Here is a 72,089-nt window from a genome sequence, read left to right as displayed (position 1 = left end):
AGAGGCAGAAGGGAGAGTAATGACTATCTGGTTCAACTCCCTCATTTTATATAGTTGGGGAAACTGAAGCCCACATCGGTGAAATGACTTGCCCAAAGTCATACAAGTAGCCCGTGGATTTGAACCTAGAATCTTTGATTCCAAATCTAGCTCTCTTTGCTCCATGCTACACTTTCTTTCATTTTTGTTTTCCTGCTTGTAGGCTTTTGCTATTGTCCATTAGCAGCAGTGGTAATAACAAGGATGAGAATTTTCTAAGCCACACCACCCAGGGTAGGCTGGGAAGTTGAAGGCTCTCCTATGCCCATTTGAAACTGCAGGAAAAATTTAAGAAGGCCTCCTTGCAATCACTCTAAGTGGAATTTGATTTCTATCTTAGGATAAATGTTTCAACTGGAAGGTAAGTGCTAGGAGATAAGAAAGATAAGGAAGCCATATGGCTGAGTTCACTTTTTTTTTTTAAATGAAGGATTAATTAATATGAAAGGGGAGGCTCACTATCTTGTTTATTTAGGAGACAGAAACATGAGAGGGTGAATGAAGTAAACTTCCCTAAAGCAGAGTAGGACTAGAAGGCTGAGTTCCTTGTTTCCCACTCAACATCTAAACTACAGTCAGCAGGCTCCCCTCCCCTCCCCCATCCTGTAAGTCTCCCCACACACAAGACTTTCCCTTTACATTAAAAGCCTTTAAGTTGGTTTAAACGTGCTCCTAATCTTTAAGAGATGATCAACTATTCACAACCTGGGAGTTAGTTTAATGAAGTCTTGACTACTCCCTCCCCCCCAAACACCCTCCCCCACTGATTTAATTTTTATTTCCAAAGACAAACATACTTATTTCTCCTTAATATGGCTAGTTGCTTCTCACTGTCACTTCTTAGCCTGGATACAACAGGGTGAGAACACAGAGAGAAAAACTGGGGAAGGGTCTTTTAAATGTCCCTATTTATCAGGGTCACCCCGTCAGAGATTGTGGCTTTTCTTCCTTCTCTTGAGTGCAAAATGAGGATATGGCTCAGCACTACCTGGGACACACAGCATATGTCGACACCAGAACTTATCGTCCTGTCCCGAGGACTTGAAAGAGGAGGGGGGAGGGGACGTGAAACTTGAGCACTAGGGAAAATGAATGATGAGGTCTGAGCAGGAGGTAGAGATGGAGGAAGAGGCAGAAGTATTTCTGAGCATGCTTTCCCTCCTCCCTTGGTATCAGCTGATCAGTGAACGAGCATTTATTAAGTATTGTGCTAGGCACTGGAGATACAGAGGCAAAGATGAAACAGCTCCTGGTATGTTACAAGGTACCTCATTCTTCATTCCTCTGGCACAAAGCTACGCCTATGCCCAGTGACTGGGACACCGTAGGATATATTCCATCCAGATGTCAAGCTGGACACTTTGCCCCATGGAATATTCTGGCACGGACAAACCCTTTAAAGAATGGTATATTTAGAACCACAAAGATCTGAGAGATCACTTAACCTAATGCTCCCATTTTATACATCAGGAAACTGAGGCCCCCAAAGGTTAAATCCAAGGGCGCATAGCTAGCAAGTAGCAGAGCTTGGATTTAAACCTAGGCCCTCTGACTTCGAATCCAGTGGTCTTTCCACTCCTTAGTGGTTATCTCATTGTAGGACATCACTGGTCCAAAAGAGTACAATCAACTTTCATTTGATATTTCATTCACTGAGCATCTGCTGTGTGCAAAGCATAGGTAGAATTCATGCCTTCTAGGAGTTTGATCTAATGGTTCAAGAGGGAGAACACCAATTTAGTCAAGCATATGCTTGGGCTCCAGGCATACGGCAGAATGGGATGTGACAGAAAGGTCTGGCTAGTCAGAATGGTTGCGGTCATTCGGCACAACTCTTTGAATGGCATAAACCCAAAAATAACAGTCCTTGGGCAAGGTTGTCCACATGGGTTATGGTGAATTCTTTAAACCCTAGTCAATTCTGCTGGACAGACCAGCATTTCTGCTTTTTAAATGCAGAGACAATAAATGGTTTTTTTTTTAAACTGCCAATAGAGTTTTATTTTTGTCTTTGAATCCCCAGCAGATCTAGCACAACACCTGACACAAAATGGGAGCTTAATGAATGAATGAATAACAGATTAAAATGCTATTTTAATGATATTCAGGCTTCAGGCAGGAGTTGGAGTAGATGATTTCTAAAGTTGAAATCATCTAAAGGCGATTTCTGCTAACTCCGAGGTTTTATGATTAGGGATTAGAATAGCTAAGTGATTTAATGTAAAATCAAGTAAGATGGTCACATTTCAAATATGGAACAGCTCCAAGGAGGCACAGGCCATCACCATGGACTGCCAGGTCAAGTAAACTGAGATTGGTAGTGTCTTACTTATCCCTGGTGAGTGAGTGAGTACATGTTAGCAGTCCCATGGGCTGCCTAGAAAGACATAGGGAAAAGATCAGTGTTAGCAGATTAGATGGTAGCGGGAACCGGAGGCCATGCTGGGACTGGCAGGGGTAGGGTGGAGGTCAGGACCGAGTCACAGTACCACGTCCGGGTGGAGGAAGCTTGCTTGCCTAATGCCTGGCCCTGGCTGATACTCCCAGCCCTTCACTTTCCTGCACTCTAAACACATCTAAACATTTGGAGAAAAACAAGAAACCAAACAATAGATGATTGTAGACTGAAGAACAGGGCCAACTTCCCTCTTGGGACTCAGAGAACTGTTCATAAACTGCTCCAGCTGTGGTCTCACGGTTCAGGATATCATTGGAGCCCTTTGAGTGAATTACAGCCTTGTCCTCACTTGGGGGCCATCTACTATATCCTTTTATATATCATCTCTGTAATGCAAATGCAAGTGGGGAGGGAGCTGTGCTGTTGTTCAATGGGAGAGTCTGTCATTAGGCAATTCACACAAAAAAGGATGTGCTCGAGCCTTAATACTTGGCTCTGTCAACATGCCAACTGGTGGGGACATCCTGATCAAGACTGTTTGCCCTACAGCAAACCATAGGGAGGGCTCTGGGCATTGCCCCCCTCAGCCTCTGTTTGGTTCAAAGTATTTTGTGGTCAGTAAATTATACTGAGAGCAATTCAGCCTGGAGGTGATGTGTATTGGTAACTGGAGAAAGAAACATCTTTTGTTCTTTGGGGTGGGGCGAGAGGTAGGTCAATATGGCTCCAAGAAGACATAACAGTGTCCATAAGGGCTTTCCAGACATTTGCTTACAACCCTCACAATAGCTGAGGGGTAGAGAAGGGAAGCAATTGACCTCAGGTCACAGAAACATCAGTGGCAAGGACTGGAAAGATGAACCAAAGACCTTTCTTGACTGGTTCCCTAGTCAGGAGACCAGGTCTGTTATCTGACTTGGTGAGACGGATTCAAAGGAAGCCCACTAGGTGGGTTGTCCGGAATGTCTCTCTGGGTTTTAACTCCAGGGCTATTGTACAGAGAAGAGGTGGGAAGTGGGGGCACCTGGCTACAATTGCTGAAAAAGACAGGAGTGCTCCTAAAGAGACTGGCTTCAGACCCCACATCACAGCTTCAGACAGTTAAGCCATTCTTGCATTTACTTGGCTGTGAAATGTATCAGACAGTATTTCTGGGGTTGCTCTTGCCTGAGGAAAAGTGGTAAGAATTCATCTAGAGTCCCTCACTTGGGGGAAAAGTCGACTGACCTATTTACTAACGGCTGGGTGAGAAGCATCCTCATTCACAAAAGACAATCCTCTTGTACTGGGGTTCCTGGTGTCAGAAAAATGCTTAGACAGACACAGGTCTGGCACCTGCAGGAGGAAAGCAGGCATTTATATTCTGGGTAGAAATCAATGGTAATTCAAAAATTGTTTTTGTCAAGGAGTGGGCCTTACTTTCAAATCATTTTAAATTATAGCAGTGACTGGAAGCCCATAAGGCCTGTAAAGTTCAAAATGGGTTTCCCTAAACCATGCCATGACCTATGTCCCAATATAGTGCCAGGGGCAAAGTGGGCATCCATTCTACCCATCTAACATTAATGGCTGACATCAAATAGGTCCCACTAGGCACATAATCCAATACAATCAGCATATATTAAGTACTTACTATGTGGAAGGCATTAAGCCACAAAAACAAAATGAAAAATGGTTCCTGCCTTGAAGAAACTTACATTTTTCTGAAGAGATTTTTAAGATGTACACATGATCATTTGAGAAGGCAGGAAAGAACACCAGCCACCAGAAGGATCAGCTAGGGCTTCCCTTAAGAAACAGCACATGATGGGGCAGCTAGGTGGCGCAGTGGATAGAGCACCAGCGCTGAAGTCAGGAGAACCTGAGTTCAAATCTGGCCTCAGACCAAACACTTGACACTTACTAGCTGTGTGATCCTGGGCAAGTCACTTAACTCTGCCTAAAAACAAAAATTAAAGAAGTAGTGCATGAGCTGAATCTTAAGGAAAGTGAGGGATTCTAAGGGGCTCCATGGCTCCTGAGGCAGTGTCATTTACTGTCTAGAGACCTGGACTTGAAGTCTGGAAGACCTGGGTTGTCTTGCCTCTGAGGCTTACTACTTGGGAGATCTTGTATGAGTCACTTAACTTCCCTGGGCCTCAATTTCCTCATCTGTAAAAAAACAAAAATAAAAACGAAGGAGGTTAGACTAGATGGCTTCTGGGGTCCATTCCAGCTCATGGTGCTAAGATTTAGCTTTCGATACTTTGTAGCTATATAATTCTGACCAAATTACCTAAGCTGTCTATGCCTCATCTGTATAATGGTGCCATCATGTTAGTTGACTCCTCTAGAAGTAAAACCTCTGGGTTTGGGTCTGAAAGACTGTGGGATGTTTAGCCCAGAGAAGAGAAGACTTGGGAGAGACATGATAGCTATCTCCTCAAATGTTTGAAGGATTGTCACGTGGAAGTGAGGTTAGGCTTATTCCATTTGGGCCCAGAAGACAGACAGTCTAAACGTCAGAAGACATTTCCCAACAGTGAGTGTTACTTAATGTAGAATACACTGCCTCGGCTGGCCGACAGGCTCTGTTTCAATAGGAGTGTTCAGGAGAAGAAAAATGGGATGACCTATTGTAATGTATGTTACAGAGAGGATTCTTGCTCAAGTGTGGGTTAAACCGGATGGCTTCTGACATCCCTTCCAACTCCCAGGCTCTGGGATTCTGGGGTATTCTCCTGGAGACCAGGAGGTTCTCAGGAACTATTTTCTTTGTCAAGTTTCTGTCCAGGGAACAAGGTCAGGAGGGTCTGGCTCTGGATTTCAGTGCCCTGCAGGGACTCCTTAAAGAGAAGCATTAATAAATCATCCCTGGATTCTGAAACACTATGAAGTGGGTGCTATTGCTTGAGCAGCCAGACAAGGTGCTCACTCATTTCAAGTACGATGGAAGTATGTCTAACACCTTGCAGAAAGTGAAGATCTTTGCCCAAGAAGTTTGAAGTGCCACAGAGATGTGTCCCAGTGAACCTCCTTATATCTCCTTAATGTTGGAAACAGGCCACCAGGGGAAGAAAATAAGCATTATTAAGGACATACTATGTGCCAGGCACTATGTTAAATGCTTTGCAAATATTATCTGATTTGATCCTCAAAAACACCCTGTTAGGTAGGTACTATTATTATTCTTCCCATTTTACAGTTGCTGAAACTGTGGCAGACAGAGTGACTTGCCCAGAATCACACAGTGAGTGTTTGAGGCCAATTTTGAACTCAGAGCAAGGCCCAGTACTCTATTCATTACACCACCTAGCTGCCTTTGTATCCGTCCGGATTATTATTCTCTTTTTGCCGTTGGAACTTTCAGGCAACCCTTTTAGATATCTAAGAAAATGGAGATGAATTTGTAGAAAGACTTTTTTTTTAAAGAGAGATATCATAGGGATCTACTTAGAATTTCTAGTGCGACAGGCACCTCTGCTAAGCCCTAGAAATACAAAGAAAAGCAAAAACAGTCCCTCCCCTCAAGGAGCTCATAATCTAACGAGGGAAACAACATGAGAACAACTGTGTACATACAAGATATATAGAGGGTATTAGGAAGGTAATCTCAGAGGGAAGGCACTGGCCTTAAGGCAGATGGGGAAAGGAAATTCTTTTAGCAGAAGGTAGAATTGGAGGAAACCAAGGGAGCCAGGAGGCAAAGACAAAGAGGGAGAGCATTCCAGGATGGAGGCAGTCAGAGAAAAGGCATGGAATCAGGAGAGGGTGTGTCTCATTCAAGGAATAGAAAAGAGGTCACTGCATCATGGAGAACACACCAAAATGGGAACGAAGGGACGCAATGATGTTCCTGGAAAATCTGCAGAAGGCTTACACGTATCTAGAAACATCTTAGGTTTGTTGCCTACTTGGTGCCTGATGGAAAACGATATATTTCCCCAACCCAGTGGGGAATAAATGGAGCTTGGTCATGGCAAACTTGAGTCATCCTAGGGAATGAGTGAGAGAGAGAGAGAGAGAGAGTAACACAGAGAGAGAGACAGGGACACACAGGGACACAGAGACACACACACAGAAAGAGACAGAGAGAGAGAGAGAGAGAGAGAGAGAGAGAGAGAGAGAGCACTTTCATCATCACAATTACTGAATTCTAGCAATCCCTTCTCAAAGACTCTTACATTGGAGATTGAATATCTCATTTGAAAAAAATGATTTTGGGGAGGAGCTGGCAAAACACCAACAACTATTGGACATTTAACCTATGACCCAACAAAATGCCAGTAGTAGAAGTCTAATACTGGCTCTACTCCTAGCTAGCTATATGACCTTGGACAAGTTATTTTACTTTTGTGAATCTTGATTTCTTTATCTGTAAAATGTGGATAATACTACCTACCTTACCTTTCCCAGTGAAGATTAAGTGAGATAAGGTACACAAAAGTGAGTTGAAGCAAATAATGTATGATAGAAATAAAAAGGATAATTGTTTTGTCTTATGGTCTAGATCAAAGAGCTAGAACAGAAGTGCCCTTAGAGGTTACTGAGCCCAATGACCTGACTTCGTACCTGAAGAAAAATAATGGTCAGACATGAGGTGATTTGTCCAAGGTCATATGGCAGCAGACCCTCACCCAGACTTGATCTCATGTACTGTAACTCCCAGTTTAATATTCTAAGTTCAGGCCTGTGCCACTATGCCAGGCTACCTCCCAATCATAGGAGTCAGAGCTAGAAGGGACAGTAAAGATAATCTAGTTCAATCTCTTCACTTTAGAGATGAGTAAACTGAGGAACATAGAAGTTAAATGACTTACTTAAAATCACACAGGATAGTAAGTAAGAGAACTGATTCAAACCCAGAGGACTTGAGTGATTTGCCCAAGACCACTTAACTAGGAATCCAACCTAGGTCCTCTGACTCCAAATCCATTGCCTTTTCTACCATACCACAACTACCTTACTGAGAAATAATGAATGGAGTCACAGAAATGAGACGTTAGGGAAAAGCAGAGATAGGCCCAAGTGGAAGCAGGCGTTGATGACAAGTCAGAGGCAAAGGCCAAAGGAGGCACTGTTTTATAACCTGGAATATGGGGGCTGGGCATCTAGGTTTTTAGGATAGGACCCAGAACAAAACATATAAATCAATATGCTTTTAAAGGAAAATAGTTACAAATCACTTCTTCCTTTATTCACCTGCTCAGGGCCTGAGCACAGGGCTTTCTGTTTCCCCTCCACTTTTGAAGTGTACACAGGGTGGCTGCTCTTCACAGGCTGGAATTTGAAGACTTCCTACTGATTTAGTTAGCTAAAGGCCACCCAAGTGCTCTCCAAAAGTATTGCTAAGACCTGAAATGTATTTCAGGTTTTGTTTAAAGGAGACTTTTCATTACCGAGCCCGAATGGAAGACTGTTTCTCCAACTTAAAAAAAAATCAAAATAAAAAAGGAAAGGACAGTGTTTTCTAGGGCTGTTGCTTTGCTTGGTTCCATAGCTTCAGGTAAACTCCTAAACTAGGGGAAAGGGTGAGGGTGGGGTGGGGATTGAAAGTGAAAAATTGTATGTGTGTGTGTGTGGGGAGGGGCAGCAGAGTAGGTAGGGGTAGGACTGGAAACCTCCAAAAGTAAGAAACAGGGTGGAATGGCGAACAAAGAACTGGCTTTCAAGCCAGGAAGACTTGGTTCAAATTCTCCCTCTGATACATACTGGTGCCATCCTGGACAAGTTCCTTAAGTTCTCAGTGATCGAACAGTGACCTTCTGTATTGGAAGAAGGATTTTCCTTCCTGGGAGTTCTTTATGATAATGAAATCACAGGACTAGTCCAAAAAACTGAGCAAAAAATTTTTTTAAACCACAAACAAAAAACAACCGACTAAATCTCCAAATAGAGGTGGTTTCTAGAAAAAAAGAGTGATGAGACTGATCCCAGTCCTTGTATAAATCATACCATTTTCTTTTCAACAGTTGGATTTCAGGGAATAGCAAAGATTTTTTTCCTCCCTCCCCTATAGGTTTGTGCTGGAATGCTACCTTTTCAAAGTGCCTACATGTCAGACATTTTCTAAATGTGGAATAAATAGAGAGATCGATAAAAATTAAGTAGTTTCCCAGGCTGTGTCCCTTTCAGTGGGATCCATAGGAGAAATCCTATGACTTTAGAATCAAAAGGGTCTCCAGAGGACACGGAGGCCAATTCCCCCAATTTTTTTTTTTTAAAAACAGATAGGGTAACTGAGGCCTAAAGAATTTAATTCCTGATTCAGTTTTTTTTCTCTTCTAATCTTGGCACCCCACTCGACAGCCATGTTTGAAATTCAATTCTCTGTTTAAATCCAGTTTTTCCTGGGTCCCTATTTTCTTTTTTGGACTTGATAAAGAGCCAGAACTGGGCACACACAAGGGGTGACCCCAAAATGGCTGAGTCAACTAAGTGATCTGCTTTAGAGCAAAAGAGTGAGACTTTCCCAAACCTGCTGGTTTCCTTGAACACTGCCTATCCCCTCCCCAACCCCCAGTCCCTTTTCCCCATCACCCCGGTCCCCACAATGTGCTGTTGTGCAGAGGCTGTAGCCAGGCTAGGAGATTTGGCACTGAGACGGTGGGGAATATTCATCAGATATTTAAAACAGAGCTGAGAGAACAAAGCAGTTCTTTGTGGTGAAAAGTGGCCCTGAAAGCCTGGAGCCCCAGCCAGCCAGCTTGCAAGGAGTGTTTGCTAATGTACACAGCAGAGTGCATTCCTCACATCTGATTACATGACAGTTTTATATACCAGGTACACGGGGGAGTTTTTCTTAACCCTTCCTTTGGTTGTGCTCTTTGGTAAGCTAAAAGAGATGCTGGTTAACGCTCTGCCAGCAACCACACATTTCTATAGGAAACTCATGTTTTCCATGTTTCTATATGGCAGATCATTAAGATAAAATGACAGACCCAAGGAGAGTTCAATCAATAAATGGCTAGGGTAAATTGGACGCTCGGGCAATATAAAAATCAAAGTTTTGCAAAAAGAATCTTTGAGTTGACTTCTTCCTCCTAATCTCCAGAAGTGAAAGTCTCTTTTGAAAAGCCTATCCCCTTTGCATTTTTCCCGTATGATTTGCTTCTTTAGTTTGCCCTGGTGGGAGTGTAAGCAACACAGTCCATTTCATTTTCCTGTTTACTGGGAGTTTTATGGTGGGGATTTCCCACACACTGGCCCTGTTCTGGATCTGATTTCTCAGTAGTGTAGGAGGTGGGTGGTGTATTTGACAAACCCGTTTTCACTGGGGCAGAAAGGTACTGAAAGGTAATTAGCTTGGCCTGGGGTGGAGGGTGGGAGAGGAAGGTGTATGGATACATGGGTGAGAGATGGAGAGTCTGAGGTTTCCATTCCAACTCTGCAGATGATATGCTTTAAGGCTGCCGATGAATCATTCTGACTTGTATATTCCTTTGGAATGTAGCAAGGATGAAGGACAGGCAGCTGTATGGGTAAGGGACCATCCATTTGGCCTATCTGGACGATTGAGGGGAAAATGAATTATGCAATAGAAAGAGAACTGGGTCTGAAGTCAGAGGAGCTGTGTTCAAATACTGGCTCTGCCACTTATCACCTGCAATACCGGGGACATGTCACTGAACCTCAAGGTCCTCATCTGTCCTGCAAAATGAAGGGGTTGGATTATATGACCCCGAAAGTGCTTTTCAGATCTAAATTTATGAATTATTCAGACTGGCTGCCTGGATGGTCCCTAATTCACCAGTATGAGCTTCTGAAATTGTTATGGAGACACAGTTATGGAAAGGTTGAAGGATTTTTGCCTATGGTTCCCCCAAATCGGGGTATAAAGGAAGGAATTAAAAAGACATCTCTGGATCTGAGTACCACGATTTTCTTCTCATTAGACCACACTCCTCCTTGGTAATAATGACTTCCACTGACAGCTAAGCTTATATACATATATATCCTAGGAATTTATGACTCTTGTTTTTTCCTTCCTCCTAAGAAAGCAGAATAACTTTTATTGGAAGCCTCATCTTTGCTAGTGGTTCATTAGCCATCTCATGTTAGAAGCCCTTTTTGTCATATCCTGGTTATCTTCAGGACAACTAGCTGCCTCTGACGTCACCAACACCAGATTATAGCCCTTAATGGCCACGCAGCAGCCAGGGTAGATCAACAATCTTGAAGCACCAGTCACGTAGTTCTCAAACATGGCCTGGTTGGCTAGAATGATGTAAAGGGGATTTTCTGCCCCCCTCAAAGACTACGGATGGCATGATTTCGTGCCTGGGCCAGGTTCCAAGAACTCTGTTCCTAGATGGAGGTAGTTGGAAGGGGGAATGGAATCCCAATCTCCCCTGGCACAGGGAGTGGGGGACTGTTTCTATACTCAGGAAGTAAAATGCTGCACCCTCCCACCCTCAAGGCTGGTTGGTGTACGTGTGTGTTTGGGGGCAGGAAAGTTGGGGGAGGGACAGTTCTGTTGTCTTAGTAGGCCAGGGGTTTTTAACCTTTTTTGTGTGCCATGGACCTAAGAGTGTGCTGGTAAATGCTTACCAACAAGTCCATGTATATTCACACAGGTGTGCACATGCACACATGTGTAGGCCAGGACACACATGTGTATGTATGTGTATGTGCATGTAGGACCGACTTTTCTTCATTACTTTAACCCTAGATAATCAGCAAAACAATAGATTAAACTCTGATTTGTAACATTTATCAATTTCCAAGATGTAAATGCTTATACTGAAAATTTAATTGGCTAGAGAACACACTCCTGCATGGACTTCTTTGGCATCTGGAGTCTCTATGTTTGACAGTTTGGACGTCTATGAAGCCCTTCTCAGAATAATATTTTAAAATAAAATAAAATAAAATGCTTGGGAAATTACAATGAAATATAACATATTATAATGAACTACATCATATTGAAATATAGCGTATTTTTTTTTTAAACCACCAGGTTCACAGAATCCTTATTAAGTAGAAGGTATATTTCCAGGTGCTACCCTGTTCCTTACCCCAGACCAACTTTTCAAACTTGGTTCATACCATACATGTGATGTCAATTTTTTTTATGATGTGTAATATCTTCTTGCATCATTTGCTAATTGTTTTATTTGAATTATGTGGGTTATCTCCCTAATTAGATGGTGTCTTCCACATCTTAACATTTCTTCTATCTCTCCCACAGCAACTAGCATAATGTTGGGTGCCATAAATGCTTAGTGGTTAACCATGATGAGGAAAGATCAACCTTGGCACATTTAGCATGGCGCTTGAATGGCTCCTGATTGAAGTGAAAGTTATAGAGAGAGCGGGGAAGAGTGAAGTTCCATGCATTTGATTGGCCAGGACACAATTAGGCCCCAGGCAAACCATGGCTGCAACAGTCTTGGAACACATCCGTATTGGGTAAATGAGATAATTTTGTAGTCTTTCAGGCAATAAATATTTATTAAGTGCCTACTATGTGACATGTGGTGGAGTAGATAGAGAATGCTGGACCTGAAGTCAGGAAGACTCCTCTTCACGAGTTTAAATCTGGCACTTCCCAGCTGTGTGACCGTGAGCAAATCACTTACCCCCGTTTGCCTCAGTTTGCTCATCTGTAAAACGAGCTGGAGAAGGAAGGAGCAAACTACTCTTGTATCTTTGCCAAGAAAACCCCAAATGGGGTCACAAAGAGTCAGATACAACTGAAATGACAGAAAAACAACAGCTATGTGTTAACGCTACGTTAAGTTATAGGGATACAAAGAAAGGCAAATGAGCTCAAAAAGCTCGCAGTCTATTGGGTGAGACAACATACAAACAGCCATGTACAAACAAGATAGACAGAGAGAATAAAATGGAAATGATCAACTGAGGAAAAGCATGAAGGGGCATGAAGAGAGGTTTCTTGTAGGAAGTGGGATTTTAGCTGAAACTGGAAGGAAACCAAGAAAGCCAAGGAGGAAGAATTGAGGAGGGAAAGTTCCCCAGGTGTGGGGACCATCCAATGAAAACACAGTGCCAGGAGAGTGTCTTGTTCAAGAAACAGCAAGGAGGGCAGTGCCACTACACTACAGAATATGGGAGGTGGGGGAGGTATAAAGTACAAAAGAGCTAGAAAGGTAGGAGGGGATTCGGTTATAAAGGGCTTTGAATCCCGAAAAAGAGGATTTTTATATTTAAGTCTGAAGGTGACAGGGAGCCATGATAGTTTACTGAATTAGGGGAGGGGAAGGTTTGACATGGTCAAACCTGCACTTGACACAAATCAGTTTGACAGTGGGGAGAGACTTGAGGAGAAGAGATTTCATGTGAGACAAAGGGGAGAAATGGAAGCTCTCAGGGAATGGACTCAAATTTTTCCATCAAATATGAGGCAGCATTCTCAGCCGATAGGGTGAGGGCAGAGGGAGCTGTGGGATGTTTGAAAAGGGATGAAAAGGTTGGAAAAGTCACTGTGGGTAGGGAGATGTAAAAAGATTGCCTAGCCACAGTGAGGATCTAGTTGAGATTATGTAACATAAAGTTGTAATGGATCTAGTCAAAACAATTTCATGATTTTCTCCAGCTCTGTTCAGTGGCTTGGGAGTAAGTGGGGAAGGCAACTGATGGTGGGAGTGATCAAAGGTTGAAGTTTAGCAGGAAAAGATCAGGGATAGAGAGAAAAGGACAATATTAAATTCTACTGTTTCATCAAAGGGTGAAGATGGGAAAGGAGGAGACAATATAGTAGGGATGATGGCCTAGGAAAACATTGAGAGGTGGAGGGACTGGAGGTCACAGTGAGAATAAAGAACAGAGTTAGAGATTGCAAGGTAGAGAGGGAGAGGTGGAATGTAGGAGGATGTCTGCCCAAGCATGTAAAGACTTCCCCAGGCAGAATGGGCAAATGAGAGCAATCTGTTCTACCAGCCATGAAGGTGGCTGAAGTAGGTGCTGTGGAGCACTTAGAGCTTGGTCAGGCATCAAAGAGGCCAAGTTCATCTGACGCATCCTGGGCCATCGCCAGTCATCTTGACTCTTATCTTGCCATTGGACTTCAACGACCCTGGAAGAGAAAGAGAGGCTGGTGACTTTGTGCAACTCCACCTCACTTAAATCCAATTCACTCAAGTCAAGACATCTCCCCATGACGACATTGGTCCTCTCCAAAACTGAGGACGAACAACAGCAAGGACCAGATAAGAGCGTTTCAAAGTTGGGCATGGAAATGGTGGATCTGTAGATGGCAGGACCAAGGGTATGACTGTTTTTGTGTATAGCTGAGGTGGAATGGAGGAATAGGTCGTGCAAAATGAAGAAGCTGAGGAACTGTGAGGTTAGGGTGTTTAAGGACATATCAAGATGAATACTGAATTCCTCAAGTATGAGGGCAGGAGTGGGGAGAGACGTAAGACTGTAATCCAAGCACTCATTGAGGAAAGAAGAATGTCCTGGAGCTTGGTAAAAAAAACATTAGTTACCAGAATTTTGATTAGTTGGTAGAAATGGATTGAATGGGGACAGCTAGGTGGTGCGGTGGATAGAGCACTGGCCCTGAAGTCAGGAGGACCTGAGTTCAAATCCGACCTCAGACCAAACATTTGACACTTACTAGCTGTGTGACCCTGGGCAAGTCACTTAACCCCAATTGCCTAAAAGCAAAAAAAAAAAAAAAAGAAATGGATTGAGTGGTCATCAGAAGAAAAGTTCCTCAGCGATGGTGGTGGAGGGTGGAAGTAATGATGAAGAACAAATATTCCAACTGAGTGAAAGTGTAAGCATTGTTGGGTAAGGCGACTAAGCAGTCTGTCTTATTACAAGAAAAGTGATAGAACCAAAAATGAATGTCTTTTAACTTCTCCCATTAGATTTCTTCTACTTGGGTCCTTAAAGAAATACTTTAGACCATGTGAAACAGTACAAAGAACATTTTTCTCTGAAACTGTATTCCAGGACAGAAATTGTTTAGGGGCCAAGATGAAAAAATCACAAGTTTCCAGAAAGGTATTAGATGTTACCAAAATTACCTGTCTTTGATTTTCTTGGCTAAGAATAAGACTTTTGTCCCACCATTAGGAACTGCATTAATATGAGCTGAATTTATACAGTAGGAATAGAATGTGGCAGCGCACAGGAACACTCTGGAAGCTATGGGCTTGGGAGCTCTCAGTCTTCTCCCATGCTCTCTCTTCCTTCTCACACAGTCATAGAGAGTGGGGAATTTCTCTGAAAGATCAAATTTCAGTAAACCTTGCAAGAAGTCTCTTCCTTGCAAAAGTAGTCCGGGAGGAGGGAATTCTGGTTTTGTTGGGGATTTTAATTCTATTCCACCACTTCTAAGCAGATAAAACTGCCCATGAGAAGCCTGTCCTTTCTTTTCCTTTTCTTCTCCAAACCTGGAAAATATAGGAAAGTATTTGGATTCCTTTTCTTTTCTACTCTTTAAAACCCTGGGTTTTGTTGTTGTGGGGTTTTTTGTTTGTTTTTTTTGTTAAAGGAGTAGAGGGTGGTGAAAGCTGTTAAACAAGAAGAACCAGGTTCTATTCCCATCCCTCACTCACTGTATGTTGTTCATGTCCAACAGCAAGTAAATTAACTATGCAATCTCAGTTTCCCCATCTTTAAAATGAGCACAGTATTATTTTCCTCTCTTCATCATTGAAGCCAAGGGTAGATAAAACATACCATGCTGGTGAAGCATTCTTGAAAGAAGGGGGAGTTGTAGCTAGCTCATGATTGGAATGAATTGGTTTGGCCAAAATTTATCCACAGTTTAAAGTTAAAGTTAAAATTTATCCACAGTTTAGAGATTAGTGTCTGAGAATGCAGCCCAGTTTCCAGCATCTATCAAACACAGGCTTAAACCTCAGCTTATTTCTCAACCAGTACATACTAGGCTACGTCAGTATTCAAACTACATTTAAAGCCCTGTCACACTCTAAGTATAGAATGTATTCTCTGGTTAACATCTCACTTCCAAGCAGGGAGGATAGTTTTTCAGAGATGCTTACCCACCCCTCAGCTATGTGGGGTCATCATCCGGTGACAGAGGCCTATTTCATACCAAATGGGGCTCACCCGGGAGGCCAAAGGTAAAGTCATTTAGAGCCTGGCATCTGGGAGAGAGACCAAATCTTAGTATTCCCAGAATAAAGTGGATTATACTTGTTTGTAAGTCCCTGGAATTCTTTCCTTAAAGAAGTCTAACGAGTTGATTATATTTGACTTTACTTAAATCTATTTCACTAACATCATTCTCACTTTCATTTCTCTAAATTTCTCTAAATATTTATTTATTCAGGCCACAACAGAAATAAAACTATTGAGACATTCCCAATTCTAACACTTTCCCACATAGATTGTATTTCAGATTTCCAGGTTCTCTTGGAATGTCCATCATTTTCCATCTCTCTCCTAAGAACTCTGTCCTCTTAAGAATTTGTTAATATCTAGTCCAAGGGTGCAATATTGGATCTGGTAGAGCTGTAAACTTCTTGAGGACAGAACTATTTCTTTTTTCCTTTGTTCCTTTGGCAATTAATATAGTGTTTTGCCAAAGTGAGATGTTTAATACGTGTTTGTTGATTTGAATAGGTGACAAGAGGATTTTATTCTCAAGAGATTCAAGAAAGCAAGATTGCCTCACCTTCTGCTCTAGAATTCGGTGTGTCCTCTACCATAATGTCATCTCAGTTTCCACCTCTTGAAAGGAGGCTTTCTGGGGAGATAAAAATTGAAGGAGGAGTATTACCATTTATATAATGACAACAAGTTTTGAGATTCTTCAGGCCTACAATGGGATATAGGCATATGCTGAGGGCTGGAAGTATTCATAGAACATTTGAGAATTAAATAAAATTAAATTATTAATTTATATAATAATAATAAAATTAAATTAAAAACCCTGAGAATTAAAAGTCCTTAAAACCAGGATATAGCTGGTCAACCTACTTAGGGTCTAGTCCTGGTAAGATGATGGCAAATTTTTTTTTGTCATTGTTTTACTTTTCTTCTTTTTTATTCTGAATTTGACAAATGCCAGCAAACGCAAACATTTCAATATACAAAGAAGAACAGAAAAAGAGTACCGTTTATGAATCTGTAGGGAACGTTAGGTGGCCCAGTGGATAGAGCTCTGAGCCTTGAGTCAGGAAGACCTGAGTTCAAATCTGTCCTCAGACACTTATTAGGTTTGTGAGCCTGGGAAAGTCACTTCACCCTGTTTGCCTCAGAACGCCTTATCTATAAAATGAACCGGGGAAGGAAATGGCAAACCATTTCAGCATCTTTGCCCGAGAAAACCTCAAATGGGGTTATACAAAGTCGGATATGGCTGAAATGACTAAACTATGTAAATCTCTATTAACTTGTTTTTTTAACGTATATAATCGATTCAACATGTTTGTTCCAAGGCTGTCCTGCATGCCTATATCCTCCTCTGAACTTAATAGCTAGCGTTTACATAGCTGTTGAAGGTTTGCAAAGCATTCTACCTATTTCAGTCAATCGACAAGCATTTATTAAGTGCTTCCTATATAACAAGCATTGTACTAAGTTCTAAGTTTACAAGAAAAGTCAAAAGTTTGCTCTCTGACTTCAGAGCTCATGTTCTATTGGGAGAGACACCTATCTAGATTTTAAACCCCACAGACATCCTTTCCAAAAGCCTGTTATGATAATGCTTTTTATTTTCTCCCAAAATCACTGAGTTCTGTTTGTTCCATTCTAATTTTCATAGAGTCCATGACTTGGGCAAGATTTTCTACCTTCTATTCTAAGCTATTTATTTCTCTTTCCACTTTTTTCCCCCTTCAGAGATCATTTCATATGTTTTCTCTTGCTTTTTTTTCCCCTTCAATTCAATTCAATAAATATTTATTAATCACCTACTATGTGCCAGGCATGGCTCTTCTAGGTACTTTTGTAGAACTTCTAAACTTAATTTATTTTTCTTCTTGAGGCTCTGCTCATATTTGTTATAGAGTCATCCTTTTCTTCAGATTTTATTTCTTGACCCATATAGTATTTCTCCAAGGTGTTCTTCTATACTCTCAGTTCTAGATGTGGGACTTCGCATCCAGGGCAGATTCTACACTCCTCCCACCCCTCCCTTCTATATTGGATGTAGCATTCAGTCCCTGTTTGGCCCTAAATTCAATTGACTGGACTCCTGCCACTGGCTTCTAACTCCCTTCCTGTGAATGTGCTTAGGTCACTATTGGTTTTCAGGCCTCCCTGGATCATCTTGATACAGAGCACTGAGGTTTCCAAGCTCTCCTAGAGCTTGTAGGCCAGGAATGCTGCAGTATTCAGAGTGTTGAGAACTTCTGGTACCCCGAGGGTCCAATTACATTCTTGTCAGAGCTTTCTTAGTCACTTTGTAGACAGAGAGGTTTCCAACTTTCTGGGAGTATTGCTGTTCTATCATCATAGCACTCTAGCCCCTAGGAATGGAGCCCTACAGACTTCCTATGCCCCTGGAGTATCTCTCCTTAACGTGCTGGCAGACTTCTGGCCTGTGTTCCTGGGCTTCCTGGTAGGAGCTTGGAGATGTCTGTCTATATGTCTTCTCTTTCAGTCCTGGTCTGGATGAAGAAGCTTACTATCTTTGGATTTCTTGATCACTATTCAATCTGGTAACTTTTTTTTTTTATCTTTGTGGAAAGCCTGTGTGAAACAGCTGGGCTCCTCATGACCTTTCATGTCACTATCTTAACTGAAAGTCTATCATAAAAAACTTTTTACTTAATCACTTTTGAAGGGGTTATTTCCAGGAATCCTAAGGTTCTTCTGAAAAAGAAGGCCTTCTGGCTGGTTTCATGGAATCACAAAATCTGAGAGTTGGAAGAGATCTCAGCAAACATTTATTCTAATACATACACATAAAGAACCCCTTCTAAAACATACCTTGAAGATCTTTAAGGAAGGAGAACCCACCACCTCATGGGGCAGTGCATTCCACTTTCAGACACCTTTAATTGTTAGAAAGAGCTCCTTACAAAGAGTGTCCTCCTTTTGGGAAAATGGCTAAACGAACTGTGCTACGTGAATATAATGGAATGCTATTGTGCCACAAATGATGTAATGGACAATTCCAGAGGAAACTGAGAAGACCTTTATGAACTGAGGCAGAGCAAATTGAGCAGAACTAGAAGAACAATTTATACAATGATAGTAACATTACAGAGAACAAATAAGCTAGGGAGCCTTTAGAACTCTGATCAATGTGATGATAAACCACAAACCCAAAAGGATATAGATGAAACATGCCACTCACCTTCTGCCAGAGATGTGATGACTTAAAATTCAGAAACAGACACATTTTGGGGCATGGCCAACATGGTATTTTTTCCTAACTAGGTAGATATATATTGAGGGATTTGTTTTTTGTTAAAAAACAAATTTTGCCCAATTTGGGGGGGTAGTGGAAAAGACATTAAATTTTTAAAAAGTTTTTTCCTTGAAAAATAAAAAAGTCAAAAAAAGAGAAAGGAAGGAAGGAAAGAAGGGAGGAAGGAAGGAAGAAAAGAAGAAAGAAAGGAAGAAAAAGGTTTTCTTACAAAAAGAAAATTTTTCTCTCTTGATCTTTAATCTGTGGTAAAAACATCTGAGCAGGCTTAGGAAGTGTTAACTGAGCTCTGCTTTCGCATTTAGATCCAATCACTTAACAAGTGCTTTTCCTTCCTTTCCTTGCTAAGTTAAATTCTATTAAGAGTGATCATAGTAGGAAAAATGCCAAAGACTTACTATACAACCAAAGGTGATTTATCATTCTCCTTGCTGACTCAGTTTCCTCATCTATAAAAAACAATGAGCAACACTTAACACCTTCCTGCCCTTACAGAGACTTAATGACGATTAATAAAATAAAATGCATAAAGGTCTTTTGTAAAAAGGTTACATGATCTTGTCATAATTAACTGAAGGAAATTAAGAAATAATGTAGGTGTGATGACTTATAATGGTTCTCTCCCTAGAGAGACTACTGTAGCATTATTAGGGGTCTTATGGGAACAGATACAAAGAATTTGCTCTCTGGTCTCAAGGAACCTTTGCTTCAAAAGTACACATTTCTTTTTCACATGCAACTGGGAAATAAGAAATTCAGGAAATGGGGTACAGAAGTCTATCCTGCTCTACAGGAAAATAGAAGGGGAAGGGGATAAGAGAAGGGAGGGGGGAGAGATAGAAGAGAAGGCAGACCAGGGGAAGGGGTATTCAGAATGCATGCCATCTTGGGGTGGGGGGAGGGGTGAGAAATTTGGAACTCAAAAACTTGTGGAAGTGAATATTGAAAACTAAAAATAAATAAATTTATATTTAAAAAAAAAAGCTAAAAAAATAAAAAATAAATAAAAAATCCCAAAAGTACACATTTCTCATAGGGCCATAGGAGCGACATTAGAAGTTATCAAATCTGACCTCATTTTCCAAAGGAAAGAAACTAAGTCCTAGTGATGGTAAGTGACTTTCCCAAGGTTATATAGGCAATAAATGGCATCAGAGATAGGATTTGAATTCAGGTTCTCTAATTCCAAATCCAGCATTTTAAAATTTTTATTTTTTATTATACCATGTTTCCTTCTAGTTTCTTATCTAGGAAACTTTGGTTGAGGCAAGGAGAAGGTGATACTTAGCTTAGTGAATAGGGGTGTGTTGGTAAATGTTTAACACTCAGCTCTCAAAAAATATGCAGGAGACACTTTCAAAGTTTATTTGTATTATTAGCATTTTCTCCATCACTTTCTTAAGTCTAGACAGTCAATGAAACAATAGCTCAAGCTTTAATGCAGAGTGTTTGTTGATTTCTGAGGTGTGAATGATCGCACTAGAAATTAAATAATCAGTTCTAAGATCCTGTTGGGGCAGCTCTAGCACATCCCTGCAAAGCTCTTTATAACTTGACCACTTTCGACATTACAAGTCTTCTTAGCCACCGAGAAGCTGTAGGACATGCAGTAGCCACGCTCAGGTAAGCCATCTCAGGAGACTGACTAAACCAGACAGAGGGTAACCAACAGGCCGCAAACCCATTGGAGGGTTAGGGGTGTGTGTACCCCAAGCGTGTAAAGACTTTCTCTGGCAAGATGGGCAGATGAGAACAATTTATTCCAATGGCCATTAAGACTCCGGGAACAGGCACCATGGAGATCTTAGAGCTCAGTCAGACACTGAAGATACCAAGGTCATTCATTGGAATGTGGGCCTGACACTAGGCTTTGATGACTCTGGAAGAGAAAGTGAAGCTGACAACTTCATGCAACTCTGCCTTAGTTAAATCCAATTCACACACAAGTCAAGACATCGCTTATCACGTCATGATTCTGCTGGTCCTCTTTGAAAACGAAGGACAAACAGCAACCTTACCCTACTCCCTCCACCCCATAACGTTTTCTGCCATCTGGTGTCACCGGCCTCCTTGCTGTTCCATACACATGACAGTCCATCTCTTGACTCTGACTATTGTCCCTCAGGCCTAGAGTGATCTCTCTTTTCACATCTACCTCTTGGAATACCATATTGAATAATACGTGGCTTCCTTCAAGTGTCAGTGAAAGTCAAGAACTCTTTCTCAAGCCTCCTTAACCTACCTGCAATTTATCCTGAACACAGTTAGCTTGTACATGGGCGTTGGTGTACTGTAGGCTATGAGTTTAGACAGTTTTTGGCCCTTCTTTGTATCCCAGAGCTTAGCAGTTCCTGGCACATAATAGGTGCTTAAAAAATGCTTGTCGACTGACTGATTGACTATAGGAAATGGATTCAGGCTATCTGGATTTGAATCCCACATCTGCCTCTTGCTGTGTTTTACTTTGGGCAAGTCATAGCCTCTCTAGGTCTCAGTTCCTCATCTGGGAAGAGAAGCAAGGGGTGAGGCTGGATAACCTGTACGGTGCCTTCCAGCTCCCAATCCATGATCCTACAACCCACTGACCAATGAGGGCTCATTCCTCGGAGCTCTCTTGGCTGCCAATCCAACAAAGAAGCTTGAGGAGCTCGCTGGACAAAACTGGTAATGGAGGGGCCCTTTTTCTCCCTGTTTCAAAGAAGATGAAAGGATTCTCTATTTCTAGTCACCTTATTTGGTGGTGATGAAAAACCTTTTTAATTAGCTGCTGAACCAGAAATAAGTGTGCATTAAAGGACTGGAGTAGATAAACTCTCTTTCCCATTGCTTTTTTTTTTTTAATTTAAATTTTCAGCTTTTAGTGTACTTACCACGTGAAGCTATAGGAAGAACAGAAGTAACATTTCCCCCAACACCTGGGGGCACACTCTCCCCTGTGCTATCTTGGTCCTGGGGAGAGCAGAATCAGACTTCACATAGTTTCTACATAGCAAGTTCATTTCTAAAATGTAGCATGGCTGATGGATGGAGGAGATGTGGTTGTTTTTGAGAGAAGAATTGCTGGGTGGGGGAGGCCCTCCCTCACCTGGCCTCCATGTATCAGTGAATACATGGTACCTCTGTTTCCATCTGTCTCTGCATGTTTACTCTCCCCTGATCTTAGTTGAATGACTATAGGAGATGAAACAGAACAGGTTATGACCTTATGAGCTTTAAAAGGATGAGCATCAAGGGGGCTCCTGGAGTCAGGAAGACCAAGTTGAAATCCAGCCTCAGACACTTTACTATCTGTGTGACTTTGGGCAACTCACTTGACCTCTGTTTGCCTCAGTTTCCTTATTTGTAAAATTGGGGTAATAATGGCACCCACTTTTCAGGGTTGTTGTAAGGATCAAATGAGATAATAATTGTAAAGTGGTAAGCACTATATAAATACTATTGTGGTAGTAGTAGTAGTAGTAGTAGTAGTGTAGTAGTAGTAGTAGGAATAGTAGTAGTAGGAATAGTAGTAGTAGGAATAGTAGTAAAGGCCCCATTGGCAACTAAAGCCAATAGCAGCAGCTAATACTTAGGTGTACCAAAAGAAAGAAAATACAAACAGGAGACAGACCCAGTCCAGACACGGGTATTTCCAGGAGGTCACACACTCATGGGCTGGGCCTAGTTTGGGGAAGGGCATCCTCCCACCCACCCTTTAGAGCTCAAAGAGTTATCCTCACTCCTTGAGGCCAATGGGAAGGAGAGACCGAGGGATGGGGGCTGGCCTTTTAGTCTGTCCATGAAATATCAGCTCCTCGGTCAATTAGAAGTGTCATCGTGGTGGAATAGGAAGTAGTCAGGGCATATGCGTGCCTTTTCTGAAGGGGGTCAGTGGGGAGAAGAGTACTGTCCCCCATAGATCCCCAGCAGGTGTTAGACTACGACCTCTTCAAGTTCTAACATTCTTTTATGTGATGCTAACATAGACAAGTCAGAAATCGTTTTGCAGAATTGCTGCACCTACACAGGAAATGAAGAATCTGAAATGTGTGCTTAGAAGGCATGTCTGTAGTCTCTTCTTCGTGCCTCAGCTTCCAAGCTGGATACCACTCTTTAATCAAGTTATTATGGTTATTAATAACACACATAGTGACAGGCCAAGATGACACACCACATTCCCTAGATGAGATAAATGAATGACTAGCCTTTCTCTGACCTCCGGACTGGCTGTTAATGATTTAGATTCAATTCATTTCACAACATTAAGAGGACGTTGTTGTAGTTGTAGGTACGAAGGATACAAAGATTTAAGAAATGACAGTTTCCCATCCTTAAGAGGGGAGGGGAGAGAATAAACATTTATTAAGTGACTACTGTATGTCAGGCGCACGCGCTAAGTGCTTTACAAATATTCTTTTACTTGATCCTTACACCAGCCCTGTGGGGTAGGTGCTGTTATTATTACCATTTTACAGATGAAGACACTGAGACAGATGGAAGTGAAGCGTCACACAGATGGTAAATGTCTGAATTTTAAAATCAGGTCATCCTCACTCCGCACCCAGTGCTCTATCCACTGTGCTATCTAGATACCTAGCTTTCAGAGGAAGATAATACGTACTCCAAGAAAGAGGGTGCCATGAGAGCAAAGGAGATACCTGTGGAGAATGCTTTAGGAGAATTTGAGAATGAAAGAGTAAGGTTTTCCAATAACATGAGATAAACAGGAACATAGCTGCTCCTTAATGCTTATTTGAAAATAATCAGTTTTTAACCTAAGGCTCTGGGTTCGTTTACCTGCATGGCAAGATAGGTCATCACTACGTACTGATTATGAGTCTTGTTTTCTGATAACTCTTGCTTTTTTTTCCTTTTGGCCTTTAATCCTGGGTTTATTGTTTTGACCTTAGTAACAACAATTTGGAGGGCAATTTTCCTTAATATTTTTGTTTTGATTAGTTGAAGAGTCCAGTATATAGTGGTCCATACTTTCAAGTTCAAAAATGCCACAATGGAGATCTGAACTCACATCTTGCAAACCTTCTCCAATAGAGACTTGAGTATATATGGGATAGGCCAGTAAGGAAAAGCTAATATGAGCTCTTCCCCAGCAAACTGGGTGGGGTGGGAGCAGAAGGGAAGAAGTTAACAGTATTCCTGTAATGGGGACATCTCTATGGCTTTGAGTGGGGCAGCTAAGCAGTCATAGTGACTTCATTTTTGTCAGGTCCAAGACTTGAAGAATGGAGATTTAAAAAATATAGAAGAAAGGAAGAAGAAAAAGATAAGGGAGGCATTAAGAGGAGAGAGAGAGAGAGAGAGACAGAGAGAGAGACAGAGAGAGAGAGAGAGAGAAGTAAAAAAACTGCCTGAGAAAGAGATTGTAATTTTCAACTCTTCTTTCCTTTGCCCCTTCCAAATACCTTCCCACAGTAAGTGAATATTGGTTGTAGACCTGAGAGGTAAAGAAATGAAAGATGACTATTGGAAGAAGATAGAGAAAGCCCCAGGAGACTTTGACCATAGGCATGGAAAGGGTTACAGGTCCCTAAGCCTGCCTCCTGTCACTGCAGTACAGGGATTTGGAATATTGATTACTCTTCCAACAATAGCTAGTCATTATTGAAGATTGTTTTTTCACTCAATCTCACACTCCTCCTTTTGCAAAAAAAAAAAAAAGGAGGGAGAAGACCCAGTAGGAATAGTCCATTGGGGTTGGGGGTCAAGGGTTGGAGGTCAAAGGGTGACACTCCCTCAGCTTTGAGCCAATGGTACGGGCTGGGGGGAGAGAGAAAGAATGGCTCTTCTTTCATGGAAGACCCTCTTGTTAGAAACCAGAGCTGTGCTGTGGGACCCAGTGAATCAAGTTACAGCAGTGACTATGGGAGGAAGGGGTTGTACATTGAGGTTGAGAGGTGGGGAGGGCAGGTTGTAGGGAAGAGATACTAATCTTTCTCCTGTTCCCTTCAGACTTGTGTGGGGAAACAGAGGCTTGGGACATATCCAAGCAAAGAACTTTCACATGGGTCCTTTCAGCTAGGGTCATGCAAAGTTTTACTTCAGCCAAATGAAGACACAAAAGTATGGTTTTTATGCGTCCCCTGACAAAGAGGAAAGTTTACGCTCAGACCTATGGAAAAAAGTGCAAGGGATCTGGTCCTGTGAATCCCAAACCTTACTAGAAATGCAGGCTAGCCTATATGAGGTGGAAGATTTGGTTAGCTCTAGAGCTGTCTTAATGTGGATAGCAATAGGAACAAGAGACAGAGAAGTCTTGAGGTGAATCCATCATGTTGCGTGTATGGGTTTTCTGGAGATAAAAGTTCTTCAAATACTCCTTTGACCAAGGAGAAAAAATTGAGAATGAGCTAGGAAGAAAAGAAACTCCAACTCCATGTCTTGCTGCTTGAGGAAGGCAGAGTTTTTATTTATATAAGGGTCAGTTCCCTTTCTATTTTCCCAAAATTGGGGTAAGGAGCTAGGGACACATCTTCACTCTACATTATATGGATCCCTGCTGTCATTTTCTACAGGTTCATTCTTCTTGATTTCCTGCTCTCTCACCCCTGGTTCCATTTGTAAAATATGATGAGTCTGGCAGAGCTTGGATGTGCCCAATTTGCTTTGCCCAACTAACCTTTAGGGCAGCTAGGTGGCACGGTGGATAGAGTGCCAGGCCTGGAATCAGGAAGACTTATCTTCTCATGTTCAAATCTGGCTGCAGACACTTACTAGTTCTGTGACCCTGGGCAAGTCACTTAACCCTATTTGGCTCAGTTCCTCATCTGTAAAAAGACCCGGAGAAGGAAATAGCAAACGACTCCTGTATCTCTGCCAAGAAAATCCCACAAGGGGTCACAAAAAGTCAGACATGATTGAAACAACTGAATGACAGTAACAAGGGCTAACTCTTAAAAAGTTCCCACCTTGGATCACCTTCCTAGAAGGTGTTTAAAAAATGCAATTTGTGGGGAAAGGTAGGCAGAGCAGGATACTCTTTCAGGCATGAGAATATCTGCCAACCTCTGGAGACTTTAGACTCTTTCTGGGAAGAAGAACGAAAAAGATTCAGACAAAAGGGTTCACTGGGGCCTTTCAACCTGTCATTCTAACTTTCTAGTTGCCCAAGGAACTCCTTTCTTTGTGGGGGCTGTGTTCAGGTTAAGATGCTTAGGGCTGGGGTGGGGGGAGGAAGCAGTGAGTAGAAGATGTATTTAGAGAACACAGAAGAAAACGGACACCTTTCAGTCCACCTACAATGTCCATGTCAGCAGAACTGGCATCACGCTGAACTCAGCCCCCAGAATCCTGGTGGTCAGACTGAAAAGACTACTCTTTCTTTTGTGCTTGACCTTGGCTGTAAACCCCAAGCCTTGTTCACCTCCATTAGAATCGATTGCATCTGGCCTGCTGCCCTCTTCGCCTTGGAGGGACTGCATATGTTGCTAAAAGCATAGAGGAGGGGTTTAGGTTACCATCAGACATCCACCAGATGACCCAAGAAGTATAGAGGCAGAGCAGGGGTGGGGGCTGGGAGATGAGCACTCTCTGAGTCACGGCTGCTTTAGGTAATCCCAGAGTCTAGTCCTATGGTATGATCCACTTGGGGCAAGCAAGGTCTAAGAAGGAGGACTTTCCCACTCCACCGCAAGCTGTAAGAACAAGCAAGCTTCAGAATCCCATTTGCCCACCATGATTTTCACCATCTCCCATAACAGCAGTCTCAAGACGATGATGATGATGATGATGATGACGAACTGAAATTTGTATAGGTAATAAGGTTTACAAAGCTACCTACATACAAAAATCATGTATCTCTGGAAAGAACAATTCTATGAGGAGACTGAGGCTCAGAGAGCCTCGAAAGTGAAGGAGGGCTAGGTTTGGAGCTCAAGTTCCCTCCATAATACGATGCATGTTTCTCATACCCCTCAAGATGAAGTGGAAGCCTGAATAGGAATTGAGCTGGTCTTAGAATTTGTACTGAGCATTTTTATCAATATGTTAAGCCCCCTGAAATTCAGATTCTTTTAAATCTACGCTTGACTAAAGTCAAGCAATTAACTAACAAATATTTGCTAAGCGCTTACTATGTGTTAGGCACTGTGCCGAGGGCTAAGGACGCAAATTAAGGCAAAAAACATAGTTCCTGCCCTCAAAGAGCCCCCACTTCAACAGGGGAGACAAGATGAAGGAAAAAATGTATATGTTGATCAGTTCAGTATAAACGTCAGATCATCTTAGAGGGAAGGCAAAAGCCATGGGGGGTTGGGAAAGGCATTGGCCAAAAGATGAGAATTAAATGGAGTCACAGAGGATGCCAGGAGATGGACATGAGGAAGAAGAGCATTCCAGGCCTAGGGAGCAGCTTAGGAAGGAAAACCTTTAGACTTCCTTGGGGCAGAAAGATTTGCAAACAAGTCATGCAGGGAAAGGGCATCCTACCAAATCTTTGAAGGCTATTGTATAGGTTAATATGATAATGATAATAATAATAATAATAACAGCTAGCATTTATATAGTACCTTAAGTGCTTGTAAGTACCTTACAAGTGCTTTATAAATATCTTATTTTGTCCTGACAGTAACCTGAGAGGTAGGTGCCATTATTATCCCCATTTTACAGATGAGTAAACTAAGGCAGACAGAGGGTAAGTGACTTGCCCAAGATTTACACAGCTAGTAAGTGTCTGAAGCTAGATTTGAGCTCAGATTTTCCTGACTCTAGGTCCAGTGCTGCTCCCACCTAGCTGTCTTTGAATACCTATAAATTGTGTATCCCTAGCAGTTTCACGTGGCTCGGTATTACCCTCATTTTACATGGGGGAGGTACTAAGAGGTAAACTAGCTTATTCAAGTTCCTCCGTGTCCCACAGTAGTGAAAGTGATAGCTAGGAACTTCTGAGTGGAGGTCTGGTGGCCTGCCTATAAGTCCACGCCATCCCTGGTAAGCCTGCACAAGGCATGCTCCTGCCATGGGGCATAGTCAAAGAAGCACAGCAGTTCCACTGCTTTCCTCCCATTCTCAAGAATCCGTTCTCCCGGGCTGCCTCTTCTCAACAATACTGTGCCCTGGATGAGTTAACATTTGTAAAGCATATTTATTTACTCCTCAGTGGGAAAGGGACTGTGTAATTATACAGCCAGATCATATTACTTGGGCTTTCTTTAGTCATCCAGCTTCCATCCAGGAAGTCTCTGCTCTGGTGTCAGAGGCGTCATGATGCACGCACACGAGGGAGCAGGGGTGGGGGGTGGGAGAGGAGAGGCCATCTTTTCTTGTCTAAAGGCCTAATAGGATCTCTTTTCTGGTGTTCTTGGAGTCGAGTGTTGCGAATAGTGGGGTTTCCAAGCCCATTCCCAAACGCTGGAATTCCCCCACCTCAGTCCGTCTCTAGGGCCCAACTCAGACATGCCACTATGTCCCCTTTGCATTCTCAACTGTTCAATTGTGAGCACCCTGTCATTCTGTCAACCCTCCCCAGGTGACTTTGGAAGGAAAAGTAAACTTCTTTGGAGTTCTAGATGCCTTTGTGCTCTGTACTAAGGGTGCTGGCAGGATGTGTCGTTATTATTACTGCTAATAATAATTCTGATAATCTAAATTCTCTTAGGATGACTCAACAATTCCACTTTTTTCCAGAAATTTATCCTCTGGAATCCAGAAGCATCTCAGACATGAGCCTTTCCTTTTCTCTTTTAAATATGAGTGAACCAATGTCTAACTTTTTAGGCTTGGACTCCTGAACTCTCCTCTGCCCCCCAGGAGAGGACTAGGGGAAAGGTGAGGTTGCGTGTAAGAGCAGGACTTTGGGAAATGAAGACAGGTCTATGCTGGTGTTACAAAAAAGCCCAGTCTAAGTTTGCTTCCTAGAAGTGAGTATTGAGAGAATACATACACATCCCAAAGGAAAAGGTAGCTTCTCTAGTTTTTTTCAACATTCAGTATAAAACCACCTCCACTGGGGATAAGAACTCAACTGATATTTGTAAAAACCACCTAAATCATGGATCCATTTTGTGTTTATATTTGCATGAGGCAAAATTCCTTCTTGGATCTTCAAACTCTTGGTAAACACAATCTCATGCATGAATCATCTCAAAATAAAAATCATGCCCAAAGAGTGCTAGGGGTGGGGTGGGTGGCAATTACCGATCTCCACAGAGCTATAGGAAATAAGTTTACATTGCAAAGATTGGGAGGGAGGGATTTGGATCTCAGATAACAGAGACTTTCCAGCTATAAAGATTGTGAGGAACAGTGGAACAATTTGCTGAAGGAGGGTGAAGTATTTCCACGGCTTGAAGAAAAGAGGATGGTGCTGCTTGTCATCCTGTTTGTACACGGGTAGATCAATCTATCGATATGCATTGATTGAGTGTCTATCATGTAGACTCACAGTGGGGAGAATGCTGGACTTGGATCAGAAGACCAGAAATTTTCTAGCTGTGTAACCCTGGGCAAGACACTTTCATCTCTGTCAGCCTCAGTTTCCTCATCTGTAAAATAGGGATAATACTTAATAGGGTTATTGTGAGGATGTAATGGGAGACATAACGCATATGAAATGTTTTGAAAATCTTAAAGTGCTATCTAAATGTTAGCCATTACTATGTGTTAGGTACTGGGGATAAGAAGCAAAAAACCCCCAAACTTGTTCTGCCCTCAGCTGAAATTTTATTGGATGAAACAATGTGTGTATGTGTGTATACAAAATAAATACAAAGCAATTTTCCTAGCACTTCAGGGTATTAGGATACCTAGGCCTCTAGAAGTGCCTTCCAGCCCTGTGGAATTCTAAATTGAGTCTCATTTTATAAGAGTTGGAAAGGAAGAAGAGAGAGGTTAAGCAGCCCACTAAATAATATGTCTAGTTAGCATTGATCTGGCCACAGAGACAAGGATTTCCTGACTCCTAGGAGGAAGTGTAGCTCAATGGGAAGAGCAGGGATCTAGACTGGGCCATTAATTAGCCGTGTGACCTTGGGCAAATCACTTCCCCTTTGAGGGCCTCAGTTTTTTTTATTCACGAAATGAAGAGATTGGACTACAACATCTCTTGAGGTCCCTTTCCAGGCTAACATTCTATAATAGGACTGCATGAAAAATTCCTCTAGTTATTAATCATAACTACCGCTTGAAAGCCTAAATCAAATCACTTGAGGGTCAGGATTACCTATCTCTCTCTCTCTCTCTCTCTCTCTCTCTCTCTCTCTCTGTCTCTCTCTCTTCCTCCCCCCATCTCTCTCTCTCTTCCTCCCCCCATTTCTCTCTGTCTCTCCTTTCTCTTTCTCTTTTCCCTCTCTTTTTCTTTTTCTTTTTCTCTTTCTTTTCTTTCTCTTTCTCTTTCTCCATTTTCTTTCTTTCCTTTTCTCATTCTTTCCTTTTCCTTCCTTTCTTTCATTGTTTACTTACCAACTATGTGTAGGAAATGTATTAATATGGTGAGTATAAAGTGTCATCCACTAAAGCAAACTCCTTGAAAATTATTTCTCCAGCTGCTGAACCTCTGTCCCCTGAAGAAAAAAAAAACCAACTTTTCCATCCACCACAGCAGATTACAGTTGCTCTTCTGATCAAGAGAAGGTGGGGGGCGAAGCTTTTGGAGGTGGGGAGGCAAAAGCTCCTTTAGTGTGCTGACCAATTAATTGGACCCTGGATTACAGAGGTCCCTATTCCCAAGCTTCAGCTTTGTGGCTGCCTCAGAGTTTAGGCTGAACCAATCTAGTTATGCTGAACCAGTGTCCCTAAGTTCACACAGGAGGGCCAAAAGCATATCCTGTCTTAGAAGGCCAAGCAAACAGCTCTATTTGACTCCCTGCTCCCAATTTGTTAGCTTTGCTTTGTTTCTGTCACCCTCACGAGGTTTAGCTCTGGTCGTTTTTGGACTCTCTCAACTATGCATGGGAAGGGGTGGGGGAGGGAAAGGAAGGGAGCCCCGGCTACTTCTGGTTGTCTGTGTTTCTCTTTCCCCCTTCTTTCTCCTCCGGTTTAGTCCATCCTAATGTACCTCCTCGCTACTGTTGCCCTCTGTCACGATGTCTCCCATACACCTTCCTTTTAAAGGCCCTTGTATATATGTCGGTCTGTTTGTTACTCTGCTTTAATTTCTTGCCTGTCTCATAAATAGGCACTGCCTTCTTTTCCTTTTAAATCGGGATCTCTCTGCTGTGTGTGAGTATTGACTGAGATGCTTTAGCTCTATACAAGTAAATGATTAGGCCTTCCTGTACACTGCTCAGCTGGGGGGAGGTGGGGGATGGGAGGACAAACTCTTTCTTCCACCTCACCCTTCCTAGGCTGATATATGACTCCCTCCTCCCCACTTTCCCCCAATCCTACTGAACTATATATGTGCCTTCAGGACTTCACTTTTTGCGTCTACTTGGTGTGAATCTGTCTTTTTGTTCCCTCTCCCCCTCTCTCCATCCTTCTCCTCCTTTGTTTGTCAGCAGAGAGGGTGGAATGGATCTGAGCAGAGACCCTGAGGAGATGAAGATAAATGGATTTTGCAATAAATCCAGGAGCAGAGTTGTAACCTGACTTAAAACAAATAAAAGGGCCAAGACTGCACTTAAGCCCAGCAAAAAACACATCTCCCAATGTAAACAGAAGAAAGGCCTAAATGGGCAAAAAGAGCCTCTGACACTCTTAAGTATCTTTAAAAAAAAAAAAGAACCCCCCTCAGGAGGGGATTTAGTGTGGACAAGAAGCCACAGTCAGCTCCCCAACCTGGTTTTAGAGAAGAGGAGGGCGTTGCCTCTGGCATTTGAAACAGGAAAGGGGTTCCCATAACTTTTCTACTCATTTCCCCTTGATTTATAGCTTTAAAAAGTAAAACAACTACTTTGGAGCAAGACAGGAAAGTTGGTTTCTTTATATAAAGACTTTTTGCTCCCTAGCACAGGGCATGGGGCCTAACATGTTGCTGTTCTGGGAGAGATGTGTGCCCTGGAATGGTGGATTGATGGCTGAATGATAATAATAGCAATAATAATAATAATAATAATAATAATTTTTTAAAAGGACATGAAGTGAACTCCCAAATCCTTAGTCATTCCCAGAATGTAGAATTCTGAGGAATTTGAATTGATCCCTCCTCATTCTCCATTTTCTTCATAGAAGATGAGAAGGAAGGAGGTTACAAAAATGTTGGCCCTAAGAATGCCCCTGTATATGCTGAGTCTGGCTTAGTGGTTGGGATTTTTTTTTATCAAGTTCATTTATGTTGCGTGTGTTTATACCAATTATAATCATTTGGGAGAAGAGTGGTCCAGACATATAGAACATCCATGGAAAGCACTACTGGTGAGAACACAGCAGCACATATTCTTCAAATTCTAGTTTTTAGGAGTGGCCTAGGTCACTAAAGGTTTAAATGACTTGGCCAGGATCACACAGTCATTATGTGGGAGGAGGGTCTTGAACCCGGGTTTCCCTATCCACATCCTCTAACGCTTTAAATTTATATGACATTTCATATTTTTCAAAGAGACAGTTGAGCATAAAGAGCAAAAATGTTTGGACTTGCAATTATAAAGATGTTGGTTTGAATTTCACTTCCAATACTTACTAGCTTTGTGACAACTAAGAATGTTTAAAAATCACTGACTTCCCTCCTTCCCTCCTTCCCTCCTTCTTCCTGAGGTTATTATAAGAATTAATAAAAGATGAATTCAAAGCTTTGAGAACTGAGGACTCCATAGTAACAACTACAGTGCTGAGAGAGGAATGGTACCACCGTCATATGGTAAGGATGCTCCCAAAGGCTAAGCTGGGAGCCCTTATGATTTGTTGCCTGGTAAGTATCTATGGGCAACGAGGTGGCACAGTGGATAGAGCACCAGGCCTGGAGTCAGGAAGACTCAACTTCTTCAGTTCAAATCTGGCCTCAGACACTTACTAGCTGTGTGACCCTGGGCAAGTCACTTAACCCTGTTTGCCTCAGTTTCCTCATCTGTAAAATGAGCTGGGGAAGGAATGGCGAACCAGTATCTTTGTCAAGAAAACCCTAAATGGAGTCATGAAGAGTAGGACACAAATGAAAAATGGCTGAACAAAAAAGAGGACTCTAGCCTCTTAAAGATTGCCCCACAGGTACCTGGGTGACATTTTTTTCCCCAACCACACTGTACTTCTCTAAGAGTAGCCTTTTTACCCATCTCTGAGCCAACTTTGGTTGATGGCTCTCCCTCCCCACCAACATAAGCCCTCTCAGTGCTGGGAGAGGCTGGTGCTGGGATAATTGCTTACAGATATGGTCAGCTTTTTACTAATGGGCTCCAAGGAAGGGCTGGATCACATGAATAGTTGGTGCACTGAAGCCTGACGCTGATCAACATATAGTAGAAAGGGACCTTTGGTGTGATCTGTTCCAATCCCCTCATTTTTCAAATGGGGAAGCCAAGGGCTGAAGAGGTTATGTTACTTGCTCAAGGTCAAACAGATAATGTGGTGGAGCCTGGATTCAAACTCAGGGCCTCTGGCTCCACATTTTTTCCTTTTCACTGAGGATCAAAGTATTTAAAGCTGGATATACCTTTAGAGGCTTTTCATAGAACTCCTTCATCTTGCAGATGAGGAAATAGAGGTTCTGAGAGGATGGGGCCAGGATTTGAACTCAGATCCTCTGGTCTCCAAACTTCAGGGCTCTTTCCACAATGCCATTCTTCTTGACTCAACATGAACTCATTTATATCCTTGGTCATAGCTAGAATTATCATTGAGTTGCCCTATTGGAGAAAAGTCTTGGGATCTAAAAGGATTTGCTAAAGTCAAACAGGTTAGCAGTTGCCCCAGGAAGAGAGAATGGAATAGGCCCATAATTGTAGTTCCTAAGAGAGGAAGATGTCCCAACTACTTCATTACTGAACTGCCTCTTGGTGTCTAAGAGTACTTCTACAGCACTCCAGGGTTTCTTTGTTTTTCGAGAGCTTTCCTCACAGAAGGTAGATATACCCTAGCTTGTTCTAGACCTCAAGGTCTGTGGGACTGCTTAGGGGTCTGTGGATAGATTTGAGAGGATCCAGGAACTAGGAGAGGGAAAAAATATCCAAGTTATTTCTAACTTTGGTTTCCTTTGTAATCTTATATATTTTATTTTATACATTTAAAAACATTATTCTGAGAAGGGACCCACAGGCTTGGCCAGATGGCCAGAGGGGTCCATGATACAGAAAAAGTTTAAAACCCTCTGTTCTAAACAGTGGCATGAAGGGTCTTGCTAACATATTTCTTTCCAGCCAGGCTGATGACCACAAAGTAATTAAGAGAAGTTTGAAGCATTCAGCAAAGAAGATAGTCGTTTTCAAATCATGGAACAGCCTAGGATTGTCTAACGTTGTAGAAGGCAGTGGTTCTGTATGCAGGACCCTTCTCGTTCATTTTAAGCTTGGTTTTTAAAGAGATCACATTAGTCATTCAACCTAGTTTCCCCTTCCTAAGGCTGTTTTGTTTAAAATTACCTCTGTTCTGTATCTCTCTAATGCCCTTATAATTATGATTTATAGATGGAAGAGACCTTAGAGATGGGTTCTTAAGCTGGGGTCTACAAACATGTTTTTAAAAAATATTTTGATCACTTTTTTCAATGTAATTGATTTCCTTTGTATTCTTCTGCATTTTTATTTTATGTATTTTAAAAATTCTGAGAAAAAAAGAGTTTTGCCAGTCTGCTGTAAGGTTAAGAACCCATGACTCAGTCCAGCTCCTTTATGGATGAGAAAAATGAAAGCCAGACAAATGAAGTGATTTGCTTAATGGAACATATTTGCAGAGTAAGGATCCTAAGCCAGGTCCTCTGACAGATTCAGTGCTCTTTCCATGGTTGTGGTGCATAGAGGTGTAAGGGATAGAACAAGTTGGGAAGACTTGATTTCTTATCTCTGTGTTGCTGAATGAGTTACTTAATCTCTCTCAGACTTAGCATAGGCATCTGTAAGATGGGTTAACAATGTTACCTACCTCACAGGATTGTCAAGAGGATCAAATAAGATGTTTGAAGTGTTTTGTAAGCCTTAACTTTATATAAATGTTACCAATTATTAGATTATACCATATTTCCTCCTCATTTATCATGTAATATTGTATATTATAACTATATTCGCATCTTATTCTTTGATTAAACTGCAAACTACACGAAGATGGGAACGTTAATTTACCTCATTCTGTATTTTCCCCAATGTTTAGCAGAGTGTTCTGCTTATTGATTTTGCTTAATTGAATTCCCTGAACACCGATAGCAGAGGGAACCAAATGTCAGGGAGAAGTTAGCCTGGGATAAAAACATTTTCTGTGAATAATCCACTCAGGGAATAATTGAAAGAAGACTGGGAATCCCAACTGGGTCTCTCTCTATAAAGAACAGCAAAGCTTTTTTACCAACTAATCCCTCTGAGTACAGGCCACTTCTAACCCCATTTTAAAGAGGAGCAAACCAACAATGGAAAGGCAGAGATTTCACAGAATTGCAGAGTCTCAGAGTCAAAGGGGACCTCAGAGGCTGCCAGGCCCAGACTTGTCCCTGCTTCACTTCCTTATAACCTGTGAATCTGGAGTGAGGAGCTTCTGTGAATGACGGGATGAGAGTAGACAGTCGCTAAGGTCAAACTCTTGGGCCCCTAACTGAAGCAAAGAGAGAGGCCTACCATTTTCTGGCTAATGTCCAGTTGCGTACTCTCAGTGGCCAAGGTTTTTGATTCTACTTTCTCGTTACGGTTATCCCTTCCATATCGCAGGGGTTAGAGGCATGGTGCTCCTGCAATCTGGAAAGTCCACATAAAAAGTTTTGGTCCCCTCTTCATACCAGAGAAGATGTCTGAATTTTTTCTTTTTCTTTTATGGGGTGTTTCAAGTCCCTTATTGTGAAATTTGGGCTGATACTATACGACACTAATATATTTCAAGCATTTTTGAGTTTTTAAACTTACTCTGGGCTGTTTGTTGGCCTTTGGGTGTCATTTGCGGCTTCCGCAAAACACCCAAAATTCTCATTTAATTTCTTATCCTGGCCAGCCAGATATTGAAACCATGATGTATTTCTTTTACCTGTTTAATTGTATTTCTTTTACCTGTTTTCCTTTCTAGTCCCACTGTCAGTATATTAGTTTAGGTCCTCATTTCTTCTCATTTGTATTATTATTACAATAGCCTCCTAAGGGTATTCCTGTCTCTAATTCATACATCACATAGAGGCCCAAGCAATTTAATCATTATAATGGCTAACATGTATATAGTACTTTAAGATTGGAGTTATTATCACTGTTCAGTTGTAACCAAGGTTTTCTTGGCAAAGATATTAGAGTGGTTTGCCATTTCCTTTTCCAGCTCATTTTACAGATGAGGAAACTGAGGCAGACAGGGTTAAGTGACTTGCCCATGGTCACACAGCTAAGGAGTGAGTGTCTGAGGCCAGATTTGAACTCAGGAAGATGAATCTTCCCGACTTCAGGCCTGGCACTCTGTGCACTGCACACCTTGGCTGCCCGTTTGACAAGTACTATCTCATTTGATCCTAGCAACAGCCCTGGGAGGCAGGTGCTATCATTACCTCCATTTTACAGATGAGGAAACTGAAGCTGAGAGAGGTTAAATAACCTGACTACAGTCACACAGCTAGCACATGTCTGACACAAGGTTCAAACTGGTCTTCCTCATTATAAGTCAAGAGCTTTATCTTGACTTATACCATCTACCCCTCTTTGTATTGCCCTGATCACTTTATTCTTCTAATTAAAAAACTTCACTGGCTCTCTATTTTCTACCAAAAAAAACCCCATAAACTGATCCTGGCATTCAAGACCCTCAATAATCTAATTTACCTATACAGACTTATCACATACTACCCCCCCATTATGTTATAACAAGAGTGATTAAGAGGTGTCCCCCCGGTTTCCCCCAACTTTCTGCCCTGAGTAGAGTATAAGCAATGTGTGGAGCCAATCTGAGCTCCCTGGGCTGCTTCCACGTGCTCAGCACTGAAGGGCTTTGGGATGACATAGAAATCCCATAGTCCCTGGGGTTGGCAGAAGAGGGAGGGGCTGCATCAGAGAGGATTGGCTACTGAGCCAGGAAGAATAGCCCACTGTGTAGACCTTAAAAAGAGTAACTTAGTTATCAGGTTTCTTCTGAACATGTGGCTTGGGACTCTGACAGCTTTCCTTTGGGCTTCCCATGAGGAAGGGGTTCCTTTTCTCCTCTGCCTTCCCCTAGCTATGGCAGCAGCTGTTGACATATAACAACAAACTTATGTGCTGGCCTGGGTGAACCTGACACAGGATTTCTAAGCCCTAGCTGTCTTCTGTTTTGTCCTTGTTCCCTGGGGCAGCTACATGGTGCAGTGGATACAGTGCTGGGTCTGGAGTCAGGAAGACTTACCTCCCTGAGTTCAAATCTGGTCTCCAACCATACTGGTTGTGTGACCTTGGGAAAGTCACCTAACCCTGTTTACTCCAGTTTCCTCATCTGTAAAATGGCCTGAAGAAGGAAATGGCAAGAAGAAAGAAAACCCCAAATGGAGTTACAAGTTGGACACAACTGAAAAGACTGAATAACAAATTCTTTCCCTGAGCGCACGTGACTGTAAAACAATCATACGAGACAAATTATTCAAGCCCTATGTTTATATTGGGAGTTTGAGAGTTCCTGGGTTCCTCAGTCAGTGCTAAGTGATGACAGGGGTTTTCTACAGCTATTATAACTTTTCCCTGGGTAGAAAGTGAATCCTGGCAGGAGGATGAGCCCAAGCCATCCTCTGGCTTGCCCCAGGAGGTATCAGCCTCGAGGGAGTTATTTGGACAGTGCAGAGCTGAGGAGAAGATGAAATGCTATTTATGCTTTATGTTTTCATTTCATTTTTCAAGCTTTTTTTATGGGTCTTATATGTTTTCAGCATTTCTCTCATGATTGAGGAAATAAGTAGCTATCCTTTAGCCGACCTACTTTGGACACAGAGTACCTTTCTAAGGGGATCCAGTTAAACACTTCTCAGGCAGTCTCTAGGTCTGGACCAAACCTAAGCTTTACGTAATTTTTCCTGGAGATCTGGAGTACGTACATAAAAAGTTAGAGACAATGAGAGAAAGAGCCTGACTTTTCTCTTTAGAGTCAGTAATCCCTTAGGATTAAACTCGGTCCACTAGAAAATCCAGAGTGAGAGCCCCTTAGCAGGACAGGGTGTTCTTGCACCCCTTGACCAGGGTGCCTTTTTAAAAACAATGTATTCTGTATACCAGCAATCAGTCAATTTATCAATCAAGAAATATTTGTTAAGCACTTACTGTATGCCAGACAATGTGCTAAGCACTGGAGATACAAGAAGAGGCAAAAGGCAGTCCCTGCCCTCAAGGAGCTTTCTATCTAATGGAGGAGACAACACTGAAACAAATATATGCAAATAGGGCAAATAGGACATAATTAACACAGAGATAACACTAGGATTAGGAGCGGAGGGAGGCTTCCTGTAGAAGGTGGGATTTTAGTTGAGACTTAAAGGAACACTCTTCTCCTCTCTGCCTCCCCACTTCTTGTCCCTTCTGCTTCTGTGCCTTTGCACAGAATGGTGTGAACTGGTCTTCTCTGATAGCTCTCCTCTTGTTGAAATCTCTCCCTTCTTTAGAGGCCCAGCCCAGGTACCACTTCCTTCATGAAGTCATCAACTCCGCCTATCCTCTTCCCCTTTAGCTGAAAGTGATTTTTTTTTTACCTCCTCAAATTTCTCACGGCACTTTTCCTGAATCTTTCCTTTGTACTATTACACTGCCATATTTTTACACTTATTTTTGTTCAAGTCATTTCGCCTCATTAGATCCTAGCTCCTTGAAGGCAGGCTTTGTGTTATATTTACCATGAATCTCAAAACACCTGGCCTAGTGCTTTGCACAGAATAAGAGCTTAACAAATGCTTATTAAATGAATGAATGAGTGAGTGGCCTTGTTGTCTGGAATAAGGAAAGGAGATAGATTGTCAGAAGAACCTTGCAGGAGACCCTGTGGGAGCTGCCCTCATTGCTTTCCTTGGCAGACAAAAAGTGGGTTCAGCGTGTTTATTTGGGAAGTGGCAAACTGGGGTCAAGGTCAAATGCTGGCCCCATTTGGCTGTACAGCCACTGGCAGGGGATCTCAAGAAGTGGACTTGGCTCTAGCAGCCGCCACTGGTCATACAAACCTGAAAAATCTCCAAGACGTTTTCAGCCCATTTGCACTTATCAAATATCATTTCAGAAACCCCAGCGGTTTGGGTAGGATTCTTTCCAGAATGAGGTGGATTTCAAAAACAAACCCAAGCTTATTCCTTTTACAGACAGAATTTCCGGAGACTTCTGCCTTGATGTTAAAACACCTTCCTAAATCCTTCTTCCCAACCCTATCCCGCTCCCCCCACCCCCCACACACGTGAATTCAATGGCACCGAATTCACATAGCCACAGACCTCTTCAAGCACACCTATACACACGAAGACCAAGGCAACTTTCTAGGCAGAGTCTTTAGCCAAGAAAGGCCTTTGTTCCTCTGGCCCTCTGGTTTCCCCTGGCAAATATTTGAGTTATATGATGCTCAGCAGTAAGTGAATACAAAGTTCAGGGCTGGGGGCCTCCATGAACCAAACTGTGGTTTGTCTGAAGCTCTCTCCTATTTGGGTTAGAGATGAATGTCTCTCTCCTGAGGCCTTGGCAGGCAGTCTGAACCCTGAGTCTGAAGCAAAGTTCAACAAACAGTCACCTCACCATCCTTGGGTGTTGTTTGTCTAAGTGCAGATTCAGCCTGACAGCATGATGATAGATATCTCGGTGGTAATCAGACAAACCTGTATTGACTGGAGGGAGGCAGATCCCAGGGAGATGAAGTTTAGAATTGGTTTCTTCCTGTCTCCTTAGCCTCAGCATCAGCCATCCCAAAAGAAAAGCCATCATTAATTCTCCAAATGCCTTCACAAGGAAATTCTGGGATATTTGACATTTGAACATAATTACAATATGACAACAATTTGTAGTTAACTTTCTCTTTAATGACCTCAAAATCTTTTATAAGGAAGCTCTTTAAAGTCCACCTAATTTCAGAGGAATCCTAGTATGGTGAGTTTCTCAGGATTGTCTAGTGACTCATGGAAAGGGAAGTGGGATTTGTATCCCAGTGTCCTGACTTCCATAAATGAATAGATTTTTTAAAAAAATTTGCAATTTAGAAACAAAAAATGGATTATTCACTGATAAAAATGAGCAAAGATTTTAAAAAAAGACAATGATAAATGTTGGAAGGGGTATAGGAAAACAGGCACATTGGTGGACTTGTGAATAGGTACAGTCATTTTGGAAAGCGCTTTGGAATTATACACAAAAAAGCCCTTTGACCCAGCTCTACCATTCAATAGTTAGGCTTATACCCAAAAGAGATCAAAGGAAAATGGAAAATATCCTTTATGTACAAAAATGTTTATAGCAGTTCACAATGAAAAAAAATTGTGCCCTAACCTTCTGTTATTTTTTAGGTAATTTTGATATTAGGAAGTAACTGTTAACATATCTGTTAGTACACAAGATTGTCCCTCCTGTTACAAGCAGGTATGGTACATGGAAGAATGATACAGAGTATCTGCCCCCTAGGAATTTATACTCTTGTTGGAGAAAGTAAGATGTGGAAAGATGAGAAAACAAAAATTATTAATTTTTGGTGCAGTCTCATGATTTCCTTCCCCATTTTGTAGTTGAGGAAACTTGGTAAGGAAAAGGACCACCTCTGTCAGAGATAGAGAAAGGAGAAGAGAGTGGGGAGGGGGTGATGTTAAAGGGTTTCGAGACGAAGAGAATGTAGAAGAAGGTGCTTGTGTCAACTGGTTTCAATTCTCAGCAAAGTAGGAGGCAAGTGGTGTGAGGTGGGGTTGGAGATGTGGGAGGTTTGAGGAGGGAAGAGAAGGTGTGGAAAAGCTTTTGTGAATAGCTGGTTAGGGCAGAAGTCAGCAAACTTCGGCCCTGCAAGCTACTGCCTGTTTTTGTATACCTGAAAGCTAAGAATGATTCCTACGTTAAAAAAAAAATCTAATTGTATTTAAGAATATAAAAAGCATTCTTAGCTCATTGGCCATACAAAAAATAGGCCTCAGGCTGGGTTTGGCCCTCCAGCCATAATTTGCTGACCCCTGGATTTCGGAATCAATTAGGGAAGAATAAAGGAATTGCCTTGCTTTAGTGAAGGCCCAGATGAATTTGGATAACATAGGTTCATATTGGCCTCACTGGGTAATTTCCTCTTAGTAGAAGAGTTAGATGGTGGGAATAACCCAGGACTAAGATTTTGAAAGGATTGATCTGTGATAGAACAATGGGGCAGGAGATTCAAAAGCACTGGACAGGGTAGAGTTGAGCTGGCTCATTACATTGGAAAGGGAAGGAAATGAAGCAACAGAAGAGTAAAGGTCTGAGAAGGTGGGATCAGAAGTAACAGTAAAGGTAAAGTATGGCTTAGGTCTCCTATACCTACACTTTGTAAAGGTTACAGAAGTATAGGAAGAGATGGAATAAGAGGAGGTTATGGTCAGAAGAATGACGGAGTTTTTAAATGAGGAAATGGGATTCTTCTGGGTAAAGATGAAATTTAGAATTTGACCATTTATGAGGCTGACATCAAGCTGAAGAGGTAGAACATGAAATTTAAGGAGACTGAGGAACTGGGAGGTTAGAGAATTTGAGGGAGCATCAATATGGATCTATAATCATTATAAATGACACTCATATAGCACTTACTACATGCCATGTGCTTTATAATGATTATTTCATTTAGTTCTCATAACAACCTGCCCTGGTAGATAATATTATTATCCCCATTTTATGGGTGAGAAAACTGATAAAACAGGGGTTAAATGACTTGCCCACATAGCTAGTAAATGTCTAAGGAAGGATTTTAACTCAGACCTTCCTGAATCCAGACCCAGCATTGTATCTATTGTGCCAACCTGAGTTTCTTATTACAAAGGCATGAGTTAGAAAGAAGAGAAAAATGATGACCCAAGTGCTGAACTTCTTAAAAAAAAGAAGATTAATGATTTGGGAGCTGGTATTCAACAGACAGCATTTTCTGAATTGGTTGAGAAATTTTGATACCGTGAGGAAAGTTTGCTGAATGACAGTAGTAAAAGAAGTCTAGAAGTAGAAGTGGTAAGCAAGGAGGGTGTGTGTGTGTGTGTGTGTGTGTGTGTGTGTGTGTGTGTGTGTGTGTGTGTGTCTGTTTGTGTGTTGGAGGAAAATGGGAAACAGGGGGAAGGATGTGGGTAAAGATATCGCCAGTAGTGAAAAGGAGGATGGGATGGAGTGTCACGGTGGGGGAGACGGTTCTCAGTGAGGTTGGTAGTTAGAAAAGGTGTAAGAGAAAGAGATCTAAGTTGAAGAGAAGTTTGTCCATTATAAGGTTGGAGGGGGAAATGAGGATTTGAGATTAACTCCTGTTTGCCTCAGTTTCCATGAGTATGAGGATAAAGGTGAAGATTGGGAAAGTTTTCTCTCATGGGGCCAGTTATTAATGTCAGGATAGGGAGATTGATATAGGGTTAGTAGTAATTGGAAGATGAAAAATAAAGCTCACCCTCTCCAGGAGTGTTGTTGATAAGCAAAGGACCTGTGAATGAATGGGGTAGATGGTGCTGTGGTTTTCCCTTTGGCTGGCTCTGTGCTGGGTTGAGATCTTGCAGTGACCTGGCCTGATGATGCCCCTACTCTGACCGGCTGCTGGTACTCCTCATTTACAGTGGCTAGAGGTGGGGCAACGTTGCTTTCCAAGCCTCCCCTGGCTTCTTACTATTTACCAGGACTCATACGGACTTCTCTGGCATGCCCTCTGACCCTTTTCCCAGTGCTCAAAGGCTATTTACCAGGGCAACCCTTTTTCCAGAGCCTTCAGGCTTCAGACCTACTTACCTGAGCGCCAAGATTCTGATGCAAATCTTCTCCTAGCCTCTGCCAGCTCTTGGCCATGTTAAACAGTTCCATCTGGACTGGATGGAAAAGTTAACTCTTTCAGTGCAGTTCCTTTATCATTGAGCTATCTCAGATCTTTTGGAGCCACTTGCTAAGATTTGTGGAGTAGGGAGAGTCCAGGTCCTTTATAACCTTTTATATGGGAATTCTCAAGTGACGGTTTTTTCTAAAACCTGGTAATTAACTCTATGGTGATTTGAATAAAGAATGAGACTCAATCTTTAAGACATGTAGGAAGGAAGCTACTAAGTAGTTTTTTCTCTATGTTGGTAAAGATGATACGCTTTAACAATACCTCATATCATAATAAAGCAGTTCTCAAAGGAATAAATCTGAATTATCAACATCCATGTGAAAAAAATGTTCCAAATCATTATTAGAGAAATTCAAATGAAAACAACTCTGTGCTTCTACCTTATACCCATCAGATTGGCAAAGATGGCAAAAAAGGAAAAACAAATATATGGAAAGACAGGCACACTGTGGCACTATTGGTAGAGCTTTGAACTGGTCCAACCGTTTCAGAAAGAAATTTGGAACCATGCCCCTAAGTTCTCCAAACGGTGCATGTTTTTGACTAAGTGAAACCCACCACAAGTCTATGCTCCAAAGAGCTCAAAGAAAGAGGAAAGGTACACATATATACAAAGTATTTATAGCGGCTTTTTTTTGTTGTAGCAAAGAATTGGAAACAAATGGTATACCCATCAATTATAGCTACCCTTTGGAGATAAGTAGTTGACAGGTATTATCTTTTAAAACTAGCACTGGAGGTAGAGAAGTGAAGTGGGTTAGCCAAGGTAATGTACTAAGATGGTGTTAGATGGTGATTCACCTTGACAGCTGCAACATTCCCAAATAGTTTGTCATCTCATCCAGTCATCCATAGGAAACCAGGGCCTCTTCAGGGAATCTTGCCAGTTACCCTACTCATCATCTTCTTCCTCCTTCTTGCTCCGGGAAACTATAATAAAATCAATACAGCCATTGCTGCTAGAAAGCATGTGACAGTCGATAGCCCTATGGCTCTACTATGTAAAACATAAAAATAGGAAACATGGATGTATTCCCAAGTTCAGAAAATCAAACACTGAAGGAAGTAAAGTCTATCTAATTACAAAGTGTATCTTAATCAGAGAAGGCTCCATGTGAAGATATGTTGGTCACCACTGTGGCTTCAGAGGACTGATAGTGAAATATGACTCTACTTCTCAGCAAAGAGGCGGTGGAAGATAGTTGCTGAATGAGGCCTATGTTTTCAGATGTGGCCAAGTGTTGATTTCTTTTGATTAATTGTACTCATTAACTGTACTTGTTAGAAGGGATGAAAGAACATAAATCTTCTGGATGACCAGCAATCCTTTAACAAAGACAGAGAGTCTGTGAGATCAGCAAAGAAAATCACCTAATGTGATGCTTGTGCCATTTGGGTGATTCTGAGAAACTTGGAGGACCACCATTATTTTGACCCCAAACTTGTCTTCTAATTAGGCACTTAAATCTCATTGTGAACCCATGACAATGAGGCTCCTAAATTTCTTGGTGAAACTGGCCTAAGGGGGCTGCCTCTCTGAGGCTCACCCAATGTTGCTTTTGGAGACATTACTTGTCAGCGTAAGTAATTTCACCAGAGTTATTTACCTTTAGCAAAGGAATCTAGAGAACCCTAAGACATTCAGGGAAGCAGTCTAGCTATTATGAGTAGCTGAATGTTTCTCACACCCACAAAGCCGTATCATGTGAAAATGGAAATACATGAGAAATCAGATGACAGATTAGAATATCTTCCTGCGATAAACCTTTTGTCTTTCCATTAAAGAACTATCTAGTCAGAAACCTCCAGGACCATCCCCATTGAAGGAACCAAGAATTATACAGGCTCTGCTATCAGAAAGTGTGGACTCAGATCCTACCTGTGACTCTTGTCAGAAGTACTTGTGTGACTCTCCACAAGTTATTTTGCTTTTCTTAGCTGTAGTTTTCTCATTTGCAAAGCAAGGAGGTTGGATCAGAAGGCCTTTCCAGCTGTATATCTGTGACTCTATTTGAAATGAAGTTTGAGAAGATCAATTTTTTTTTTTGTGGGCAGAGAGAAAACCTAGTACTTGGTCCCCAGCTGCATGATTTTCTGAAGTACTAAACAGACAATATTGTTTTCTCCGACCCTGGGAGAGACTGAGAAGTTCTCATGAGACACTCCCTGGGTACAGAAATAGAGTATATGAGTTTGAACTGAGAGCAAGAGTGACAGCATGGATCGTTTGACTGTTTCATTTTCAGTTTCACTGGTTGAGTGGACGATTTGCTCAGAGTTTATAAACTGAAAATGAGAAGAGGAGTACAGAAAAGTGGCTGCTGTTGAATACCACTCAGTTTCACTGTGGCCGTCAAAGCGCTTTGGTCCACTGAAGCCAGAGCAGGGGTGGAGGACCTTGAGACTTCAGGTCCTTCACCCCTGAGCTAGAGTGTGGCAAACTTTCTCCTAAGAATTTACTTAGCTATTGAAATCCCTTTTACTACTCTTCCTTTCAGTCCTAGATGACAAATGTCTAATTCAATGATTTTCTATTCTTTAAAGTTTATTGCTGTCCTAATTAATCTCAAAGTCAGATAGATAAAAGATTGATCCAACTCTTCCTGGTTGCATTCTTCATTCTTTGTGAAAAGAAAGGGTGAATCTCTCAGAGGCTCTTTTTACTTTTTGCTTGTGTTCTAAATGGAGATATTGCTGGAAAACTGATCTCCAAATAAGTAGTGCTACTATATTTACTATTTTAAATTTAAAGTTACAAGCTATCAGATGGAATTTTCCATCTGGTTCCTTTGGTTCCATTTGGTTTCTAGTTCTATTTTGTAAAATATTAGAGTGTGAGTGAAACAATTATTTTGAGTTCCTAAAAAAAAAAGACAAGAATAGAAAGGATGAAAGGAAGGAGAAATGTGTGGTATAAAGAGGAAAATTAACTGATTTGGACTTTCTTAGTTGCCAGGATACTGTCTTGCCTGGGGGTCTTCAATCAAATGAGAAAGGCATTGATTGACATTGGTAATCATTAAATTTTATCGACCTCCCAAGTAGGGTAAAAAACTATATGAATCCAGACCATTAGTTCTAGCCCACATCTAAGACGTGAGTAAACAAATTTCAGTTGTAGAACAAAGATGAATAAAGAATTGGAGACCTTCAGTCAGAGGCCAGTGCCTCAGGCAACTTGTGACGCCATCAACTAAGGGAAAGTCATGTCCCTAGGGAAACTGAGGATTTGGAAAACAGTGGAGACCAGTCCAGTAGAATAAGCTAGTTTTCTGCCATTCTAAATACCTCTAACCTCACACCTGGCTATATATTACACTGGCCATGCTGAGTGTGACAAATTGGGTAAGATCTCTTCTGTCAAGCTCAGATTTTGCTGGAATCTGGGCTACTTAATACTATAGGCTGGCTTTGGATTGTATGGGCTTACTCCTTGGATCTTGTGAAGGTCCTTCTTGAAAAACTACTTTGCCTATCCTGAGATGTTGGGACCTGTTTGCTCTGTATTCGATTTGCTTTGTATTTTATATCTGATATTCCTGCAACTGTCATTCCTGTCGCAGATGCCCCACCCGTCATCCCCTGAGACTTTTCTGTTTGGGACCTTCTACAATTGCTAACCCAGTCTTACGGGTAGTACAACTGGGAGACACCTCAGATCAAAACCTGCCCAGCCCTATCCACTGGCTCCACTCAGAGCCATGGAGGACAGAACCCTGGGATTTGCTTGCAATGAGGCAATTAATAGCAGGAAAAGTCAATACAGAAGGCCATAGGCCATAGGTCATAGGCCGATGTAGAGGATATTAACCCCAATTTTCCAGCAAAGAGTCCAAGACAGTCCAAAGGCCAAGAAAATGTCAGTACATGGGAAGGAGGCGGTCAACAGCAGGGAAACAATGTGATCTGAGGGTAGAGATAGCATCAACAACCCAGGATGAAAGAAAAGGTCCACAAAATGGGTACTGGGTCAGGTCAAATGAAGGGGCTGAGGAGTTACAAGAGGTTCCACCATTTGTTACACACCTGCAGAGAAGGCTGCCTTCTCTCCCCCAATCATCCTCTTGGGCCTTTGCTATGGAAGGGTCTGGCTCACCTCCTTATTTTCCCAAATGAGAGGGTTAGGAATGAAGCAGGATAATTCAAAGAATTTGGGGAGGGGGACTTAAGCCACCCAGTAATGGAAACTGATGCAACCAACAAGGATTTGTCATGTGGCGTGCCCCTGTATTGTGTCCAGAAATCCATAGAGGATACACTTCCCCCTTCATAGATAGACTTCCCTCCTTCTCCCCTGACACTGAGTGGAAAAAAATCACAGTTGCTCACAGGGCTAACAGAAGGGGACAAAGTTAGAATGCCAGTTGCTGCACAAGTTCTCTCTAAGTAATGATAGAGTTGAGTCTTAACTGAGATTATTAGGAGGCAAGAGGTGGTGCCAGTTTAATGTGGGAGATGCTGAGTGGGGGTATGGGAGCAGAACTGTCTTCCCTGTCTTTCTCTCTCAATCTCTGTCTTATTTCATTCTACCCAATTTATTTCATTCCTAATCTATCTTGACTCTACATCAAAACATACAGGGCTGGGATTTTAACCCCAAATTTAAGACACAGTAAATATTACATTTGAAATATGAATGTAAAAATGTAGCTAGACATTCATTAAGACCCAAAAGCATTGTCTAATCCATGGCTCCAATACCTACCTATGTCTGAATTCCCTCATGCAGGGGTTTTTAACCTTTTTTTTTTTTGTCATGAATCCCTTTGGTAGTCTGTTAAAGTCTATAGACCCCTTCTTAAAATAATATTTTAATGTATAAAATGAATACATATGATTATAGAGAAAATCAATTATATTAAAATTCAGTTACAAAAACATCTTTTAAAAGAATAAATATATGGATCCAAGAAGAAGAAGGAGAAGGAGGAGAAGAAAAAGGAGGAGAAGGAGGAGAACTCTTGCAGTACAGAATCATAGGTTTTAGAGCTGGAAGGGGCTGGATTTGTAGCCAGAGGACTAGATTTCAAATCTAAGGTTTTATACTTAATGTCTGTGTGACTTTGGGCAAATCATCTTTGTAAAATGAGGAGACTGCATTTAATAATCTCTAAGGATCCTTTTGACTCTATATTTATAATCCCATTGTCACACTATCTCTCTCTGGGGCTAATTCTTCAACTGCAACTCCTATCATAAGGTTGGGGCCCTTAGTGGCTAGTTACTTCTCCCCTTAGGGTTCTAGGAGTAATCTAAGTTAGCTGTGGTTTTGAATATGTGAACTTTCAAGCCCCTATCCAGTATGTTCCTTGTTGATTATCAGACAGATAGACTTCAATAGCTATTAAAAGAGTATACACCAAGGATAGTTACTGCTATAAAAACATCCCTCTAAGTGAGGAGTATATTATTCCTTTGCTTATAGAAGATCCTTAGGGAGAGTGGGCTCAACTCTAGATGAGCTCATTGCCCAAAAGGTAAACTTGCAGGTTTTGATTATTAGAAGCCCCTTCTCATCCTTTGGAATTGTAATGAAGTAGCCCTTAGATGTAGCTGTCTTCTGGGCTCCTAAGGCTGGTAATCTAGTAGAGTCATGTAGTTTCCTCCCCTCGGTGGGTGTAGTTTGTCTCTTAGCTCCTTATGCAGATGTTGCCATCAGCCAATACTGCTGGGGGATACTGCTACCAGTTCCAGTGGATTCTGTTCTTCATACCAATAGGAACTTCAGATCCTTTCAAGCTTTCAAAGTTTACAAAATCGTCACCTGGTAAATGAAAGGGAGGAGGTAGAGGAGAAAAACTAGATCCTCTCCTCCAAAGGTAATTCTCTCAACTGCCAATTGACTCACTGCTACTGGGATGCCAGATGCTAAACTCATTTTTACATATTAGGAAACTGGGGCACAGAAGGATTAAGTGATTTTTGCAGGGTCACAAACCCAGTAAGTGTCTGAAACAGAATGTGAACCCAAGTCTTCCTGACTCTAAGCCCAGTGTCCAGTGGCAAAGGGAGATATCAAACTAAGATATGGACCTGAAGATAGAAGCCAACAGCTGTGTTTTACTTTCCGTAGAGACACTGCTCATGAAAGCCTAGGTGCTTCTGCATGCTATTTTATTTACTTTCCAAATATTTTTACTAATATCTTAAGAGACAAATTTCTAGCACCAATTGGTGATCTTTTGTTTTCCTTATTTCTAAGTGGATTCTGATGCATTTTAAAATTGTAAAAACATCCATATATGTTTATATACATACATATATATAACATATAACATATATTCCCTCCTTCTCTTCTTCCTCTTCAAAAAAAATGGAGATGTTTTCTATTCCTGTTAACAGCAAAAAGAAAACTGAACAATGTTAGACCCAAAGATTATTCTTTCCCTGGTGCCTCCCATGTATAGCATTATATATGTATATGTATATGTATATGTATATGTATATGTATATGTATATGTATATGTATATGTATATGTATATGTATATGTATATGTATATGTATATGTATATGTATATGTATGTGTATGTGTATGTGTATGTATGTGTATGTGTATGTGTATGTGTATGTGTATGTGTATGTGTATGTGTATGGGTATGGGTATGGGTATGGGTATGGGTATGGGTATGGGTATGTGCATGTGCACGTGCATGTGCATGTGTATATGTATATATATATGTATATATAATATATATATATATATATATATGCACATATACATGCATGCATATGCAATATGGAGGCCCAGGGCTATACTAGTGCTAGAGTTCATTCAAAAAGCATTTATTAAGAGCTTATTATGTGCCAGGCACTATGCTAAGTGCTTTGAAACAAAGAAAGACAAATACACAGTCTTTGTACTCAAGGAGCTCACATTCTAATACAAGAGAGAAAATGTCAGTAACCACATAGGTACAAGATACATAGAGAGCGAATAAAAGGTAAAATTAGAGATAAGACACTAGCAGAACCAAGAAAAGCCTCATGCAGAAGGTGAGATCTGAGCTGTCTTGAAGGAAGCCAGAGAAACTAAGAGGCAGAGATGAGGAAGGTAAGCATTCCCTGGCAAGCAAGACAGCCAATGAAAAGGCTTGGAGTTAGGAGGTATAGTGCTCAGCAAGAAGGCCAGTATCACTGACTATATTAAGGGGAGTAAAGTGTAAGAGGATCAGAAATGTAGGAAGGGGCCAGGCTGTGAAAGGCTATAAAGGCGAAACAGAACATTTTGTATTCGATCCTGGAGAGGATAGGGAGCCCCTGGTGATTATTAAGTAGGGAGGTGACATCGACAAATCTATGCTTAAGAAAACAACTTTGGCAGCTGAGAGAAGGATGGATTCGAGGGAGAGATTTGAGACAGGGACAGCAACCAGATGAGGTGAGGAGAGCCTGCACTAGGGTGGTGATTGTGTGAATGGAGAAAAGAGGATGTACAAAAGAGAGGTAGAAACAATAAGATGGCAACAGATGTGGAGGGAGTGTAAGAGGAGTTGAGGGTGCCCCTGAAGTTGTGAGCCTCATTAACAGAGAGGATGTTGACAGTAAGAGGAAACTTTGAAAGAGGAGAGAGGGAAAGATGAGATCTATTTTAGATATAATGGAATATCCAGTTCAAAAAGTACAAGAGGCAATTGGTGATGCAAGAGAGAGAACAGTGTGATTTCTAAAGCAGCTTCTTAACATTTCTTCTTTTTTGGGGGGTGGGGGGAGAGACAGGGTTGAGCTTCTCCTGTCCCTGGGTGGTTGCTGAATGCCTTAGGAAGGTTCCATGAGGGAAGGACTTGTTTCTTATTTATTTCTACATTTCTTCTAGCACCACTGAAGGGTACCCAGTAAGATCTGAATAGATGCTAGCTAAATTCGAATAAACAACTTTTAGGACATAGTTCATTCTCAGCTAGGTCGGACCAGAGATCTAAGTATTATTTTAGCTTTCCTGCTAAAATGGGTGATATCCCAGGAACTCTATCTACCTCACATTTTTATTAGAAAGGATTTTGTAATTCTGATATCACTGACATATTGTGAAGATGATACCACTTACGGCTGTGTATACAAGTGTGTCAGTTATTATTAATGGCGACCAAAAGCTCTCTCATGGAAGCTTTATGAGGACAGGGACTATATCTTATTTACTCTTGGTCTGTCATCTCAGTTCCTCTGTGCTCTTCAGAGTTAATGAAGTAGCGTACAACAATGGAACAATGACAGAAGACCCACGTTTGAGTTATAGTTCTACTTCTTACTAGCTATTACCTCTCTGAGCTTCAGTTTGCTTATACATAAAATGAGGATAATACTCGCACTAACTCAAAGAATTGCTAAGGGGAAAGTACTTTGCAGACTTTTAAAGTGTTCTGTAAATATGAGTTACAATTATTCAGTGCTTGAAAAGACATGTGATTTCATTGGTTTGGGCACTCCCTCCATAAACACAGACCATAAACTCTTCAATGCCTTAGACGGTTTCACAAGTTGTGATGGCTAAAAGAAATTCACCACCTATAAGACTCTCCAGACTTAGGCTTATTCTCAGACCACAACCTGGTATCGGGTTCTTAACTCAGTTTTTCCAGCTTGTTAGGCCCTACAAGGGCTTGTACTCTACTGGCATTGACATTAAGAGCCCAGGATCTCTGCCATGCCACAATGAGGCATCAGAGCATGAGTCTACGGAAGAGAGTAATTATTATTTTCTGGTTTTCATTATTCTCATCCTCCAGTCAATGGAGTTGAGAAAGAAATAGTCTTTGGAGAAGTTACTATTCTACTATTGTTCTTTTATATTTCATATTTGGTGGACTATTGCATGGGAAGATAAAATGATTGCTTTTTCTTTAATAAAAATAAAATTATTGAGATGTAAGTTCATCTTCTGTAGACTTAATGAAAGAACTCTTGGGACAATTCCAAGAGTAGATAAGATAACAGGGATGACATACTCTTTATTCTGCTCCTTTGATTTTAATTTCTTCTGCTAAGTCTCTATGTTTTTGCAATTTTTCATTCCATGTAGTTTGAAAGTATTTGGCAAGGCAATAGCTATTTAAAACTTTGTTATTAAAATTTTATGGGTCAATGTTGTGTCTAGGAGATTGTGGGCAACCCCTTTGCCCATGATGATGCACTGGGGCCAGTATGGCTTATTTGTTGCATTCTCAAGGACATTTGAGCATTTGTCATCTGTTAGGGGATCTGAGGTTATTATTATTACTATTATTATTATCTTCTTCTCATCTTTATTTTGATGAGGTTCAAATGGAAATGATCCTGAAAGAGTTGCTAACCAGCACTTTTTAATATTTCATGTCCTGTGGAATTTATATTTTTATCTATATTCTTTTATATTTTATATTCTATGGACAGTTGCACAGCTGGAGAAAAGAATGCCTTTGGAATTGAATTAAAGGATTAGAATATAAGCTTATCCTTGGTAAGCTCAGTGAAATCCCACCTCCTACAGGAAGACTTTTCTAACCCTTCTTAATTACAGTGCATTCCCTCTGTTACTGATCTCCTCTTTGTCCTAATTATAGTTTGCTTTGTATATGTTTATTTGCATGTTGTCTCCCCCATTTGATTTTAAGCTCCTTGAGGGAAAAGGTTATCTTTTGCCTCTTTTTGTACCACCAGCCCTTAGCAAAGCGCCTGGAATGTAGTAGGCAATTAGCAAATGTTGATTGATTGAAAACACTTGGTACAACTCTAATAGCAGAAAGGATAACAGGAATATATGTAACTTTATCTTGTTCCCACATGATTTTGATATCCTTTGTGAGGTCCCTATATTTTGGAAGCTCTTTGTTCCTTTTAGCTTGTAGGTTATGAGTATTTTGTGTGGTGGCATCTATTAAAAAATATTCTTGAGGATAATAACAGCACCTTGTGGTCATGAGGAACAAAGGAGATAATACTTGTAAAGTGCTCTTGGGACATAGTAGGTGCTTAACAAATGCTTATCCTCTTCCTCTTCTCTTGTTTTTAAGTGTTTACGGATTAATGTTATGTCTGCACAATTGTGGGTAAAGTTCAGTCTGTGATATCCAATACAATCTACTGGTAGAATTCTCCAGGATATTTTGAGGTCTATATTTGTATGGAGGTTTGATGTCTGTCAATCCACAAAAGACAAGTTTTGTGTATATAATTCTAACCACCAGGTCTCACAACTTGTTAAGTATTTCCTAGTTGATAAAATTTTTACAGCTTATAGTACATGCACACAGACATAGACACACAATACATATATAAACACATATGCACTCATATATACATACATACATATATATATATATATATGTACATATACATATACACATAATACAGTTTCTGCTGTTTCCTCGCATAATCTACATAGGTCCCTAAATCTAGGATTCTTAAGGATAACCTTTCTGAAGTTCTGGTATCAACGACCTGATCCTAAATGGCCATTATTTACCTCTTCACAAATTCTCATGACAGATATTTGTTCACAACTTCTTTTTGACAAATTGTTGTCTGAGTTCATGCAAATATCACCCATGGGAGGGGTTGAGGGAGGAGACTCTTAATTCCATTCTTGGACCAAGTCCAACAGCATGTTCTTGTTATAAGTGACGTTTGTTTATTCCAAAAGCATTTGTATAGGTTTTTAAACTATTTATCTTGTGCTCAGAAGATATCTCAGTCAATTAGTTGATAATTATTAAGCACTTACTATGTGTTAGGCACTGTCCTAAGCACTGGAGATACAAGAAAAGACAAGAGACAATCCCTGCTCTTGAGGAGTTCACAATCTAATGGAGGAGATAAAATAAGCAAACAAATATGTACACATACATACAAATAAGCTATAGATATATATGTATATATGTATGTATGAATATATGTGTATGTAGATATATACACAGAGGGACATGGGATAAAAAGGACAAAATTAACAGAGGGAAGGCACTAGAATTAAGAGGAATTAGACAAGGTTTCCTGAGATTCCAGCTAGGATTTAAAGGAAGCCAGGGAAGCTAGTAGGCAGAGATGAGGAGAGAGAATGTTCCAAGCTTTGAGGGGCAGTCAGAGAAAATGCCCAGAACTGAGAGATAGAGTGTCTTATTCATGCAACAGCAAAAAGGCCAGTGTCACTGGATATACACATGGTGGGGTGGAGGTTTTTAGGTGGAAGAAGACTAGAAGGGTTGGAACGGGCTAGGTTATGGAGGGTTTGAATCCCAAGCAGATTTTGTACCAGGAAGTGATAGGGAGCCACTAGAGTTTATTGAATATAAGGGTGATGTGGTCAGACCCGTGGCTCAGCAAAATCACTTTGGTGGCTGAAGGACTGAAGTGGGAAGAGACTTGAAGCAAGAAAGCCCATCAGTAGGTCATTGCAGTAGTCCACGCATAAGGTGATGAGGGTTTGCACCAGAAAGATAGATGGTAGTGTCAAAAAAGAGAAGGGGTTGAATTTGAGAGATGTTGCAAAGGTGAAATTGACAGGACTTGGCAACTGATTGGATATGGATTTTGGCTATCTTGTCCTCAGCCCCACCCCACCAGGGATAGTGAGGAGTTGAGGATGCCACACAAGTTGTGGGGCTGGGGGACTACGAGGATAGGGGTGCCTCTAACAGTAATGGGGAAGTTTGGAAGGAAGGGGAGGTTTAGGGGAAAAGCTAATGAGTTCAGTTTGTCAATCTTCCTCCTTTTTGGTGTGGAATTGTTACTTTTTCTGTAGTTGTCTTAGTGTGATAGGCTCTGTGTCTCATTAATATTGTATAAGTTAGGATACTTTTCAAATTTTTAAGGTTGATTTACAATGACAAAAGTATAAAGTAAGATTGGGAATGTACAGATATTTATTGCTATAAAAGCATTTTTCCTTTTCAGCTTTGTTTTTAGCATACCAATAAGTATCTTAATATGTTTAGCCATTGTTTTCTTGATGTCTTCGATGTGTGTTGCCTGGAGGAGGCTAAGGTATCTTCTGGTTTGGTCCTTTATGACCTATGGATGCAAGTTCCAAGCATTTCTGTTATTGTCGTTGTTATATCATTATATTGTATATTGCATCTTCACACAAAAGGCTCCTTAAATGCTAAAAATTAGACCTGAATTATCATTCTTATTTGAGAATGAGATTGCTGCTGGCAACATTTCCTGAGATTTGCACAGCTCTGTCTCACTCAAATCCAATCGACTCCCAAGTCAAGGCATCACCTTCATGATGTCTCACAATACTTATTGCAATAGTCCAGGCATGAGGTGATGAGAGTCTGCACCAGAGAGATGTCATCCTCTTTGAGAATAGATGAACAACAGCAATAAATGTGCCACGGGCAGCTAGGACTTCTTGTGAGATGTAAGTGATATTAAAACAAAAGAGAGCAATGAAAATGTATTTTATTTTATTAAAGCACCCACAAATTTAGATAGTTGCCACTAATAGCACCAAGATAACACACAGAGAAGAATTATCTTACCTTGGGAAAGTAAAGTTATCTTAACATAAGTAGCTTAAAACTGAATCACAGATTTCCAGTTAAGATGGCTATGTCAAAGGTCTTAGAGCAGCCCAGCTTTCTTGCAAACACTCCAGCGAGTATTAAAAATGTACCAGAAGGAATAATGTTTAAAAAACAAAAACAAATACAAAAGGAAAAGGCAACAGACTCTAAGACACCTAAAAAAAGAGTGCCAGAAGCCTGTGGGCATTCAGAGTAGAGACAAGTCGGAGAAGAGGGAGCCAGTGTGGGACCTTGAGCCTAAAGTTAGTAGCATCTTAGATGTGGCTGTCAGAGCATTAGGAGACAGAGCCATATAGAGCCAGGCAGCATACATGTACTTCAGGCCTTCCAAGAGTCCGAGAGCCAGCTCGCTGGCTGTCCTTGATGGAGCTGTAGAAGGAAACAGGGCCAAGGCAGTGCCCCAAAGCTTATACCATATCCACAGAAAGAGACAGGACTATTGCATCCTTTAGCCAGTCCTTGTACTGGTGGGTCCTCAAAGAGGCTGTCAGAGCCACTACAAGATACAAGGTCAGCTTGGCACCAGAGTAACATCGGCACCAGGGGCCTTGAAAAGAGTCATTGAATCAACACAACCTGTGACATCTGGTCGGGGCCTGTCAAGGTCACATCAGAGGTCAGAGAAAACTCCCAGTTGGGGATTATGCTAGAACAGGAGAGACAGAGAAGGGTTAAAGCTAAAACCTTTGTTGGACCATCAGGAGATGAGCCTAGAAGCCAGGGAGCTAACTAGCTAGAGAAATAGATAGATAGTTCATAATAACTATTTGTAATCGAAACAGAAAAGAATTTTAAATAGATCAAGAACAAAAGAGGAATTCTATGATCTATTCTTTATCTCCTCTTTGGCATAATTTCCCTAATTTAAAAAAAAACTGGGAGTAGAAAACAAAACAAAACAAAAAACGAAACATGGCTGCCTCAGTGAAGTTTGCTATGGCTCTTTCCTCTTTAGGATTCTTGATAGAATTCTGTTTTGGGAGTTACTTTAAAAGGGAATCTGATTTCTTCTTTGTGGTTTGGCAAGGAAGAGTTAACATTCTAACTCCCTGCAACAGACATTTATTGTGCTCTTTTTCTTTGAGGATTTCAAACATTGGGGGAAAATAAGAAATGAGGAGGTGAGTCATATTTCCTCGATGGAAGGAAAAAAGGAGAGTACATTCCACTGTGCTTGTACTCTGCCTTCTTCCTTCCTAGTTTCTATTCTCCTGGATCTGGGTTTTCCAGACAATCAGGAAGCTGCACATGCAAATTCATTTTCCATTTTTTTTTTGTTAGAATCTATGTGGTCGCCCTCCCTCCTTGAGTTCAGATCTCTCTGACTCTGAGACTGGCCTTAGCTTGGTTCACTCATATTGGGAAGACACAGCCCTAGGTCTACACACCTCCTCCCCTCCTGATAATGGATTTTGGGTATATGGGATGAATAACAAATTTTAAGGCATGCCATTAGTGGCAGTGATGGTAGCTGGCTGGTTTCTTCTAAGAAAATTGAAACCTTGCAGTGACAGAAGGAATTTTCCAGGACAACAGGCCTTTAAGGGAAATTGATTGTGATGTTTAGATCCAGAAAAGATCCTACAGAATAGGAAAGGACTGAATGAGAAAAGGTAGTATTGCACCATGTGCCTGAATGAGGCAATGTGGAGCTATGGGGTCAGCAATTTGACTAGTAGAACCAGAGGTCAGTCATCTTTCTGTTGTCTAGGCCTGCTACTGGTTCAACTGGTAGCCTTGGGAAACTCCATCAACCAAATCTTCCTTATCTTCAGAGAAGAGAGCTGGAATCATAGAATCATAAAATCTCAGAGTTGAGAAGAATGCTTGTGATTTTGAGATCCAGAAAAGTGGTGATAGTGATGTAAAGACATTAAAGAAGGCCCCAAGAATTCTTGGAAACCTGTGATTAAAATAGTGGTCACCAGAGAGAGGCCCACCATCTTATTTAAACTTTTTCATCCCATGAACTGACCCAGCCAACATCTTCCCATCATCCCTTTACATAAACGGGATAGCCAAAAATTCATCTCCCCCTTTCTCTCTGCAAGGCAGCAGATGTTCAAAAAAAGTATGGGACAAAGGAAGAGAGATGAGGAAGTAAAGGAGGCTGACTTTTAAGTTATTTTAAGCCTTCCATATCCTGGATTCAGTCTTATTCCACTTTATTTCCCTTAATATACTCTATGGCCCAGTCAATCTGGGTGTCTAGCTGCTCCTCATGCATTATATTCCACCTTCCATCTTTGAGTTTTTACATAGGTTGCCTCTCTTTCTCCACTCTCTTCCGATGCCTGGAATATTTTGTTGTTCAGTCTTTTCAGTCATGTCTGACTCTTGGTGACCCCTTTTGGGGTTTTCTTGGCAAAACCACTGGAGTGGTTTGCCATTTCCTTCTCCATCTTGTTTTACAGATGAGGAAACTAAGGCAAGCTGGGTTAAGCCTGCCATCTCTGTACCTAGAATCCTTATCTTCCTTCAAAGTTTAGCTCAAGAACTACCTCCTACGTGAGACTTTTACAAATCCCACCTCCAGCTGCCCTGAAATCACATCATATTTTCTTTGCACATATCTTGAAACACAGATGAGCTCGAGCCAGGCCAGACTCATAAGAGAGATGTCATTGTTTAATTTTCAACGTGAGCGTTTTCAACTCAGAAATGACAAATTCCACAAATCATGGACTGATTTATTTGTTTTGTTGATTGTCTAGACTTAAGAAAGTGATGGAGAAAAGGTTAATAATGCAGATTAAACTGAAGTGTGTTGTGGGTACATTTTTTCCCCCTGGTTAAACTGTTGTTAAACATTTGCCTGCATATACTTGCTTATATAAATTTGTATGTGTGTATGTTGTTTCCTCCAATGGAATGCAAGCTTCTTGAGGACAGGCACAGTTTCATTTTGTCTGGGTATCTCTAGCACTCAAAACAGCATCTAAAACAAAGTAGGCACTAAGGACCTGCTGACTTACTGATCGATTTCATTTTCTCAGGTTCTGTCTGAGGCTATTCAACTCTGATCCCCATGAACCCCTAGAAATTTATCCTTGAGCTCACAGAGATAGCAATCCCTGGTCAAAAGAACAATCTTTTGGTCTGATCTAGTCTTAGTAGAAATGGCCCTACCAGGTGGGAACAAAATTTCCCCAAAGCTTCCACATGGTTTGATTCATTAAAAAACCTGATTTAGTTATCATTTTTATACAGACAAATCCCTAATCTTCATGTCTGTCTCACCTCATACGGATGTGCTTTGTGGGGTGATGAGGGATTTTAATCTCCAATATAATGAGAATGGCCGGAGGAGTGGAGAGAGTACAGGAAATTGGCATCTGTTTTTGAGAGGATCTTTAACACATCTATCCAGATGTATTCCATTTGTTACTAGCAATATTGCCCTCTTATACTAGTTCACCCAGCTCATTTGCCAGTGTCTTCATTGTGGGGGAGCACATGTATCTATTTTATTTATTAGTGTAATTAGACTGTCCTTGTCCCCCCCTCCCCCAAGTAAGCACGGATATTGTATGCCTACTTCTAGCGGACCATGTGAGACCACTGGAGGATTGTTTGGGGAGGGTGTCTGCTTCTGACTATATAGGACTCATAACTGAGCATCCCCTAACTGATGATTAAATCAAATTAAATTAATATCCAACCTTCTACAGGAAGGCTTCCCCAACCCTTTCCTTCTATTAATTATTGCCTATTTGTTTCTATTTAGGTATATAGGGTGTTCAGGGAGGACCAGCACCTCTGGTGTGAGACGTCGAACCGCTTTCAGGGCTGCTCTTTGGTGTCCACCTTCACCCAGCTCTCACCTGTGACTCTGAGAAGCTGTAGCATGTGAAGCAGCCACACCCTGGTAAAACTACATCAGCAGAGGGGCTAAACCAGATTGAGGGTAACTGAGAGGCCCCAAACCTGTGGGTGAGTAGGGGGATGTCTACCCCAAGCACGTGAAGACTTCCCCTGGCAGAACGGGCAGCTGAGAACAATTTGTTTCCACAGCTCTGAAGGCAGCTGAAGCAGGGGCTGCGGGGCATTTGGAGCTCGGTCAGACGTCAAAGAGGCCAGGGTCACCCGCCGCATCCCAGGCTATTGCCAGGCATCTTGACTTTTGTCTTACCACTGGACTTCAATGACTCTGGAACAGAGAGTGAGACTGAGGACTTCAGCAGCTGCCTCGTGTTCAAGTCAAGACGTTACCCTGTGATGTCACTGATCCTCTTAAAAAATGAAGGACAAGGGCCAGCTAGGTGGTGCAGTGGATAGAGCAGCAGCCCTGGAGTCAGGAGAACCTCAGTTCAAATCCAACCTCGAACACAATACTCACTAGCTATATGACCCTGTGCAAGTCACTTAACCCCGATTGTCTCACAAAAAAAGGATAAAGAACAGCAGCAATTTCCTATTTATCCTGTATATGGCTTGCTTGGTATAGTTTTTTCTTCCCTATTGTACGCTTCTTGAAGGCAGGGACTGTTTTTGGCTCTTTTTGTATCCCCAGTGCTTAGCACAGTGCCTGACACATATTATATACTTAGTAAATGTTTATTGGTTGTTGGAAGGGTAGAACTGGATAGCCCTGCTTTCCTGACAAAATGCTGGCAGGGGCCACCGCCTTCCCCATTGACTTAATTACCTGCATGTGAGCCAGAAGGAAAGTAGTTATATAGGAAGATCATAGGTGAAAGATTTGAAAGTGGGACTCATGGGTGGTATACCCCCTTTCCCTGGCTTCAGGTTATCTTATAAAACTTATTCTACTATGTCTAGGCACGGGTGGGAACATGTGGCCCTCTAGATCCTCAAGTGTGGCTCTTTAACTGAACCCAAACTTCACAGAACAAGTCTCCTTAATAAAAGAATTTATTCTAGAAAACTTGGACTCCATCAAAGGACCGCACCCGAGGACCTCGAGGGCCACATGTGGCCTCTGGGCCGAAGGTTCCTCACCCCTGGTAGGAGATTTTGATTCAGTTTAGGTCATTAATCTCTCTCTGCTTCCCAACACTCCTGCCTATGCCTTGGAGCTGGCTAACAAATACTATCGCAGTGTAACTTCACAGGGTTTGTGATTCACAGTGGGAAATCACCCTTCTACCACATCCCTGTCACCAAGTACTAAGGCTTTCCATTTTCTCCAGGCTGTCTGTCATTCAAATCTCTGTACTGGCCTGGCCAACACTGAATAGGTGATATTTGGTATTGAAAACTCTTCACAATCTGGTCCCTTCGTACGTTCCCAGTTTTCTTATAATTTTCTGCCGTCCGTGCATGCTACAATCTACTACAAAGGTCTATTTGCTGTTTCTTGTCCATGATACTTTGATTCCTATCTCTATACCTTAGTACTGGCTGTCTCCCATACCTAGCATGCTTTCCCTCCTCACCTTTGCCCCTTAGTTTCCTTGGCTTCCTTTAAGACAATACAAATCCCATCTTCTGCAGGAGACCTTCCCCACCACTACTGTCTTCTCCTCTGAAATCAGCTTCTATCTTCCATTAACTCTGTAAATATTTTGAATGTGCCTAGCCATTTGTGTTCTTCTCTATTAGAATATGAGTTCCTTGAGGACAGGTCCTGGTTTTGCCTTTCTTTGTATCTCTATCTCTTACCACTGTAAGTGCATTTTAACTGATTAGCAGACACTATTTTCCTTTTATAACAGAGGGTAACCCATACTAAGGAAAAGAACAGAGTGCAAAGAAGAGGGTGGATGATCACAGGGTGATTATATATCCATTCAGCTATCTGTCTATCTACCCATCTATCTGTCTATCTATGTATACCCACAGGAGGGTGGATATACACAGTCAGTGATTAGTACTTCTAGTTTCAACATCTACTTTAGACATCTTCCTTTCTCTTTGAGGACTAGGGGCAAGACCCTGAAAGAATGGGGACAATTAATAGCAGCTGCTTCCTTCCCTCAACTTGGAGTGATACAAGAAGGAAGCTTTTTGAGGGGGGGGCCCTGGGTCATCTTTCAACATGGTCCACATCAACAGCTGTAACAGCACCTACTGGTCTCAAACGCTTTTTGGATAGGGAAGCTAGGGAGCAGAATGCCAAGATACTCTAACTCCCAGCCACATGGTTCCAAGATGGAAGAACCCTCTTGTCATTCTTGATCTGACTTCTTCCCTTCTAGTGTATTATTCCCAGTAACCACTATATAACAATCCCAGAAGCACCACTTCTTTTTAAAATTTTATTTTATGTCTTTTATGCTAACTTTATCATAATGGCCTATCTCTCTGGACTTTATGCCTCCCTTAATATAGCTTTATGTAGTGTTAGCCTTTTAGCTGCCATAGCACGCTATTGATTCCATATTCAGTTAGCAGTCTACTAAAACTCCCATATCGTTTTCAGAAAAACTTCTGTCTTGCCAGTCCTTCCCCAACCTGTACTTGTCCAGTTTCTTTTAAATCTGAACTTATGACTTTTTTTTATTTATCCTTACTAAATTCCATCATATTAGATTAGAGTCAATGCTTTGCCCTTTTCAAGATCTTTTTGGTTTCTGACTCTGTCACCCATTGCCTTAGCTATGGCTCCCATCTTTGTGACATCTACAAATTTGATAAGCATGCCATCTATGTCTTTGTCCAGGTCATTTATGAAGGATGGTAGAGTACTGAGTCAAGCATAGATCACCAGAGAAACCTTCCAAGTTGACACCAAACTATTAATTATTATTCTTTTGGTCTGTCATTCATCCAGTTCCTGAGCCACTCAACTGAAATATTTTCTAGCCCATAATCATTCTGCTTCCTTTTAAATTTAGTCATAGAGCAGAAGATTCCAGACATAAAGGAAATCTATGGTCAGGAATCAGAAATGGAATTCAGGCTTTCTGCTCTCAGTTGAGCTTGACATTAGGAAAGTCAATCTGCAATACGGCTTTGTGACTTGATACTCCCATGGTTTCTGGAGACCTTTCTCCTTAGTCTGAGCAGGAAGCCAGTTGTAAACTCACAAAAAATGGCACAGCTCTAAGACTTGCTAGATTGTGTCTCAGTAGAGTTGGAACAAACAATCCAACCTCCATGCTGTCTCACTTCCTCTGCATTGTCTTCCACATTTTCCTTTGGTTTTAGTATATTCTAATAGCCAGTGGACATGATGAAGAAAAAAAAAAGCAAGCTTACTCTAGAAGTGCTTATGCGTTCAGTGAACAACTTCCATGGGCCCTTCTAGTCCCAGAAAGAGGGTGGCAATGGAAAATGCCTCCATGAATAGGTGGCTCTAGGGAAATGCTGTAGGGATATAAAAAGATAAATAAATACATGTGTGTTCAAAACCCGTGTGTGTGTGTGTGTGTGTGTGTGTGTGTGTGTGTGTTTGTGTGTGTGTGTGAGAGAGAGAGAGAGAGAGAGAGAGAGAGAGAGAGAGAGAGAAGAGAGAGGGAGAGAGAGAGAGGGAGGGAGAGAGAGAGAGAAGAAGAAGAAATGTCTTTTTAAGATATTTGTGCACACTGGCTCAGTTGAGTAGGATTTCTGGAAATTAAGATAATTGCAGCTTCAAGCATTGTGTAAAAAGCTGCTTGTCCCAGCACAAACTCTTGGTGGGGTGGGAGAAAGTCACATGTGTAGCTGTTCCCCTGGGGAAACATTTCCCACCCAGTCTACAATGGGTGCTCCCCTCCCTCATCTAGGCTGCACTAACATGTCAGCAGACACCCCATCTAGTTAGTACATGTTCTGACAGCCTCTTGTATACAAATAATCCCACGAGCTCCTGAGAGCCATTCCTTTCCCAAGCTGCCCAGCGGTCCTCCCGTGGTTGAGAGGAATTCTTTTCAAACAGATCTAGCCATCACCAATGAACCCAGCTGTCTCCCTTTCTAGGAAAGTAAGCAGTTTCTAAGAAAGAACTGATGATGGATATAGCCACCCCCTCTCCATTACCCATTTTTTCCCTACTGCCACCTCGTATGTCAGAGGCTGAGGCTAAAGAAACTTGGGGAGAAGTGTTAAGAAAAGATGAACGTTCCCCGTCCTGAACACGAGAAGGGGCAGGCAAGGGTCGGGAGGAATCTCTCTCTCTCTCTCTCTCTCTCTCTCTCTCTCTCTCTCTCTCTCACCGTAATTGGACAACAGTGAATAACAAACTGTGAAGTCCAGTCCACTTCAAAGAATATCCCCATTGTCCAGCCAGCTCATTTGCCAGAGACCAGCATCGTGGCTCCCAAGTGACTGAGAAGGAAGACTCGTTCGCTTATTAATGATGTTTTGGATTAAAGAGACGGTGTAGGAATGTGGGGGGTATAAAGCCAGGATGCAGATGTTTGAAACCTTGAGAACCACCAGATCGAACCTTACGGTCTACCTTCACTCACAGACCTCCCCAATAGCACACAAGGAAATTCTCCCAGCCCCTCATCCCCAAGCCCCCACCCTGTGTGCACTGCAACATGAAACCTTCTGCCCCTCCCCCACCCATCTGCAGAGCAATTAAGCAAGACCCTTGGGTTGCAGCCCTCCTTCCTTTCAGTTGCTGAGACAGAGGCTCCTCCTGCAGGGAGGCAGATATTGCCGCTTGAATACTCTCCAAAACATTCATTCCCTCACTCTTAGTCTGACAGCTAATGCTTTACTGTCTCAGTTGTCATTGGGGGTGGGGGGAGGGCATTGCATCATGTCCACTACTGGTGGGGGTGGGGACAAAAGGACTCCCTCAGTTAGCTTAGCCTAGGGTTTGAATCCACTCGCCGGAGGAAAGAGAACTTTCCGTCAAACCCGCTCGTCGAGTCAGAATATGCCCCTTCGGTCATTTGAAAACTCATCTAGTGCTTGGGCATAGGTCAATCAACAAACATTTATTAATCGCTTGCTATGTGTCGGGTGCCATGCTAAGGGTTAGGGATACAAAGAAAGGAGAAAGCAATCTCAGCCTCCTGGAATCCTGAGATGGTGGGGCTATTTCCTATAGGCAGAGCACTTAAAATGCAGTTAAAGGCAGGAAGGGAACTATAAATGAGACGTTGTTGGGGTTCCAGGCTGTTGCTCTCTCAATCACTTCCAGATCCGGAGGACTCAAACCCCCATTGTAAAATGTGGCCATTTCTGACCATGGGGGTCCTGCCGTCGTCCATGGAACAGAAGAGGCCCCAGCAGGCACATTCAAGCCTGGGGCTGATTTGGACTCTAGGAAATACAGCACCTCTCTCCTGTTGGTGTGAAAGAGCCTAATGCCTGGCAGAACTGGTTGGAATAAGCCCTGGTGAGCATCAGAAAACCAGAGGCTGGGTCTGCTCAGGAACAAAGGACAGGTCCTTTGATGCTGATTTGATTTTAACATGAGACTCTGATGGTGATGCAACAATGTCACTGTTTCTGGAGATAAGTCCATCTGAACCACTGCTCAGAGTGCCTAGACTGGCTGACAATTTCATAGATTTTGAATTGGAAGAAACCCTAGAGCTCATCTGGTTCAATCCCCTTCATCTATTAGATCAGGAACTGAGGCCCCTAGAGGTCCTGACTCGCCCAGGGAGGCGTGGAACATAGGGAAGATTCGAACTAAGGTCTGCTGACTTCCAGTGCAGGAGTCTGGTCACCCCTCTTGTTAGCAGAAGCTCTTTCACAATTTGTAAAGGGAAGAGCGTACTCCGTGCACAATTATCTGTGTCTTATGTATACCTAGTTATTTACATATTGTCTCCCTCTATTAGCATGTAAGTTCTTTGAGGACATGGACTGATTTCTGCTTTAAAAAAAAAGTCCTAGTATTTAGCACAGTGCTCAGTATACCATAAGTGCTCAATAAATGCTTGTTGACATTATCAATCTGATTGCTATCTTGGGACACCTGCCCTTTGGTACCAAGCACATGTCCCTGGAAGAGACCACACTGGAACAAATTCACTTTCCTTTGCGTGGCTTTTTTGCCTTCTTACAAAACTTGTCAGCGACACCTAGGAATTAGCTCTGGATGGAGAACTGGGCCTAGAGTCAAGAAGATATGAGTTCAAATTCAGCCTTAAACACTTACTAGTTGGGTGATCCTGAGTAAATCTCGATTTCTGTCTGCCTTAGTTTCCTCAAACTGTAAAGTGAAGATAATAGCATCTATCTCCCAGGGCTATTGTAGAGGATAAAATGAGATAATATTTCTAAGACTCTTTGCAAATCTTAAAACATTACATAAATACTAGCTATTGTTATTATTCCATATCTCTTTCCCTCCCCCTCTCCCAACATATGAGCTTACAACCACATCTGTCCTGAATCAGAATGCATATCTAACATCACTTTTTCCAGGATGCCTTCCCCAGTTTGGTGACAGCAGGATGGTGATGGTCTTTAACAGAATAAATGATAGATAAGAAAATTATTTAAGAGAAAAGAGATGGTTCACTCAATAAGAAATGCACACAGCGGTGACATTTTCTGTTTTGTTTTGTTTTGTTTTTAAATGATGCTTCCAGAATGGTAGAAAAGCTCCACATCTTTACTCTATTTGGGTCAGTGCTTTGTATATCATGGTAAGCTCAGCCAATCCTGCTAGAAACTGAAAGGGCAAAGAGGAAGGAGGGCTAGAGATGGGAGGGACAGGAGATGTCATCCATAGTTGTGATGTTCAAAAACAGGGTGAGTCATAATCAACAGCAAGGATTCTTTATCCATTTTTGTGGAAAGGGGCCTGTGGACCCCTTCTCAGAATGATTTTTTTAAACAATTGAGGGAGATAATAAATTTAAATAATTGAAGGAGATGCTAAATTTCAGTTAGGTTAGTGAAAACAAGGACGGATTTCTTTCCCTCCTGCTTAGATTCATGAATGCCCTGAAATCCATCCATGGGTCTGTGTACCCCAGGTTAAGAACCCTTGAACTAGAGCAACTGAGTGATTAGTTTTATCAGCAAAACACTCAAGAGAGTGGTTGGCAATATCTTTCTGATTGGTTGAGAGGACAGCTGATACCTGAAGAATTATAGGTGCTCTCAAGCAGGTTATTATGGTACTGGCCCAAGGTGAGTAAGAAAATCAGAGTGAGGCCTCCACCAGTGGAGTTCTTAGAAGTCCAGAGAAGAAAACAAGCAATTCCAGAGTGCAAGAAGCCACAACTTCCTGCTCCTGAGAATAGGTCTGAAAGGTAACAAGGATACTGTGCAGTGAAGGATCCTAGCAGAGAAGGAATCCCAAACCAAAGAGCTAATTGTGTTTAAATAAATTTTTATTGATTCTTTTTGTTTTTAGATCACCTACACTTCACCGTGCAGACCCCCTCCACCTCCCAAAGAGCCATCCCTTTTTGAAAAGGAAGGAAAAACCCGTTGCACAAAACTAACCCACACATCAAAAAAGGCTGGTATTGCTTGTACTGTTCCATACTCAATAGTCCCTTCTACCATGTCTGCAAAGAAGGAGTGAAAGGTGCTTTTTCATATCTCTCCTTGGGGACAAGCATGGTCGTTATAATTCCTTAGCATTCAAGTTCGGTTACCTCATTGACTGAACAATGATTTACATTTACATTGTAATTATTGAATCTATTGTTCTCCTAGTTCTGCTTATTTCACTTTTCATCAGTTCACATAAGACTTCTCATACTTCTCTATAGTTATAGTTTCCCATAGCACAGTTTTAGACCATTCCATTTATGTATCACCACTTGTTTAAGCGTTCCCCAACTGGTGAGCTTTTACTCTATTTTCAGGTATTTATTACCACAGTAAAGGCTGCTATAAATATTTTGGTGCATATGGGGCCAAGGTGCCAATTTTTGAGTTTGTCAGTTCTGGGTTCCCTTTGCTTTTATAACCAAACTGAGGTTTTGTCACTATACAAGGCATGATTATCTTACCCCTTCCCCCCAGCCTTGGGAGGGAGACAAACTGAAATGAGTTTCCCAGTCATGGAGACAAGCTGGTTTCATACTGTCGGACAGTGTGTGGCCTCTGCACAGGGATGGGACCCTATGCTTTTGTGGGATTATAGGGGTTGATCTGGAGAGCAACCAAACTGGTTTAAGGCCTGTGACCAGCCTACAGAAAACTGGGTCCTCTTTTTAAAGAGCTGTCAAAATAAATCACACCTAAAAACAGGTGACTGAACTGGAGAAATGGAGGTAGTAACTTCAATTTCTGCTCTCACTCTGTAAACTAGCTAAAATATTCCTGCAGTCACGTGGCTAACACAATTGACAGTAAGTAGGGTTCTTAATGTTAACAAGAAGAGTAGACTTGGAAGAGCAGTTTTCAATATTAGCATCTCAGAAGCTCACATGAATCAAGTACCTTGGGTTGGCTTGTGAGTGAATGGACAGCAAGAGATATGAGGAGATGTGTGTTCAAACAAGCGAGAGAGAAACATTCAAAATGTGTCTAAGTATTAATAAGTGGGTGCATAAATATCTGTATATAAAGGACAAACATGTGAAGCTGATTTAATAAATTATATGAAAAGTAAGACTGTGTATGAGGGCATGTGTGTATCCCTTGGACAGCTTAAGAACAAAATAAAAAGGAAAAGAAATAAGCTTTTCTATCCCTGTAACCATTAGAACGAAAATGAAGTCCAAATAGCATTCAGGACTTCTGGGACAGAGGAAGAGGGGAAAGAATGGAAAAAACAGTCCATAAAGATGCCAGGGGTCCTTAAGCAGAAACATCTGTTCAAGTCATAAGACTTCAGGCCTGGTCTGGCCTTTAACAGACCCAGGAACGGGAAAGTCTGTGCTGTATCACTACTACCCTCATCAGCCTTGTACGCTCATCCCCCCCTGGGACTTGGATACGTGCTTCAGAGATACCTTGCACAATGCATCAGTCCAGGTTCCATCTTAGAGAGGGTGAGGGGAAAGACCTCTCAGATCAGGAGAACTCAAATGGGGTTGGGGGGGGGGGGGCTGAGCACTGAAGCAAAGTTGGAAGCAGAGTCGCTTCTAGATTGTATTTATTTGCCACTTTAACTCACTTGAGTAGCCGCCCAAGCCACATATCTCAACTGCAGCAGATACAGACAGCAAAAGCAAAGGAAAGGAAACAGGAAAATTTGAGAGCAAAGCAGCTACTTCAGACTTAGACAGGAATGGCAAGGCTGTATTTGGTGGTTTGCAAATATAAACTACTTTTGGCCGTTTCTGAGTGTGTTTCTTATCAGCAGTTTTCAAATCTCAGACTGACTTCTCCCTACTACTAGGCATGTTCCAGGGGTTAATTTCCACTCCTTCCCTAAAGCTGGTATCAGCAATGTCATTCTGGAACAGGGACCATGCAAATGTCCACCGTGGCCTCCCAATTTTTGTATTTGTGCTGCCAAATTGAATGCTCCTAAAGTTGGTATCTGTAGGAGTTCCCAAACTTTATGTAGTGACACCCACCCACATTTTTTACACAAAATTTGTAGCAACCTCCACTTTTCATAAAGTAATCTATTAAAGTCTTCTTATCTCATTCACATAGTATTCAAGAAAAACTGAAGACTTACAATTTTAATACATACAAGTCTTAGACATAATAAAATAACATACGTAGATATTTATTGAAAAAATCCTTTATATTTTTATATTTATAACCTATTAATCACCCTAATAATCACATTAATGTTAGGTGGGCTTTCATGGATGATATTGCTACTCATAATTCTTTTTCAGCCTGCAAGTAAGCAAGATAAAGGTTGTGTAATTTGTTCCTTATGATGGTTGTATAGAAAACCATTTCACCATTGTAGTCCTGGTTTTATGGTTTTCCTTCCCAGAGAGCAAAGATATGGAAATAAGAGACTGAAATAGAAAATATCCTGAAATTCACTAGTTGGTAACACTTTTTGGAACTTGAATTTTTGAGACTTATTTTCCCAGGAGCTTTTGAGTGAGAGAGAGAGAGAGAGAGAGAGAGAGAGAGAGAAAGTTCTTTCCCTTTAAACCGATGCCACATCATTCCACTGGCTGACATCACTTGGAGAGGCCAAGAGACCAACCTTCTCATTCTAAAGCTCCAAACCCTTCATGGCTGAGACAGAACAGTGGTCCCAAGATTGGGAGGAGAGAGGCAAATTACTTGCTTGTCATTATTATGTTATGAATGATAATAAAATTTGTACTCTAGGTTACTTGATAACCTAAAGAATTCTGCTCACCTATAATCAAAATATAATAAGATCTTCAGATCCTAATGCATATGTTAGGGATTATTAGGAACCTGGAAAAAAAACAACTACCTATTCTAAGGAAGAAGAGGCTTCATGTTTTTGAGAAGAAGCTTAGGAAGAGAAAAGAAGTGAAAAAGGACACTGAAAAAAAAACCTGTTCTTGCTCAGATAGAGTAGATCAAATGTATCATAATTTTTTCCCTATGGAAAATGAGTTCCTTATCCACTCATATTTAGAAATATATTCCTTTGAAATAAAATGAGAACTGTTTCTGTTGACCAGTTGAGGGACTTTAAAATTTTCGTTTTCTGGACAGATTTAAAAAAACATTAGGAGGCGTATAAAATATTATTTTGTACGTTTATTTTCCATAACTCTAAATTGGTCTTTAAATGTAATCCTTTTGTCTTTCTGGATCAGAGTACGAATTTAAAGACTTTGGATTGGTTTATTCAAAAATTATGAGAATGGTTTTATCATAAAATTAATTTGCTTCACCTTTAATAATTAAAAAAGCAATTTCTTCTTTTAGTTGAAATATCTTTCAAAGGACTTTTGGCATGCAAAAGCTAGTATGTTTCATAATAATATGGAGCAGTATGTTCTGCCCCACATCATCACACAATTTTGCAAAGGGCTTTCTTTTTAATAGATTCCTTTTTTAAAAAGTTGATTACTCTTGCAACAACCTGAAGAACTGTATAGAGTTCTCCACCCATATTTCTTAAGATAAGTGATTATCTGTAAAGCATACAAGGTGCTCAAATTGCCTACAGGGCCACATGTTCAATCAATGCTTGACAACCTGTGTTTCAATCTGACATTGAGCTCCATCAGTGCAAAATCCAGCAAAATTCTCCCCCATGATATCATTATCATTTTTAAAATCTAGCAATCATATTGATATTTTCTCTTTATGTGGCATTGCCACTAATAGATTTTCCAAATGATATATCTTCCCCAAAATAGATAACCAAATAAGCATCTTTTTAAAGTTTTTTTCCTCATTAAAAGCATCTGATTTTGCTGGAAAAATTCTTGTCTTGCCAATAAACTTTGCAGGGAAATTTCAACACAGCATTCTACTTTATTGGGTATCATGCTATCTGAATCTAAAGCAATTCTTACAAAATAAAACAGTCTTTCTTCTCCATTAATAACATTACTATGAAACCTAATGATAAACATAGTGAATCATAGTATGTAGATTCGAGTTTTGTGACTTTATGTCTCTATTTTTGCTACTTAAGTCATCTGCTTTTGTTTGTACTGGTTTCAGTTGTTTTAGTGAATGTTTCTCTTCAGATTGGTTTTTATCCATTGTGAAAAGGACATTATTTCCTTTAAAAAAATGGATATTGTTAAAAAAAATTGATAATTGAATTCAAATTTAATTGTTGAAAATTCAAAATATTTATTACCATTCTTGAGTTATTACATTTTTTGGAAAAGTTGACTTTTGGAGAAAACATCTTATTATATTATGTTTATCAAAATGAATGACACTGAGAAGTGTAACAATAATATGATATGTATTATTTTATATTACATATTGTATATATAATAAAATATAATAATTATACTTTTAGCTCCTATACAAAGACTGTTTAGCTTCAAATTTATATACTTCACATTAAAATACAGTCCGCCATATAGAGTAATAGATAAACTACATTCATTCTCAATTGGAACAAATTTACTTAGTTTCACTTTTGTTAACTTCAGTATGAACTTTGGCTTCACAGAAAAACATAAATGTATTTATTCAGTGGTTGTACTAAAACACACACACACACACACACACACACACACACATACACACATGCACTATTGGCCAATATATCAGTCTAGCTTGGTGGGAGAAAGGGCATCCCCCTCCCAGCCATTTAGAGCTCAGAGTTTTCCTTATATTTCAAGACTAAGAAGGGAAAAAAAAAACAACAAGAGAGACTCGAAGGGCAGGGATGGCCCGCTTTCTATATCTCTGGAGTTCTGGATACGTAACCAAATAAGAGTCCTCATGGCCAACAGTAAGCTATCAAAGGACATCTATGCCTGCTCTGAAGTGTGTGGATGGTGGGAGGGAGAAGGGAGAAGGAAGGGCCCTCTCTATCCCAAATCCTCAAGGAAACACTACAATAGTAATGAGAAAAATGACATAAATCCCATCTTTGGGGGCACTGACAACCCTTCAGACTCAGCAAATACATTTCAGCTTTGGCTGGGATCTCTTTTCAGCTCTGGTCCTCGCTTCCCTCCCCTCCCCCTAGCAGAACAGACTAAAAAGTCATAAGGATACAACGTGTAGCCAGCGCCCCACAAGTCTAAATCTTATCAGTCATTTAATTCCCAATTATTCTAAACGTTAGCAAATTAAAAATAAGATTGCCATTTCATTTGTTAGGCAAGAAGTACTTCCCTCAAGGCCAGAAACTGATGGCCAAAGATGGCAGTATCTTAGAAGTCGTGATAAGATTTTAATGCCATTCTCTTTAGTGAGATTGATGTGTCAAGGGCAGGAAAGGCCTCAAAAAAATGATCAGATATTACAGCTGAAAGGGGTTCAGTTTAACCTCTTCCCTTTACAAATAAGGAGAATGAGGCCCAGGGCTTATCTAAGACTAGGCAGCTTCTTGGTGAGAAAGAGATGGGCCACACTGATCACATGAGGTCAACATGATCGAGGGTCCTGATTCTTCTCCATCTTTATGTCTTGGCTCCTCTCGATGTAGCTATGTAACTCCTGGCTTCTGTCAAAGCA

The 72,089-nt window shown here is 41.3% G+C and overlaps 1 long non-coding RNA gene and 1 pseudogene across 2 annotated transcripts; one reads left to right on the top strand and one right to left on the bottom strand.

The window, feature by feature from the left end:
- Nucleotides 1–15,890: 15,890 nt before the first annotated feature.
- On the bottom strand, nucleotides 15,891–44,936 carry LOC144456366 (uncharacterized). Of its 2 annotated transcripts, XR_013485469.1 has the most exons (3): nucleotides 44,593–44,906; nucleotides 43,515–43,643; nucleotides 15,891–16,106 (listed from the first exon to the last, which is right to left on the bottom strand). It is a non-coding gene; the product is annotated as an uncharacterized LOC144456366 (long non-coding RNA). The 2 variants fall into 2 exon arrangements; XR_013485468.1 differs by lacking the exon at nucleotides 15,891–16,106 and having other exon boundaries at nucleotides 39,699–43,643; nucleotides 44,593–44,936.
- A 19,365-nt stretch (nucleotides 44,937–64,301) lies between these two features.
- The window catches only part of LOC110220649 (26S proteasome regulatory subunit 6A-A pseudogene), a 16,099-nt pseudogene continuing 8,311 nt past the window's right edge, over nucleotides 64,302–72,089 (top strand).

Source organism: Phascolarctos cinereus, unplaced genomic scaffold, assembly GCF_003287225.1.
Source record: "Phascolarctos cinereus isolate Bilbo 61053 unplaced genomic scaffold, phaCin_HiC Scaffold_3;HRSCAF=262, whole genome shotgun sequence".
NCBI classification, from domain to species: Eukaryota; Metazoa; Chordata; class Mammalia; order Diprotodontia; family Phascolarctidae; genus Phascolarctos; species Phascolarctos cinereus.
Note: the sequence above shows the minus strand (reverse complement) of the source record. Positions and strands in the feature narration are given on the sequence as shown.